The sequence below is a fragment of the Scomber japonicus genome, chromosome 19, assembly GCF_027409825.1.
Source record: "Scomber japonicus isolate fScoJap1 chromosome 19, fScoJap1.pri, whole genome shotgun sequence".
NCBI lineage: Eukaryota > Metazoa > Chordata > Actinopteri > Scombriformes > Scombridae > Scomber > Scomber japonicus.
In genome coordinates, this window is record NC_070596.1 from 32,535,852 (window position 1) to 32,607,242 (window position 71,391).

The following is a 71,391-nucleotide window of genomic DNA, read 5'->3' on the forward strand; positions in this document are numbered from 1 at the left end:
GTCTGTCTCACCTGTCTGTGTCTCACCTGTCTGTCTCACCTGTGTGTCTGAACAGGGGACCCAAGGACCAGAAGAGACAGTAAGGAAATACCTCCTACCTGTGAGTAACATTAACTTCATCAAATAATAAACTAAATGTCCAACATGCAGATTTTAAACATGAACATTTATCTGTGAACCCTGATGGTTCATATCAGACTGAACATGTATAGATGTGTGTATACAGTAAGGTATGCTGGATGTAGGATTAACCAGTTAATCAACATGTAATACATGCAGTGAAATAAAACCCACATTTATTATCAAACTAATGATTCTCTGATCAGCTGCTACTAGCTTAGCACAGCTCAGTCTGCAGGTATATTATGGCTAGAAAAAACAAGTGTAGTGACAGCTGATGTGTCAATTGATGCTCCAGAAATAACAGCAAAGAAAATGATGAGCTTTGACAGAGATCAGAATAAAACTAAGACGTGAGCAAACAAAAATATTGTCTTCCTTTCTGAACTTTCGCTAGCTTCATTTAGCATGTTTAGCATGATATACAGTTAGCAGCTGACCAACACACACTGCAGCATTAAACAACTTAAACCAACTCTGAGGTGAAGAAAATAACTGTGTTCAGTCTGTTTCACCTCTAACCTGCAGCTGCTCAGCGTGTTGAACAGTGATTACTTTATCAGAGTTAACAGTGGAGCACAGAAGCTGCTCTGCTGGAAATGTAACGTTGATATATTTTTTTGTTATTCTAATACAGACAGGAGACTATAAGATTAATGAGTAATTCAATAATTAATGCAGTTCACTGTCAGCTGCTGATCAAGAATTGATAAAGAATAGAATAATAAGCAGAAATGATAATGGCATTGGTATCAATAAAATCGTATCAATTCCCATCCCTAATCTTTAATAATATTTAATGTATACACTGATTTTAATGCAGAGAAGCCTGACTATGTTAGTGACCTCACAACTTATTACAGGCTAAAGGTTACAGTATAGATACTCTAGTCAGTCTATAGACTGACCTGAAGACAATAGAACAGTGTGAGGAGGTGAGACTGAGCAAACTGCTGAGAATTACTGAACCAGAATCAGCTGAATGGAATAATGTCAGCTACATAAAGGGTGTATTAACTTCTACCGTAAAGGCCAGTTTACTCCATTGTTAGACTTCTTACATCATGTTCTTTACTGGTAAGACTCTTCACCATGTTTTACTCCTATGCAGGCACTGACATGGGAAGGGGGAAAGGAGGTTATTTTTTGTTCCTGTCACAGATTTAGTTGTGTGATGCTTTTCTTTGGATGAGATCAAGAAGAGCCTGTATCGTTTCTGTAATGTGGAGAATTGTGTTCATTTAATTTTGTGTGTGTGTGTGTGTGTTTGCATGTGAGAGAGAAGTTCAGACCTATGGTCCTGTTTATATTTTTTGGATGGATGTTTGCTATGTGTTCACTTCATTCTGTCACAAAAATTAAAGATATGATTATTCTTCTTGTCTTCAGTTTTAATTAGTTTAATCTTTGTTAACTCTGCATCTGTTATATGATGCTGTGTGTTCAAGTGCTTTAATGTTACCCAACAATACATCATCTTCTGATTAGGAAAAGAACTACTGCATTTTGTGTGTGAACCGTCCACATTTTGTAGAAACCACAAAAAGACGAATGTGTGGAATAAAGAGTCTGATGAGACATATCTGTGTCTCTTGTTGCAGTGAGGCTGGTTCTTGTTGGGAGGACTGGAGAAGGAAAGAGCTCGGGTGGAAACACCATACTGGGAAGAGACGCCTTCAAAAGTTCTGCTGGTTATTCATCAGGTAACACACACACATAAACATAAACATACACACACACACACACACACACACACACACACACACACACACACACACAAACGCACACACACACACACACACACACACACACACACACACACACGAATATACACACACATACACACACTAACCTGTAACCATGGTAACTAAGAATTAAAACGTTAGTTTTTGTTGATTTCAAGTAGCAAATAAACTAATATCTAAAATTGGACTAAAAACCAATAAATAGATTTTGATGAAAGACTAAAACTAAGGCAAGGCAGTTTTATTTATATAGCGCATTTCATACACAATGGCAACTCAATGTGCTTTACATAAATAATAAAAACAAAGTACAGAAAAATAGAAAGACATAAATAAAATGATTGCAGCATAAAATAATAAATTAGCTTTAAAATCATTAAAAGGACATAGAGTGCAAATGAAAGATTAAAATGTGAAGTGCTTTAAAAGAGCTCAATCATAAGCTCAGGAGAAGAGAAATGTTTTTAACCTGGATTTAAAAATGATTTCAGTTCTGCTGCTAGTTTGTTCCAGTTTGTGTGCGACTGGAACAAACTAAGTGAAAGTTCAGGTTTCCAGCTGTTGGTGAATAAAATGTGTTTCTCTCCTCAGTGACCGCTGAATGCAGCAAAGAGAGAAATGAAGTTTACGACAGAGAAGTTTCTGTGGTCGATACTCCCGGCATCTTTGACACATCAAAGGCTGATGCAGCAGTGAACAGAGAGATCTACAAATGCATCAACATGTCGGCCCCGGGGCCCCACGCCATCCTGCTGGTCATCAAGGTGGGACGCTTTACATGTGAGGGACAACAAGCTGTGAAGAGGATGGAGGAGATCTTTGGGGAGGATTTCTGGAGGTACACCATCATCCTCTTCACTCATGGAGATACAGTCCCAGACTTTGAAAAGACGCTGAAGGAGGAGGTGGGACCAGAGCTGCAGGAGGTCCTGAAGAAGGCAGAGAACAGATATCACATCTTCAACAACAACCAAGCCAACCATCGTGGTCAGGTCCTGGGCCTGCTGGAGAAGGTGGAGAAGATGGTGAATGCCAACGGAGGAAAGCATTACACCGACTCCACCTATGAGGAGAGGCAGAAGATGTTGGATCAGAAGGAGGAGGAGCTCAGGAAGTTCTATGAGAACAAACTAAAGGAGGAAATAGAAGCTGTGAAGAGGAAGTACCAGAAGATGCTGAGTGAAGCTCAGCTGGAGCATCAGGAGGTGGAGGAGCGACTGCAGTCTGAACTGGAGGAACTGAAGCGCTACTATCGTGCTTTAGAGAGAGGAGTCCGTCATGTTATTGAGCAAACTGGTGACCTCTCTGATGAAATGATAAAAAAGTTTCATGAGACCTTGAAACTGAATTGAACTGCTGCAGCTGCATTACCCTGTCAACCTTTAGTCCATTCTGTTTGTTCAGGCTCTTATCACACAGACTGAACCTTTATTAGACAGAATGGACCTTTGTTAGGCAGAATGGACCTTTATCACACAGACTGAACCTTTATTAGACAGACTGGACCTTCACAAATACTGAAGGCCTGCTCAGTGGACGGTTGTTGAGGCAGAGTTATTTTTTCTTAATGTGTTTTTGTTTTATGGAAGCAGTTAGAGTTTGGGGACCCAATTAGAAGTCACATGATTCCACAGGACTCAGGTTTTGTATTTAATAGAATCACTGTTTTATTCTTTGATTTGATTTTATTTTAGTCTGCAATAAATAAATTAAATGTGTGTAATTGCACACATTCATATAAACATACATATACACATAGAAAGGAGGCAGATATTCAGATACCACCGTTGAAAAAAAGACAAAGTTTCAGGATGAAGCTACAGCTCAAAATGTTTAAACAGAACAGAACAAGAGCAAAACAATCATCTTACACATCCTGTTCTGTCCTTTTATGTCAGTGATCTTCATATTTGTTCATGTGTTATTTTTGAATATTTTCTCAAACGTATTAAATGTTTAAATGTTTTACATGTTTATAGTTCTTCTCTAAATTTACTACTTGACTGTAATAAAACCTTTGGATACTTTCATGTAATATTTTTTTTACTTTGTACATAATTTGTATGTGTTCAAGTCAACCAAATCTGTACATGTATATGCTTTTAATTCAATAAAGAGAGTCTTTTAGTTCTTTGTAGGTACTTTTCTTATGACTCTTTTTTGAGGGATTAAGATAGGATTAGTGTTTGTTTTATATGTATTTCCTCAAACTTCTACACATTACGTTAATATGGAGAATAAAGCAACAGTATAAGATGTATAACAAAGATTTTAATTTGGAAGATCTTTGACTTCCTTTTTCTCTTTTCTAATTCATCATTAAATAGGTCTGATGTCAATGTGAAGCTAATGAAAGCAACATGTCAGAGTTGGTGGATTTAACTGTAATCAGAGATGAATTCTGTAGCTAGACGAGAAGCTTTGAGAAGAAATGTGAGAACTGTGGAGAGTTTCTAACATCAGTGTCTGTTAACAGTGGAGACCTGAACATTATGATGTATTATGTTTTAACTGTTTAAACATCACAAACATTATTTCATTATAATCCTTTTAATTACAATGTTGATGTAAAATGTCCATCAGAAAAGAATTGAATCTTCTCTTAAATGTCAGGTGTGTGATTGTGAGAAACAGGAGCTCTGTTGCTGTTTGTTCTTGTAGTTGAATGTTTAATTCTGGACGTCTGGTCACTGTTCAGATTACAGAGGAATCATTAGTTGATCCACATCAGTCAAAGCAGAGCCACAATCTGTCTCACAGTAACAGCAGCTGTTGCTTTTCTTCTTATCAATACTCTGTTTTTACATCACTTCCTGTCATAGTTGAGCCTCTTTTCTGCTCTCAGCTTCAGTCATCAGATCAAAACACAGCATCAGTGTGTTCAGCTGCACTTCAGTAACCAAGAAACAAGAAGCACACAGCTGCTTTCAGTAGTTGGAGTAGGGGATTATAGAAACCTGATGGACATTTCTCTGCCATGTTCACACTATCTAATTGTTTCTACTTCTTACTTTTATTTTGACTTTAAGTTTTGATGCATATCTTTTCATTATATTTTGAAGGAGTTTAAATAGCACTGAGCAATAGTTTAGTTTTATATGTAATATTTTTAACATGTATTCAAACTGTATTTTTGATCTATTTCAGATTTTTGTTTTAAATTACACACAACTGCACAACGCAGGCAAGTGCTGAGCTGAGTTTTGCCATGCTTACATTACATTTATAACTGACTTCAAATACCTGATGTTAATCATATTATATCTGTATAATCACTGTGGAATGATGCTAAATGCTAATTGATGAGGACTTGGGTTGATTGGAGGTGTGGGAACACCCAAAGGGAGGATTATATGGTTTAGTATTTGCTTGTCTGATCAGATTTTCTTCACGTGTATTTGAATCATACAGCTTGTAATGATGAGTTTAATATATCAGATGACACAGGCCATGTGGGAACACTTGTATTCATTCATGTAGTTTATTTTCTAAGCAGTGATATTTGAGTGGTTGCAGTATATTGTGTTATTCTACATGAAATCATGTTTCATGTTTCAATCAAGCAACAGTACAGAACATGGGCATAGCTTTGTGTGAGTGGTTCTGTCCAGAAAAAGAAATAAACACATTATCTGACCCACATTACATACACAAAATATATTGACATAATGCACCTTTAATATTTGTAATAAACACGCCTTTCTGCATATTATATGCAGTGTAACTAATTAGCATAAACAGTGCACTTTCTAACTTAACACAGAAAAATACGTAGCTACACATCCTAGCTAATCAATTAACAACCACATGTTTTCATGGTAGCAAGCAGCTCCAAGCTAGGTGGCTATAATTAACAACTTATGAAAACAAATGATAGTGAACTAGCAACATAAATAATACGACTTACAGGTCTCATGGACGCACGCACACAATTATCAATTCAGTCCCTCCAGGAATTCGCGATGTCGCGATCGCAACAATTAACGCAAATTCAACCAATCCACGCGACTATGTGCGGGCCTTGCAATTTTGTCCAATCACCGCAACTTTTCCGCAACTTTTTCCGCAAATTGGAGGAGTGAGTTCGGCAAAAAATAGCCTACCGTCTGCCGCAACGGTAAACTCAACTAATCCTGTGTGTCTGTGTTGTGCGTGCATGTGTCTGTGAGAGAGATAAATATTGTGTGTCTCTGTCTGTGTATGTGTATGTGTTGTGTGTGCATGTGTTTGTGAGGGAGATCAATATTGTGTGTGTCTCTGTCTGCTTTGTTTTGAATCTCCACGGCAACGGGAGAGAGCTGAAGCTTGATGGTGCCGTTTTTCCACAATCTCTTCAGATCAAACCTGACTATGTCCTAACACAGTTGGGTGTCACTCCGAATCAACATTATGGTTGTGCTCAATCAATAATAACCTACACGGATGTGTTTAACAGGTTAGTGACGCTAAAGTTAAAATATGATCAGAAGATTATTCACCTCTCGATCTGTGAGAGTCATCAGCTATAAATATCATTATATGATCTGCGCTTCTTCAATTTAAACATATACGTTTTGTTGAAATATCATTGTTACCTACAGTATATGATCTATTACTTCAATTTAAACAGGTTCCATGGCAATACGTTCACTGGCTTTATTTTTTTGTTCCTCGGGTCTGGTCGGGTTCGGGTTCGGGGCGGGTTGGATCTCCTGGCGGGTCGGGTTGGGGCGGGTGTTAAAAAAACCCGACCCGCGCATCACTGGTCTCTGTCTGTGTATGTGTGTTTGTGCTGTGTGTGCATGTGTCTGTGAGGGAGAAAAATATTGTGTGTCTGTGTATGTGTGTATGTGTATGTGTGTCTGTGTTGTGTGTGCATGTGTCTGTGAGAGAGATAAATATTGTCAAATAAAGTGTTAAAAACAGCGTGAAAACTGTCTTCAAAATATCAAGTTGAATGTGCAATGAGATCAGAGATGGTGGGTGTGCAATTTTCACTGTCTCCCGCAATTTAATTGCAACAAAAGTGTTTAAAACATCGCAACATTTACCGCAATTTTTTCAAAATGCTGCCGCAAAATCAGTCATTTTAGGCCGCAACAATCAGAAAAAAATCCCGCGAAATCCTGGAGGGACTGTCAATTGAACCACTTAGTCTCTGGCTGGCAGCTTCTGACTGGCAGCGTCAGCTCTTTCTCTCCCTCCACTCTGCACTTCCTGCCGTCTTCAGACTCGAGTGTGCGCGCTCCCGATGCGCCGTGCGTAACTGTCACGCGTATCTGCCTCTGATCTGACGGCCCTTTCGTACAGAGACTCAAAGAAAACAGCCCACAGCATCATAATGAACATATCCTGAAGAGTATTACATCCACTCTGGATAATGATGTTTTCTGTAGTGACCACTAGATGGAGCCACAGCTGATGTGGACTGAAGGAAACCTGAGCACACTGAGGCTGAAACCGCATACTGCTCTAACTCTGTAAATAAACCACTTTATCCACATGTCTAACCTTTTTAGGAAGAAAGTAAAGTAGCCCTTTAGATCCACAATGTGACGCTAATTTATCCAAATAACACAGAGTTTAAAGTTTTGATCCTGAGAATTTGGAGCCGTTCAAGTTAGCCGTAGCGAGTAACGCACTTCCTGTCATTTTAACAAAATAAAACACCCGTTGCCATTTATTATTAAGAAAACCATAACGATGGAATTGGTGTTTTTATTTTGAAAACAGGAAGCGAACATACCCTCGCTGTAGCTAACTTGAAACCACCGAGGTGATGATCTGTGATGTTTGTATTTTTTTTTTCAGAAGTTGCGTTGCATCTTGGGTAATTTGGGTGTGAGTAGTCAGCTCTTGAAACACCATTAATAACATTTTAATCCAAGTCTACACTCACCTTTAGTTTCCTCCTTTATACAAATCTACAAACTGTCCTTGAAGCTGTTTGTGTCTCAAGTTAAAGTTCAGGACTCATTTCATTTGATGCAAAAAGCAACATTTGGTATTTTATGCATTTTAAATTTCTCCTAGATATTTGGGATTAGTAGGATCTGATAAATACCCAAACTAAGCATCATCCTCATAATGGGTTTATTTAACTGTATTGCACAATTAAATCAACAGTGTATAAAACTATATATTTTCTTATATTTACACCAAGGAGAGTTAAAAGTCCTCGAGTACTTCCTGATTAGCAGTGTCGTGGTTTGTTATATCAGAATATCAAACTATAAATGTTATTAAGCAAAAATAAACAAGTTGCAACTTTAACCTTTGATAAGGTTTTACACCTTATCAAAGGGAAGGGAAGGGAGGGAGGGAAGGGAGGAAGAAGGACGGAAAGGAGGGAGGGAGGGAGGAAGGAAGGGAAGGAGGGAGGGAGGAAGGACGGGAGGAAGAAGGAAGGAAGGAAAGGAGGGAGGAAGGAAAGAAGCAAGGAAGGAAAGGAAGGTAGGAAGGAAAGGAGGGAGGGAGGAAGGAAAGGAAGGAGGGAGGTAGGGAGGACGGGAGGAAGAAGGAAGGAAGGAAAGGAGGGAGGAAGGAAAGAAGCAAGGAAGGAAAGGAAGGTAGGAAGGAAAGGAGGGAGGGAGGAAGGAAAGGAAGGAGGGAGGTAGGGAGGATGGGAGGAAGAAGGGAGGGAGGAAGGAGGGAGGGAGGAAGGAAGGAAAGGAGGGAGGGAAGGAAGGAAAGGAGGGAGGAAGGAAGGAAGGACGGAAAGGAGGGAGGAAGGAAAGAAGGGAGGGAGGACGGAGGATAGAGGATAGAAGGAAGGAAAAAAGGAAGGGAAAAGGAAGGAAGGAAGGAAAGGAGGGAGGAAGGAAAGAAGGAAGGAAGGAAGGAAGGAAGGAATGAAGGAAGGAAGGACTCACCACCACAGAAGAAGAATAGTCACTGTTTAGATCTGTTTTGGACTATGAGGATGTTATTTTGTTCAGCTTTAAGGTTTATAACTAACGATCCCTACAGTACCCACCACTGTACTCTGTTTTTATTCATATATAAAGCTTTACTACAGTTACTAACACCCAATATTTCATCTCTTTTAATGCTGAACTCACAGATATTAGTACTAATCTGCAACAGGCCTTAAAATGTTCTTTACCACTACAGCTGTTAAAGGCCTGATCTCATACCTTCACTTATCTGTTTACTTGTCTTTATTAGTTTCACTTTATTTTATTTTACCTAATAGTTTTGTGTGTTTCTTGATACCATTGTAAATGAAGATGTAATGATCTTTGGAGGTAAAATAAAGGTTAATAATAATAAAGTGTGTCTGCAGGAGGTGAACTGTGGAGACCTGCTTCCTCCTGAGACGAGCAGAGACTCTGTCCTCTACCTGCTGCTCAGGACTGGAAACATTCAACACTTTAATAACACACAACATGAACTTTAAAATATATGACTTTATTGAGCATTAGTTTTCACTGATATTCAACTTCACAATAATCTCATGAGAGCAGAAACTTCAACATGACAGAAAAAGACATTTCAACAAAGGAAATCAATTTAATTTTTAAATGACAAAAACACCCCGAGGTGATTAAATGTAGTTTGGTGTCGGCTTGTTCGACTGAGCGACTGAACTCGTGTGTTTTACATAAAAGACAAACAAGATAAAAACCTATTAAACCATTAGCAGCGTTTCAGGTTGAGGCTGTGTGCTGACCATCAGTCAGAGGGGGAGATTACCAACAGTTTGAAATGTGATTGATTGTTTTTGTAATATTTATGCAGAAATGATCCAGTTCCAACTTCTCTGATGTGAAGACTTGCTGCTTTTCTCACAGTTTAATTCTTTTAGACTCAAACAAGAACAAACAAGACGCTTGAAGACGTCACCTTTGACTCTGATGGATATTTGTAGATATTTCAGATATTTTCTTACTGTTAAAGGTAAAACACCAACATGCACACAGAGTCATTTCTGCAGTTATAAAAACAGAAATCATGATCACTCTGTTTGTGTTGCTTCATAATCTGCAGACTGAGCTGATCAAAAGGGGGACAGCTCTGAACCTGAGGAGAGTTTTGGGGGAAAACATGAAACCAACAGACAGTGCTGAAGGAGGTTGTAACACTGCAAAGACTAAAAGCATTCTGTAACGTAAAAGTAATCCAGCTGTATGATTCACTGATGTTATATTCTGCTTTCAGACCAGCAGCTGTGTAACATGATGCAGACCAACATGACAGAAGTCCTGCTGTTGAACAAGAACCCGTTCAGGTGTTCAGTAGTACGGGCCGATGTTCTCGTAGCCGGCGTAGCTCGGCCAGTCGGGGAGAATCCCGTGGGAGCAGGTGGGGCCTGCGTATCGGTCAAAATGAATCCCGAAGTCTCTGTGGAGGCTGGAGGCGGTCTCATCTGGCCTCCTCATGGAGGACCAGAGGATCCGGTAGTTGCGTCCCTGGTTGCTGTCCCAGTACTCGCAGCCGTCCACGTTGTAGCAGACGGCGAACTCGATGGTCTCGTGCGGCCGCAGCTCGTCCGGCAGACTGACGCGGAAGGAGAAAGTGTCGCTGTACGAGCTGGGATACGAGTCCCTCATGTACTCACAGGATACGTCTCTGTGGCTCTTCCAGGAGTCAAAGGTCACTCGCAGCTTCACCGACTTCTCAAAGGACAGATTCTTAACTTTAACGGTTCCCGCTAACGTCTTCTCCTTCAGCAGGCAGCGCTCCAGGCTCACGAAGTTCCTCTCCACACTCTGACGGAACTGCAGGTAGTCTGAGGACGGCTGACTGAAGTCCAGCACCAGTCTGTCCTCCTCAGCCGCCACGGACAGCGCTGAGCTCAGCATCTCCTGGATGTTCAGAGGAATATCGATGGGATCGTTGAACTGGGAGAAGACCTTCACTCTGGTTAGAGACAGACCTCTGTGATCCGCAAACGTCACCGTCTTCTTGGTTTTTCTGTGGTGTTTTGTGGAGGAGCCGTCGGCCTCGGCTCGGATCGGCTCCACACAGTGAGAGCGCTGAAAGCTCAGAGGAGGATCGCAGGTTTCAGGAGTCATGTAGACAAACTCCTCTTTGGACAGATAGAGAGGTAACGCCATGTCGATGGGCATGATGGCAGGAAGCACGCTGAGCACACTGAAAGAGAGACGGAGTAGAATTATGATTCACATATCAAACTATTAGGCAACAGAAGGTTGGAACATACAGACGATGATCTCTGGTTCAGGGAAGAAATCAAACACATGGAGGAACACATATGACACATCTTCCTCCATCTGTTGTTGATGCAGAAGTTTCTCAACAGTCTTTAGTCTCCACCACTGTGACAAAATGCTGACGTATTATTTCAGGTTTACTATAAACAGCACTGAAGTTGGCTTCTGTTTCAAACAATAAGGTTAAAGTCAAGAGAAACTTAACAAGGACTCATTCTTCACCCTAACCCTCCAGCTCTATATTAATATTCTGAGTCTCTACTGGAATATTTTTATTTATCTTCTACTGGTCCTTTATGCAGCCGCTCAGTTCAGCCTCTGACTGAACAGTTTTAAATCCCGTCTCTTTCATCCCTGTTGGGTAGATTTGGTTAAAAAGACGCAAACAAAGCAACACAGAACATAAAATAAGAACATCAGACCAGCATTTTAACTGTGAGTCTTTAAACATTAAAGTTATGACTGGAAATGATAACAGGAATAAATAAGTTTGATGATTTGGAATTCAGATCGACTGCCAGTTGAAGTGACTGTTGTATCAAGGTTAGGGTTACCCTAACCCAAGTTAACTTTTTTAATACCTGACGGTGGATTTGGTTGCAGTTTCAGGAGAGGGCATCTCAACATTCAAACGGGTCCTTCATACAAACTTCAGTGACAGCAGACAGTTTAAAACACCACGAAAACAGACATGGGCAGGAGCTCGCAAGGCTGAACAGGATTTGAAAAGTAAAATAAGATAAAAAAGACCATTAAAAGGATCACTAAAATGCCAAAACCTGTTAAGAGCATGATGATTCAAAGGACATGATGATAATTTTTAAAATCTATCTAAATCTAACTATTATCACTCTATTATTATTATAATTATAATTTATACATCTATTTATTTACACTTTCTTTTATTCCTTGGTTGTACTGAATTGTTTTAGTTTACATTTGTTGTGAAATGTACTAACCTGGATAAAAAGCTGCTGTCCACATAAAGTTTGATTGATTGACAAAACAAGTGACTTCACCTGCTTTTGTTTCATAAACTAAATAAAAAGCTTAACAAAGAGTTGCAGGTTCCCCTTTAAAAAAAAAAAAACCCTCCCAATACGAAGCCAACTTCAGCGCTGACCTGAACACGCCTCCCGCTGCGGGTCCTGCAGACTTCATCCAGGATCCTTCACTACTGAAATATCCCAAAAAACTACAAGAGTCACGTGCTTTGTGTCAGTTTGCGTCTTTCACCTTTATGACGTCACGTTAATGTAAGTACTCACATTAAAAAGCAGAAAGACAGACAGCTAACTGAAGCTCATCAGACAGAGTTACCTGCAGCTGCTCTTGTGAACCATTGGTCGGGTTGTCTTCAGGTGTGTCCTGCTGGTTACCTGGAGACCATCCTCAGACTTCAACAGCACGCGCCACTTCGCTCATAGCTTCAAAATAAAATAAATTTAGAAAACGTCTCCGGACACCTGCAGATGCTGCGCTGCTGGAGGTGAGCTCTGTGGTGGAGGTGGAGGTGAGCTCTGTGGCGGAGGTGGTGTAGATGGTGGACGTGGAGGTGAGCTCTGTGGTGGAGGAAGAAATGAGCTCTGTGGTGTAGGAAGAAATGAGCTCTGTGGCGGAGGTGGTGTAGATGGTGGACGTGGAGGTGAGCTCTGTGGTGTAGGAAGAAATGAGCTCTGTGGCGGAGGTGGTGTAGATGGTGGACGTGCAGGTGAGCTCTGTAGTGTAGATGAGCTCTCTCTCTCTCTCTCTCTCTCTTGCTCAGGTTTCTTCCTCCTGTTGCACATTTTTTTCTCGTGGTTTCAAAACCCACGCGGGGTTCACGTGAACACCGACCGGTAGCCAATCAGAGGCCGCTTTGACAGAGTGATCGACGTGCTGTCAGACGCGGGAACGTCACCTGTCCGCGAGGAGGAGGCTGAGTTTATGGAGGGTCACTGATGTCCAAACTTAGACACAAACTTTTTAACAATGAGTAAAAATGTTTGACTAAATTTTAATTAAAGAAGTCATAATTTTGACTAAAGCATATACTTTATTTAATATATCATAATTATTGTACTCTTTAAGTCATAATCTTGATTTACAACCATCAATCATAATTTAGATGTTTTAAATGAAACAGCCCAAATTATGAAATATGAGGGTAAAAAAACTTAAGACTTAAAGACTTAAATATAACACATTGACTTAGAGTTTAATCTTTATTAACAACCATCAGTCATATAAACTATAACTTGTTTTAATTTAATATTTAAGTATCTCATCTCATATCTCTTCATACTTTGTAATAATTTTGTATATCAAATTTATTTCTGTTGTAAAAGTCAAAGTTTTGAAAACCTCACAACAGTGTTTATAGTCATTTAAAATCTTGTTGTGTGATGTAAAAGGTTATATTTGACTATTTTAAGATTATAAGTGAAAAAACTGTCTTACTAAATGTCAAATTGTACTTATTAAATCATATAAAGATCATCATTTGGACCTTTTATTCGCCTATTTCACAACTCTGGCTTATGTTCCGATAATTAAATTAGTCATCGTTTGGATTTAGTAAATCTAAATTTGGATTTATCATCCCATAATTTAGTGTAATTTATTTATTACTATTTATTATTAATAATAATAATAATCATATCAGTGGGTGTTGAGCGGTTTCATCCTGATTAAATCATTGCAGAGGCAGAAAAACCTGCAGGAAGCAACGAGAGGAGAAGAGAAAGACGAGAGAGATGCAGCTAATCTGGTTTGAGATTAGGCAACATCTGCAGCCGGCTGTCAGCTGATGAGCCAAAGTCCACAGATGTGTCCCAGTTCAGGAGCCGGAGACCGACCCACAAAGATCCACATCACGTAATCACTGCGGTAATCTGGGTTGAGTCTACAAACTGAGACTGATGGCAGCGTGTCCCTCTGACAGAGGAATGATAGATATCAGCTGTGGATCAGCAGGCAGAGCCAATCAGAAGGTCAGGGTTTGATTCCTCCGGTCCGATGTGTCCTCAGACAAAATACTGAACCTGAATTATTCCTGTCATCCCTAACCCTTGTCATCAGTATGTGAATGTGACATGTAGTGTAAAAGAGCTTTGAGTGAAATTACTTTATAAGTATAGTTAATTTACCTTTTAGCTTTCACACTGGCTGTTTAACTGATCTACAGAAAATGAATCATCTATATCTCAGTAATGTTTCAGAAATATAACATTATTTAGTTGCAGCTTCTCCAATGTGCAAAGTTTCTTCTTAATTTTGACAAAACCAAACATTTAAAGACTCTATAAATTACATCTGGAATATTTTGGTACAAATACTTGAGTCCAGATGTCAAAATGTATTCACATGAAAATGATGATTTTAGAAATATCATAAGTATAAATTCAGATTCCTCACAAACATATTGTCATCCAGCCAGCAACCAAACTATTTGACTCAAGGCCCATTCATGAATGTTTGCAGAGCTCTCAGCAGGTCAGCAGAGGAGCCGTGAGAGGAGCCTGCGTCGCCTCTGTTTGAACAGCGTTTCCTCATAATCAGACAACCAGGTCGGTTACACCACGCACCGAGCGACCCAGCAGAGCTTCACGTCCTCCATCAGCAGGAAACATCTGTCTGTCACACAGTCAATGATCAGGTTTCATGATGCGACGGCGGTTCAGTGTTATCTGTGTCTGGAGTCTGATCTTTGTCTTTTGGTGTCTTGTTCGTGGTTCCTTGTTAAGCCCGTTTGGGTCAGTCGACTCCGAGCCTCCCCGGATGTCTGAACTCCTGACCCGATCTCTGAGCCCAGACTCTCTGCTTGGATCCAGCATCTCATTGTTTGGGTCTGGTGGGCAGAGGTGAGGGTGATGCTGCACCCATCCACCTGATGCAGCACCCATCCACCTGATGCTGCACCCATCCACCTGATGCTGCACCCATCCACCTGATGCTGCACCCATCCACCTGATGCACCCATCTACCTGATGCAGCACCCATCCACCTGATGCACCCATCCACCTGATGGATGCTGCACCCATCCGCCTGATGGAGCACCCATCCACCTGATGCCGCACCCATCCACCTAATGCTGCACCCATCCAGACTGATCTCCGCAGCAAGACATCATGGAGGTTACGACCAGTTCAATATAATCAATATATTAAAAAAAGATCAATAAGAGAGATTTGAAATGACATTTGCACCATTTTTGCACCCATCCACCTGATGGATGCAGCACCCATCCACCTGATGGATGCAGCACCCATCCATCTGATGTCTTTTACTCAAACTGTTAAATGTAGTCTAATAAAATCTCAGAACCAGCTTTAACAGCCTGTAAACTCCTCATCATGTGATCAGATTTAATCACATTTCTGCGGACGTGATCTCTCCTGCGTGAGCGACTGTTGATTCCTGCGAGCGAAACACTGAAACTCAGCATCACAACATAAAAACATGTTTCCACAGAGACACTGTGCCAGGCGTAGTTTGGGCTTTTATTGATGTGGCAGCAGATGTGGAACAGAGTTACAACATAAGCTGCTGATCATGTAAATATTTATTGAGGGATGAACCTGCTGAAAGATGAGGTTGGTGATAAAGTGTAAGGTCCACATCGCTGCATCGATGTGACCTGAAAATAGACTCTTATCAGTCCTGAACCAGAGAGAGTGAAACATTAATCACATCGATCAGCTGCTCACTGGGTCATGTTTACAGGTGTGTGTGTGTGTGTGTGTGTGTGTGTGTGTGTGTGTGTGTGTGCTCCGTCTTTGACTTTTAGTTCATAATTAAAATGACTGGCTGTGTTCGCATTTACAGACACTGTTCAGTTCAACTGTGAATGTGTAAAAATGTCTAAGTGGTGTAACCATAAAAACTTTGTACCAAATAATTCAACTTGCTTAAAAACAGTAAATAGTCAATAAAACACCTTCCTTCCTTCCTTCCTTCCTTCCTTCCTTCCTTCCTACCTTCCTTCCTTCCTTCCTTCCTACCTAACACCATATAAACTAGTTTGGCATGATCTTACATTATAACTTTTATATTAAATAAAGCTAATGGAATACTATTGTTCTAAATATTACATTTCATCTGGTTACCATGGAGACCAGGAAACATTTACATGTTTTAAATGAAGTCATTATTAGTATAAGTCCACTTAAACACACTGTAGCTGATACAATATTTAATATCTATCATTCTTTTGTGGTTACACCATTTGACATTTTCAGGAGCATTCAGTCTTTTGGTATAAAATGGGTCAAATGTCATTTCAAATCTCTCTTATTGATCTTTTTTTAATATATTGATTATATTGAACTGGTCGTAACCTCCATGATGTCTTGCTGCGGAGTTCAGTCTGAATTTATCTAGAAAACCAACAAAAATACTAAATGTACATTTTAACAAACCTGATGCTGCTTTTAAATCTAGTTTAACTGATTTATGAATTCATCATCTTACCAACTCTTAATATCACTGACCTTTATCTTATTTCAACCTTTTTTAATTTATATTATTTATGAACAGGAATGACTGTTTGTACTTTCTGATCAACAAAGAATAAACAGTTTAAAGTGTAATTATTAAACTTAAAAAAAACCAAACAGATGCAGCACGATGAAGTCCACTGCGCATGCGCTCGGACGCTGTCCACCTCCCTGTGACGTCACCGCCTTCTCCTGACAGTATCCCGGAAGTGAAGGAGCCGCTGTTAGCAGCAGGGAGCTAACAGGAAGCTAACGGGAAGCTGAGGACTCTTATGGTGAACACGGAGGAATAAAAACGCTTCCAGCTGCTGTGAGACTGAAGACTGAAGCTCTGCTGCTCTGCTCTCAGCTGGGAAACAAACACACTGACAAACAGTCACGGTAAGGCCGCCATGTTCCTGCTAACAGCTGCTAGCTGTGATGCTAACAGCTGATTCAGTTATGACGTTTCATTAACTACATATACATAAAGACAAATGTGGTTATATTAGAGTTAATAATGTGTTAATAATGATTTAAAGAGCTGCCGTTTGTAAAGCTGTTAGTTTATTATCAGCTCAGAAACAGCTGATCATGTTGCAGGTTTCATTTTATTCTCTTATAGATTGTTAATTCTTCATTTATGACTTAAAATTGTTTTTAATTGTCTTGAATGTTGTTATGGCTCAAAGAGTGCTATCTAAATTTCGTGTCTGTGTTTGTTGTCTGACCCTCAATATAATGATAATGAAGCTACTAAACTAAAACTAAAACATATTACTGATTATAATTAATTCACATATTACTGTTTAAAGTCATGATTATAATTCATTCAGATATTACTGTTTATAGTTATAATTAATTCACATATTTGTGTTTATAGTTATAATTCATTAATTCTTGAGGTATTCCAGATGTGGCAGACAGCAGCAGCTACAACATCTGGATTAAAGGGGAGGACGCTGTGATTGTGTGATTGTGTAATAAAGGTTCAGCTTCTTCTGTTCATGTCTGAATATCAGAGATGAAGCTTAAATGAAACAGACAGAAATGAAAAGAGTGTGTCAGATATCAGAGGTTAAAGGTTCAAACGTCTCTACAACCGACTGTCAGCTGGTTATAAAATGAACTGATGTCTGAATGTAAAGAAACTAACAGGATCACCAACAGAGAACATTAAAATAAGAAATGATTTTAAAACGTTTGAATGAATGTTATAGAATAAAAATGAGAGACAAAGATCAGTTTCAGCAGTTTTTATATCTGTATTTATATTTAGAGAGAAGTAATGAGCAGTAGTTATAAGGATCTGAGCAGCAGCTAACCGTTATTTTTCATTATTGATTAATTTGTCGATCATTTTCTACATTTATTAATTATTGTTTAGTTTGTAAAAGGTCAGAAAATGTTGATCAGTGTTCCTGAAAGTCCTGAAATGTCTCAAAGATCTTCAGTTTACTGTCAGAAAGAAACCAGAAAATGTTCATATTGACGAAGCTGGAATCATAAAAGACTCGAAACGATGAATCGATCAAAACAGTTATTATAATATAATATAATTATAATATAATTATAATATCTGTTGATCAGATGATCGTTGTAGTTTTTATCAGTATGGGGTTAGGGTTTCTAGACCACAGTGCCCCCCCCCTTACTTTCTGCCCCCCCCCCCCTCCACCCGTCTGTTTGCCCCCCTCTTGTCTGCCCCCCCCATTGTTTGCCCCCCTCTTGTCTGCCCCCCCCATTGTTTGCCCCCCTCTTGTCTGCCCCCCCTTGTTTGCCCCCCCTCCTGTCTGCCCCCCCCGCCTCTTGTCCCCCCCCCCCTAAAGGAACAACACAAAAGAGCCTTTCAGAGTTTGCAGGTCAGCAGATTCCCACGAAACCGTCCTCGTTATTCTTCTTCATATAATTATTATAATGTTCCGCTGCAGTAATGAGAGTCATGCGTTTGTGTCGACTTCATCTTCATCATCTTCATCCTCTTCATTATCTTCATCATCCTCTTCATTATCTTCATCATCATCATCATCAGTGAAACAACAGCTAACAGTCACAGTCAGTCATTAAATGTTTCATATTATTTATAAACAGCAGAAACAATAATTCATTTTATTTTTTTAACGTTTTCAGGATTAATTAATTAAACTTTAATCACTCGTCACGTTCAAATAATATAACGTTCAGTAATGTTAAAGAAATCCTTTTAAAATCAGACGTTAAACTGTAAAACAATAAACTAATAATAAAATAATACGAAACTTTATATTCAGCAGCAAACGTTACTGAGAGTTTAAAACTAAAATATAAATAACAGATTAATTCTGATTGTTCATTTTTAATTTGCAGAGACGACTGTGTTTAATTTAGAGCTGAAACGATTACTTAATTATTAGGGAACACTGATGGATGTGTCGGACTTTAGAGAACACTGATGGATGTGTCAGACTTTAGGGAACACTGATGGATGTGTCAGACTTTAGAGAACACTGATGGATGTGTCAGACTTGAGGGAACACTGATGGATGTGTCAGACTTTAGGGAACACTGATGGATGTGTCAGACTTGAGGGAACACTGATGGATGTGTCAGACTTGAGGGAACACTGATGGATGTGTTAGACTTTAGGGAACAGTGATGTGTGTGTCAGACTTTAGTGTGTAAGACTTTAGGGAACAGTGATGTGTGTGTCAGACTTTAGTGTGTAAGACTTTAGGGAACAGTGATGTGTGTGTCAGACTTTAGGGAACACTGATGGATGTGTCAGACTTTAGGGAACACTGATGGATGTGTCAGACTTCAGGGAACAGTGATGTGTGTGTCAGACTTTAGTGTGTAAGACTTTAGGGAACAGTGATGTGTGTGTCAGACTTTAGGGAACACTGATGTGTGTGTCAGACTTTAGTGTGTCAGACTTCAGGGAACAGTGATGGATGTGTTGGACTTCAGGGAACAGTGATGTGTGTGTTCGACTTTAGAGAACACTGATGTGTGTGTCAGACTTTAGTGTGTCAGACTTCAGGGAACAGTGATGTGTATGTGTCAGACTTTAGGGAACACTGATGGATGTGTTGGACTTCAGGGAACAGTGATGTGTGTGTTCGACTTTAGGGAACACTGATGTGTGTGTGTCAGACTTTAGGGAACAGTGATGTGTGTGTGTCAGACTTTAGGGAACACTGATGGATGTGTGTTAGACTTTAGGGAACAGTGATGTGTATGTTAGACTTTAGGGAACAGTGATGTGTGTGTCAAACTTTAGTGTGTCAGACTTTTAGGAACAGTGATGTGTATGTGTTAGACTTTAGGGAACAGTGATGTGTATGTCAGACTTTAGGGAACAGTGATGTGTATGTGTCAGACTTTAGGGAACAGTGATGTGTGTGTCAGACTTCAGGGAACAGTGATGTGTGTGTGTCAGACTTTAGGGAACAGTGATGTGTGTGTCAGACTTCAGGGAACAGTGATGTGTGTGTTCGACTTTAGGGAACACTGATGTGTGTGTGTCAGACTTTAGGGAACAGTGATGTGTGTGTGTCAGACTTTAGGGAACACTGATGGATGTGTGTTAGACTTTAGGGAACAGTGATGTGTATGTTAGACTTTAGGGAACAGTGATGTGTGTGTCAAACTTTAGTGTGTCAGACTTTTAGGAACAGTGATGTGTATGTGTTAGACTTTAGGGAACAGTGATGTGTATGTCAGACTTTAGGGAACAGTGATGTGTATGTGTCAGACTTTAGGGAACAGTGATGTGTGTGTCAGACTTCAGGGAACAGTGATGTGTGTGTGTCAGACTTTAGGGAACAGTGATGTGTGTGTCAGACTTCAGGGAACAGTGATGTGTGTGTCAGACGTTAGGGAACAGTGATGTGTGTGTGTCAGACTTTAGGGAACACTGATGGATGTGTGTGTGTCAGACTTTAGGGAACATGTGTGTGTGTGTGTGTTAGACGTTAGGGAACGTGTGTGTTAGACGTTAGGGAACAGTGATGTGTGTGTCAGACGTTAGGGAACATGTGTGTGTCAGACGTTAGGGAACAGTGATGTGTGTGTCAGACGTCAGGGAACAGTGATGTGTGTGTCAAACTTTAGGGAACAGTGATGTGTGTGTGTCAGACGTCAGGGAACAGTGATGTGTGTGTCAGACGTTAGGGAACATGTGTGTGTGTCAGACGTTAGGGAACATGTGTGTGTGTGTCAGACATTAGGGAACATGTGTGTGTCAGACTTTAGGGAACAGTGATGTGTGTGTCAGACATTAGGGAACATGTGTGTGTGTCAGACGTTAGGGAACATGTGTGTGTCAGACTTCAGGGAACATGTATGTGTGTCAGACTTTAGGGAACATGTGTGTGTGCTGCAGGTGGGCGTGTGAGCGGCGTGCGGCGGGATGAGCGGCGCGGCGCTGGGCATTGAGATCGTGGTGGTGTTCTTCTTGGCGCTGTTCCTGCTGCATCGCTATGGAGACTTCAGGAAGCAGCAGCGCATGGTGCTGTTCGGCACGCTGCTGGCCTGGTACCTCTGCTTCCTCATCGTCTTCATCCTGCCGCTGGACGTCAGCACGGTCAGTCACACACACACACACACACACGCAGAGTAACACACGCACACACACACACACACACACACACACACACAAGTAGCCTATATCCCGCTGTGTGAGAAGGTGGTAGTGTGGAAATTTTCAGTGCGTGTCTGCACATCATGTCAATGTGCGTGTGTGCATGTTTTCAATGCGTATGTGCACATATTTCAATGTTTTCACCCTAAACGGCCTCCCATATGTGCTTCTCTTACAGACGATCTATAAACAGTGTAAGATCGACCACGAGCAGCGAGCCGCGGCCAACGTCAGCCCCCTGCCGTCCAATCACAGCGCAGCAAACACGACGGTCACGCCCACGAAAAGGTAACGCGGAGCTGCTCGATTATTTTATTAATTATTTATTTATTCATGATTTATTTCATATTTATTCTTATTTTCATGATTTATTATTTTTCTTCCTTTCAGATTTAAACTCTTTTCATAATCATTTAATCAGGAAGTTAGATTCTTGTTTGCGACTTCGTTTCCTTGTTTTTGTCGAACAGTGAACTGAATGTTTTTACTTTAAGCTGAACAAACAATGAGGAAGTTTCTCTTCAGGCTGAAGCAAACAAAAACTCAACAAACAGGAAATATAATGATGATGAAGCAGAAACACACTTCTGTTTTTCATCATTAACAACTTCAAATATTCAGTTAATATTAAAAGGAACCGGACTATTAACAGCTTCTCAACTATGTTAGAAACAGATTTATTTATTATTTATTTATTTAATGACATCAATGCATTCCCTTCCCTGCTCCACCCTCCTCCTTTCCTTTCCTTCCTTCCTTCCCTCCTCCTTTCCTTCCTTCCTCCCTCCTCTCCTTCCTTCCTTCTCTCCTCCTTTCTTTCCTTCCTTCCCTTCCCTTCTTCCTTCCTTCCCCACTCCTTTCCTTCCTCCTTTCTCCTTCTTCCTCCCTCCGTTCCTTCCTTCCTTCCCTCCTCCTTTCCTTCCTTCCTCGTTTTCTTCCTTCCTCACTCCTTTTCTTCCTTCCTCTTTTCCTTCCTTCCTCACTCCTTTCCTTCCTCCTTTCTCCTTCCTTCCTTCGTCCTTTTCTTCCTTCCTCACTCTTTTCCTTCCTTCCTCCCTCCTTTCCTTCCTTTCTTCCCTCCTCCTTTCCTTTCTTCCCTCCTCCTTTCCTTCCTTCCCTCCTCCTTTCCTTCCTCCCTCCCTCCTTTCCTTCCTTCTTCTTCCCTTCCTTGACTTGAGGACAACAGGAGGGTTACGAACATATCGGACGTTCTTTGTTGTGTCCCTTTCCTTAATGTTCTGATCTCACGTATAACAGCTGATGTTCCTCTCTGATGTTCCTCTCTGATGTTCCTCTCTGACGTTCCTCTCTGACGTTCCTCTCTGATGTTCCTCTCTGATGTTCCTCTCTGACGTTTCTCTCTGACGTTCCTCTCTGACAGCTCGGTGAAGTCCTGCTACAAGCCGTGGAGTTACATCCCTGATGGCATCATGCCGGTGTTCTGGAGGGTCGTCTACTGGACGTCTCAGTGCCTCACGTGGTCAGTACGAGTCTGATCCGCCTGCTCCGCCTTAGTTTAACAGGGTTAGGGTTACTAATCACCGATACATACAGAAGCCCTGAAAGACAAGTAAGGAAGAAGGAAGGAAGGAAGGTAGGAGGGATGGAGGGAGGGAGTAAGGAAAAGAGGAAGGAAAGGAAGAAGGTAGGAAGGTAGGGGGGAGGGTTAGGGTTAGGGGTTAGGGTTGGCGAAATAGGAAAAGAGGAAAGAAAGGAAGGAGGGAGGGAGAAAGGAAAAGAGGAAGGAAAGGAAGGAGGGAGGGAGTAAGGAAAAAAGGAAGGGAGGGAGGAAGGAGGGAGGAAGGTAGGAGGGAGGGTTAGGGTTAGGGGTTAGGGTTGGGGAAATAGGAAGGAAGGGAGGGAGGAAGGAGGTAGGAAGGTAGGAGGGAGGGAGGGAGAAAAGAAGAACAGAGGAAAGAAGGAAGGGAGAAAGGAAAGAAGGAAGGAAGGGAGGAAGGAAAGCAAGAAGGAACAGTCAAAACAGACAGGGTCAATTTGACCCAGGAGGACGACACGAGGGTTATAATTAATTTCTAGACTCGATGAGGAACATGAGGTAGCGGTACAGTTCTGCCCCCCTGTGGCCGAAATCAGTATTACAGGCTCAGAGATAATAAGAGTTGGTAAGATGATGAATTAATAAATGAGTTAAACTAGATTTAAAAGCAGCATCAGGTTTGTTAGTATTTTTGTTGGTTTTCTAGATAAATTCAGACTGAACTCCGCAGCAAGACATCATGGAGGTTACGCCCAGTTCAATATAATCAATATATTAAAGAAAGATCAATAAGAGAGTCAAGGAAGGAAGGGAGGAAGAAGGAAGGAAGGGAGGGAAGGAGGGAGGGAGAAAAGGGTAAGAGGAAGGGAGGAAGGAAAGAAAGAAGGACAGAGGAAAGAAGGTAGGGGGGAGTAAAGGAAGGAAGGAAGGGAGGAGCGAGCAAGGGAGGGAGAAAGGAAAAAAAGAAGGGAGGAAGGAAGGAAAGAAAGAAGGACAGAGGAAAGAAGGTAGGAAAGGAAGGAAAGGAGGGAGGAAGGAAGGAAGGGAGGAAGAAGGAAGGAAGGAAAGAAAGGAGGGAGGACGACACAAAGGTTATAGATAAATTCAGACTGAACTCCGCAGCAAGACATCATGGAGGTTACGCCCAGTTCAATATAATCAATATATTAAAAAAAGATCAATAAGAGAGTCAAGGAAGGAAGGGAGGAAGAAGGAAGGAAAGGAGGAAGGAAGGGAGGGAGAAAAGGGAAAGGAGGAAGGGAGGAGCGAGCGAGGGAGGGAGAAAGGGAAAGAGGAAGGGAGGAAGGAAAAAAAAAGGACAGAGGAAAGAAGGTAGGGGGGAGTAAAGGAAGGAAGGAAGGACAGAAGCAAGGAAGGAAGGAGGGAAGGAAGGAAGGAAAGAAAGGAGGGAGGAATGAAGGAGGGAAGGAAGGGAGGAAGAAGGACGGAAGGGAGGGAGGACAACACAAAGGTTATAGATAAATTCAGACTGAACTCCGCAGCAAGACATCATGGAGGTTACGCCCAGTTCGTTACGCCCAAAGAAAGAAGGACAGAGGAAAGAAGGTAGGGAAGAAAGGAAGGGAGGAAGGAAGGAAAGAGGGAAGGAAGGAAGGAAGGAAGGGAGGAAGGGAGGAAGGGAGAACGACACGAAGGTTATAGATAAATTCAGACTGAACTCCGCAGCAAGACATCATGGAGGTTACGCCCAGTTCAATATAATCAATATATTAAAAAAAGATCAATAAGAGAGTCAAGGAAGGAAAGGAGGAAGAAGGAAGGAAGGGAGGAAAAGGGAAAGAGGAAGGGAAGAAGTAAAGAAAGAAGGAAAGAGGAAAGAAGGTAGGGGGGAGTAAAGGACGGAAGGACAGAAGCAAGGAAGGTAGGAGCGAGCAAGGGAGGGAGAAAGCAAAAGGGAAGGGAGGAAAGAAAGAAAGAAGGACAGAGGAAAGAAGGTAGGGAAGGAAGGAAGGGAGGGAGGGAGGGAGGGAGGGAGGGAGGACGACACGAAGGTTATAGATAAATTCAGACTGAACTCCGCAGCAAGACAGCATGGACGTTACGCCCAGTTCAATATAATCAATATATTAAAAAAAGATCAATAAGAGAGTCAAGGAAGGAAGGGAGGAAGAAGGAAGGAAAGGAGGGAGGAAGGGAGGGAGGAAAGGAAAGGAGGAAGGGAGGGAGAAAAGGGAATGGAGGAAGGGAGGAGCGAGCGAGGGAGGGAGAAAGGGAAAGAGGAAGGGAGGAAGGAAAGAAAGAAGGACAGAGGAAAGATGGAAGGGGGGAGTAAAGGAAGGAAGGAAGGAAGGACAGAAGCAAGGAAGGAAGGAGGGAAGGAAGGAAGGAGAGAGGAAGGAAGGAAAGAAAGGAGGGTGGAAGGAAGGAGGGAAGGAAGGGAGGAAGAAGGAAGGAAGTAAGGTAGGAGCAAGCAAGGGAGGGAGAAAGGAAAAAGGAAGGAAGGAAGGAAAGAAAGAAGGACAGAGGAAGGGAAGGAAGGAAGGAAGGAAGGAAGGAAGGGAGGAAGGAAGGAAGGAAGGGAGAACGTCACAAAGGTTATATATAAATTCAGACTGAACTCCGCAACAAGACATCATGGAGGTTACGCCCAGTTCAATATAATCAATATATTAAAAAAAGATCAATAAGAGAGTCAAGGAAGGAAGGGAGGAAGCAGGAAGGAGAGAGGAAGGAAGGAAAGAAGGAAGGAAGAAAGGAAGGAAGGAAGGAAGGAAGGGAGGGAGGGAGGACGACACAAGGTTATAGATAAATTCAAACTGAACTCCGCAGCAAGACAGCATGGAGGTTACGCCCAGTTCAATATAATCAATATATTAAAAAAAGATCAATAAGAGAGTCAAGGAAGGAAGGAGGGAAGGAAGGAAGGAAGGAGAGAGGAAGGAAGGAAAGAAGGAAGGAAGAAAGGAAGGAAGGAAGGAAGGGAGGGAGGACGACACAAGGTTATAGATAAATTCAAACTGAACTCCGCAGCAAGACATCATGGAGGTTACGCCCAGTTCAATATAATCAATATATTAAGAAAAGATCAATAAGAGAGTCAAGGAAGGAAGGGAGGAAGAAGGAAGGAAAGGAGGGAGGGAGGGAGGGAGAAAAGGGAAAGAGGAAGGGAGGAAGGAAAGAAAGAAGGACCGAGGAAAGAAGGTAGGGGGGAGTAAAGGAAGGAAGGAAGGTAGAAGCGAGCAAGGGAGGGAGAAAGGAAAAAAAGAAGGGAGGAAGGAAGGAAAGAAAGAAAGACACAGGAAAGAAGGTAGGGAAGGAAGGAAGGAAGGGAGGGAGGAAGACACGAAGGCTATAGATAAATTCAGACTGAACTCCGCAGCAAGACAGCATGGAGGTTACGCCCAGTTCAATATAATCAGTATATTAAAAAAAGATCAATAAGAGAGTCAAGGAAGGAAGGGAGGAAGAAGGAAGGAAAGGAGGGAGGAAGGGAGGGAGAAAAGGGAAAGGAGGAAGGGAGGAGCGAGCGAGGGAGGGAGAAAGGGAAAGAGGAAGGGAGGAAGGAAAAAAAGAAGGACAGAGGAAAGAAGGTAGGGGGGAGTAAAGGAAGGAAGGAAGGACAGAAGCAAGGAAGGAAGGAGGGAAGGAAGGAAGGAAAGAAGGAAGGAAGGAAAGAAGGAAGGAAGGAAAGAAAGGAGGGAGGAATGAAGGAGGGAAGGAAGGGAGGAAGAAGGACGGAAGGGAGGGAGGAAGGGAGGGTGGACGACACGAAGGTTATAGATAAATTCAGACTGAACTCTGCAGCAAGACATCATGGAGGTTACGCCCAGTTCAATATAATCAATATATTAAAAAAAGATCAATAAGAGAGTCAAGGAAGGAAGGGAGGAAGCAGGAAGGAAAGGAGGGAGGAAGGGAGGGAGAAAAGGGAAAGGAGGAAGGGAGGAGCGAGCGAGGGAGGGAGAAAGGGAAAGAGGAAGGGAGGAAGGAAAAAAAGAAGGACAGAGGAAAGAAGGTAGGGGGGAGTAAAGGAAGGAAGGAAGGACAGAAGCAAGGAAGGAAGGAGGGAAGGAAGGAAGGAAAGAAGGAAGGAAGGAAAGAAAGGAGGGAGGAATGAAGGAGGGAAGGTAGGGAGGAAGAAGGACGGAAGGGAGGGAGGATGACACAAAGGTTATAGATAAATTCAGACTGAACTCCGCAGCAAGACAGCATGGAGGTTACGCCCAGTTCAATATAATCAATATATTAAAAAAAGATCAATAAGAGAGTCAAGGAAGGAAGGAGGGAAGGAAGGAAGGAAGGAGAGAGGAAGGAAGGAAAGAAGGAAGGAAGAAAGGAAGGAAGGAAGGAAGGGAGGGAGGACGACACAAGGTTATAGATAAATTCAAACTGAACTCCGCAGCAAGACATCATGGAGGTTACGCCCAGTTCAATATAATCAATATATTAAGAAAAGATCAATAAGAGAGTCAAGGAAGGAAGGGAGGAAGAAGGAAGGAAAGGAGGGAGGGAGGGAGGGAGAAAAGGGAAAGAGGAAGGGAGGAAGGAAAGAAAGAAGGACAGAGGAAAGAAGGTAGGGGGTAGTAAAGGAAGGAAGGAAGGTAGAAGCGAGCAAGGGAGGGAGAAAGGAAAAAAAGAAGGGAGGAAGGAAGGAAAGAAAGAAGGACACAGGAAAGAAGGTAGGGAAGGAAGGAAGGAAGGGAGGGACGACGACACGAAGGTTATAGATAAATTCAGACTGAACTCCGCAGCAAGACATCATGGAGGTTACGCCCAGTTCGTTACGCCCAAAGAAAGAAGGACAGAGGAAAGAAGGTAGGGAAGGAAGGAAGGAAGGAAGGAAAGAAGGAAGGAAGGGAGGAAGGAAGGAAGGGAGATAGAAGGAAGGAAAGGAGGGAGGGAGGGAGGGAGGGAGAAAAGGGAAAGAGGAAGGGAGGAAGGAAAGAAAGAAGGACAGAGGAAAGAAGGTAGGGAAGGAAGGAAGGAAGGTAGGAAAGAAGGAAGGAAGGGAGGAAGGGAGGAAGGAAGGAAGGGAGGAAGAAGGAAGGAAAGGAGGGAGGGAGGGAGGGAGGGAGAAAAGGGAAAGAGGAAGGGAGGAAGGAAAGAAAGAAGGACAGAGGAAAGAAGGTAGGGAAGGAAGGAAGGAAGGTAGGAGCAAGCAAGGGAGGGAGAAAGGAAAAAAAGAAGGGAGGAAGGAAGGAAAGAAAGAAGGACAGAGGAAAGAAGGTAGGGAAGGAAGGAAGGAAGGGAGGGAGGACGACACGAAGGTTATAGATAAATTCAGACTGAACTCCGCAGCAAGACATCATGGAGGTTACGCCCAGTTCAATATAATCAATATATTAAAAAAAGATCAATAAGAGAGTCAAGGAAGGAAGGGAGGAAGAAGGAAGGAAAGGAGGGAGGAAGGGAGGGAGAAAAGGGAAAGGAGGAAGGGAGGAGCGAGCGAGGGAGGGAGAAAGGGAATGAGGAAGGGAGGAAGGAAAGAAGGAAGGAAGGAAAGAAAGGAGGGAGGAAGGAAGGAGGGAAGGAAGGGAGGAAAGAAAGGAGGGAAGGAAGGGAGGAAGAAGGAAGGAAGTAAGGTAGGAGCGAGCAAGGGAGGGAGAAAGGAAAAAGGAAGGGAGGAAGGAAAGAAAGAAGGACAGAGGAAAGAAGGAAGGAAGGAAGGAAGGGAGGAAGGGAGGACGACACGAAGGTTATAGATAAATTCAGACTGAACTCCGCAGCAAGACATCATGGAGGTTACGCCCAGTTCGTTACGCCCAAAGAAAGAAGGACAGAGGAAAGAAGGTAGGGAAGGAAGGAAGGAAGGAAGGAAGGAAAGGAGGAAGGAAGGAAGGAAGGGAGAACGACACGAAGGTTATAGATAAATTCAGACTGAACTCCGCAGCAAGACATCATGGAGGTTACGCCCAGTTCAATATAATCAATATATTAAAAAAAGATCAATAAAAGAGTCAAGGAAGGAAGGGAGGAAGAAGGAAGGAAAGGAGGGAGGAAGGGAGGGAGGAAGGAAGGAAATAAGGAATGGAAGGAAAGAAAGGAGGGAGGAAGGAAGGAGGGACGGAAGGGAGGAAGAAGGAAGGAAGGAAGGTAGGAGCGAGCAAGGGAGGGAGAAAGAAAAAAGGAATGGACGAAGGAGAGAAAGAAGGACAGAGGAAAGTAGGTAGGGAAGGAAGGAAGGAAGGGAGGAAGGAAGGAAGGAAGAAAGGAAGGAAGGAAAGAAGCAAGGAAGGAAGGGAGGGAGGACGACACGAAGGCTATAGATAAATTAAGACTGAACTCCGCAGCAAGACATCATGGAGGTTACGCCCAGTTCAATATAATCAATATATTAAAAAAAGATCAATAAGAGAGTCAAGGAAGGAAGGGAGGAAGAAGGAAGGAAAGGAGGGAGGAAGGGAGAGAGGAAGGAAGGAAAGGAGGAATGGAAGGAAAGAAAGGAGGGAGGAAGGAAGGAGGGACGGAAGGGAGGAAGAAGGAAGGAAGTAAGGTAGGAACGAGCAAGGGAGGGAGAAAGGAAAAAGGAAGGAAGGAAGGAAAGAAAGAAGGACAGAGGAAAGAAGGTAGGGAAGGAAGGTAGGAAGGAAGGAAGGAAGGAAGGAAGGGAGGAAGGAAGGACGACACGAAGGTTCTAGATAAATTCAGACTGAACTCCGCAGCAAGACATCATGGAGGTTACGCCCAGTTCAATATAATCAATATATTAAAAAAACATCAATAAGAGAGTCAAGGAAGGAAGGGAGGAAGGAAGGAAGGAAGGAAAGGAGGGAGGAAGGAAGGTGTTTTATTGACTATTTACTGTTTTTAAGCAACGTTGAATTATTTGGTACAAAGTTTTTATGGTTACACCACTTAGACATTTTTACCATAATCCTCTAATATATTCTCTCTAAATGGATTAAAAGCAGAAATTTGATGCTGGGTCCACAAAAAAAGGATGTGTGAAGTTATTCATACGTTTATTTTCACATTTTAACCCTTTAAATTTTAACTAAACCACATGGACACTGATAAACATCACTGAGCCGTGTATAATAAGTGTTTCCTGCGTCTCCAGGCTGCTGCTGCCCTTCATGCAGTCCTACGCTCGCTCCGGAGGTTTCTCCATCACCGGGAAGATTAAAACGGCTCTGATCGAGAACGCCATTTACTACGGTACCTACCTGCTGATCTTCGGCTCGCTGCTCATATACGTGGCCGTTCACCCCGAGTGGCATCTGTCCTGGTGAGTCTGCAAACTCTGAAGACTTTCCCTCCTCCTTTCCTTCCTTCCTTCTCTCCTCCTTTCTCCTTCTTCCTCCCATCTGTCCTGGTGAGTCTGCAAACTCTGAAGACTTTCCCTCCTCCTTTCCTTCCTTCCTTCTCTCCTCCTTTCTCCTTCTTCCTCCCATCTGTCCTGGTGAGTCTGCAAACACTGAAGACTTTCCCTCCTCCTTTCCTTCCTTCCTTCTCTCCTCCTTTCTCCTTCTTCCTCCCATCTGTCCTGGTGAGTCTGCAAACACTGAAGACTTTCCCCCCTCCTTTCCTTCCTTCCTTCCTTCCTCCTTTCTCCTTCTTCCTCCCATCTGTCCTGGTGAGTCTGCAAACTCTGAAGACTTTCCCTCCTCCTTTCCTTCCTTCCTTCTCTCCTCCTTTCTCCTTCTTCCTCCCATCTGTCCTGGTGAGTCTGCAAACTCTGAAGACTTTCCCTCCTCGTTTCCTTCCTTCCTTCCTCCTTTCCTTCCTTCCTTCCCTCCTCCTTTCTCCTTCTTCCTCCTTCTTCCTCCCATCTGTCCTGGTGAGTCTGCAAACTCTGAAGACTTTCCCTCCTCCTTTCCTTCCTTCCTTCTCTCCTCCTTTCTCCTTCTTCCTCCCATCTGTCCTGGTGAGTCTGCAAACACTGAAGACTTTCCCTCCTCCTTTCCTTCCTTCCTTCCTCCTTTCCTTCCTTCCTTTCTCCTTCTTCCTCCCATCTGTCCTGGTGAGTCTGCAAACACTGAAGACTTTCCCTCCTCCTTTCCTTCCTTCCTTCTCTCCTCCTTTCTCCTTCTTCCTCCCATCTGTCCTGGTGAGTCTGCAAACACTGAAGACTTTCCCTCCTCCTTTCCTTCCTTCCTTCTCTCCTCCTTTCTCCTTCTTCCTCCCATCTGTCCTGGTGAGTCTGCAAACACTGAAGACCTTTAACTCAGACACTTGTTTCCTGGAGGATGAGATGGTCAGATATTTACATTATTCAGAGGATAATTCAGAGCTGCAGCTAAATGATTATTCACATTATTGATTCATTTGATTAATCATCAGGTTGTTTTTCCTCAGCTAATCAATCTATTGTTTGGCCAATAAACTGTATGTGTTTGAATAAACGTAAAAATATTCAGTTTATGATCACAGAAGATAAAGAACATCAAGAAAAGTTGCTGCAATCAAAGAATTTGGCTTTTTTTCCTTCCAAATGATGAATTGATGATCAGAATAGTTGCAGATAAGCTGCTCTGTGTTTCTGGTGTTCGTCAGTGTTTCTCTAAAGTCCAACATGACAAATGTCTCAGAGAAATTCAGTTTACTGTCAGAAAGAAACAGAAAATATTCAGATTTAAGAAGAAAAGACTCGACGTGATCAATTTCCTGTTGATCAGCTGATCGTTGCAGCTTTTATGAGACTAAGGGCACAAAGTCGATGCTGTTAGTAAAACCTAAAATATTAACACTGGACCAGTCCCCTTATGTGCACTTTTTCTTTCCCCTTGATATGTTTTGTACTCGTCTAAAGGTCTTCATGTTGATGGTTTGATTGTTTGTTCGTTTACATGCGAAATCAAAAACCAATAAAAAGTAAATGACAAAAAAAAGAAAAATGAAAACCTGCGCTGCGTTAGTAGATCAGCTGATCATGTTTAGCAGGTGATGTCAAGCAGACCTTTAATGAATCAGATCCTAAATGAGTAAATATTCTACAGTTGAATCGATAATGAGAGTAAAGGTTGTTTCATGAGGTCAGTGTGATGACTGACGAGGTGATGAAGGTTCCTTTAGCCTCAGAGAGTTCAGTAGCTGGTTCTGTGTTCAGGTACGAGCTGCAGACCATCGGCATCACGGCGGCGAACACCTGGGGTCTGTTCCTGCTGGTTCTGCTGCTCGGATACGGCCTGGTGGAGATCCCTCGCTCCTACTGGAACGCCTCGCGCCACGGACACCTGCTCATCAAGACCTACTTCAAGGCGTCCAAGCTGATGACGGAGAAGGCGGACGCGGAGGAGAACCTGGAGGACATGATGGAGGTGAGCTAACCCGAACCCGAACCGCCAGCACCAGGACAGGAAGGTTAATGATGAGTCTGATGAGTCTGTTAACTGTGAGTCTGATGTCGCTGCAGGAAGTCAGAAAAGTCAGCGAGTCCATCAAATACAACCATCCGCTGAGGAAGTACATCGACACCATCCTCAGGAAGGTCAGTCCGTCTTTATTCATCAAGCATCTGATCACTAAACTCACCTCAGGATACTTTACACAAAGAGAAAAGCTGAGTATCGCTTAATAATTACAACACTAGTATTATTAAAGCATTAATAGAACATGAATGTTAATGGATATAGATGGATAGAGAGAGAGAGAGAGGGAGGAGGAGAGAGGATAGATGGATGGATAGAGAGAGAGAGGGAGGAGGAGAGAGGAGAGGAGAGAGGATAGATGGATGGATAGAGAGAGAGAGGGAGGAGGAGAGAGGATAGATGGATGGATAGAGAGAGAGAGGGAGGAGGAGAGAGGAGCCCAGTGCATCATGGGAGTCCCCCGGCAGTCTAAGCCTATAGCAGCATAAACTAGGAGCTGGAACCGGCCCCAACTAGAAGCTTTATCACAAAGGAACGTTTGAAGCCTACTCTTAAACGTAGAGAGGGTTCTGCCCCCCGGAACCAATCTGGTTCCACAGGAGAAGAACCTGAGAACTGAAGGCTCTGCCTCCTGTTCTACTTTTAGAGATACTAGGAACCACAAGTACGCCTCCATGCTGGGAGCACAGTGTTCTAGTAGGTTCATAAGGTTCTATAAGCTGAGAGAGCAGTGTTCTAGTAGGTTCATAAGGTTCTATGAGCTGGGAGCACAGTGTTCTAGTAGGTTCATAAGGTTCTATGAGCTGGGAGCGCAGTGTTCTAGTAGGTTCATAAGGTTCTATGAGCTGGGAGCACAGTGTTCTAGTAGGTTCATAAGGTTCTATGAGCTGGGAGCGCAGTGTTCTAGTAGGTTCATAAGGTTCTATGAGCTGGGAGCACAGTGTTCTAGTAGGTTCATAAGGTTCTATGAGCTGGGAGCACAGTGTTCTAGTAGGTTCATAAGGTTCTATGAGCTGGGAGCGCAGTGTTCTAGTAGGTTCATAAGGTTCTATGAGCTGGGAGCGCAGTGATCTAGTAGGTTCATAAGGTTCTATGAGCTGGGAGCACAGTGTTCTAGTAGGTTCATAAGGTTCTATGAGCTGGGAGCGCAGTGTTCTAGTAGGTTCTAAGGTTCTATGACCCCCCCAGTGTCCGGTGGAACACCAGGAGAAGATGGGCAGGAACATGGACGACTACGAGGACTTTGATGACAAACAGAACTCGTATCCCAGCGAGAAGAGTCTGTCCAAGCTTCATAAACAGGTCAGAGCGGCTTCATTCATAAACTGATTCATGTGGAACGAGTTTATTCTTTAGTTTTTACACTTTTTGTCCATTTACACTATTTAATGCTCTATTTCACTTAATTATATTAAATGTGAACGGGTCACATGAAGATAAATCATCAAATATCTGGTTAAAATAAAGTTTTTTCTTCTGACTTTATTTAATTATTCTCTTGATCCTGAGTTGTGTTGTTCAGAAGAGATGATAACTGTGTGTGTGTGTGTGTGTGTGTGTGTGTGTGTGTGTGTGTGTGTGTGTGTGTGTGTGTGTGTGTGTGTGTGTGTGTGTGTGTATATATCTGTGTGTGTGTGTGTGTATATCTCTGTGTGTGTGTGTGTGTGTCCAGGTGATCTACGCGGTGCAGAGACACAACAGGACTCGTGTCCAGTGGCAGATCCTCCTGCAGCAGGCGATCCACCTGGAGGACGTCGCCAAGAACGAAACCAGTTCAACTCACCAGTTCGTCCACAGCTTCCCGTCCGCCGAGCCGGCCGGCTGGTTCAGCAGATACGTTTACACACCGACCGTAGGTGGGTCGGACAGAACCTGTGTGTGTGTGTGTGTGTGTGTGTGTGTGTGTGTGTGTGTGTGTGTGTGTGTGTGTGTAATGATTCCTCCTGTTCATACTGAGCATTAGATCCTTCATCATGTTTACAGGAAGTGATGGAGGACTAAACCCACAGTCCTCCTTCTGTGGAAACATGGATTTAAAAGTTGATGTAAAGCTAATATGAAGCTTCAGAGTCTGAATGAAGAAGAGGAAGGAAGGAAGGAAGGGAGGGAAGAAGGGAGGGAGGGAGGAAGGGAGGAAGGAAGGAAGGAAGGAAGGAAGGAGAGACAGAAAGAACAAGTAGGAGGAGAGGAAGAAGGAAAGACAAAGGAAGGAAGAAAAAGAGGAAGAAGTGAAAGAAAGAACAAGAAGTATGAGGAGGAGAGAAGGGAAGGAAGGAAGGAAGGAGAGAAGGAGGACAAAGAGAGAAGGAAAAAGGAGGAAGACGAGAAAGGAAAAAAAGGGATGAGAAAGAAGCAAGGAAGGAGGAGAGTAAACTAATCTTCATCTTCTATGTTTCAACGTTACAGTGTTTTTAGTAGCAAAGTCTTTTTGTTACTATACTTCCACCACAGAGAAACAGGAAACACTAAGAGGAGGGAGGGAGGGAAGGAAGGGAGGAAGGAAGGAAGGAAGGAAGGGAGGAAGGAAGGAAGGAAGGAAGGAAGGAAGGAAGGAAGGAAGGAAGGAAGGAAAGGAAAGGAAACACTAAGAGGGAATCTGATGCTAAACAGACTGTAAATGTGTCAGATATCACTGATATGACTAACTCACACTGCTATAGTTACTATGGTCACCATAGTTACTATAGTAACTCATTCTGATGAAGCTCAATAGAAGCTGATCAGAGACTTTAAATGACTGATATCCTCCATCACTGACGTTTATTAAGAGCTGGAATCATTCCTGCATCTGTTAATATTCAGTATGAACAGGAGGAATGTCTCTAAAGCTCACACTGACTCCTCCTGACTCCTCCTGACTCCTCCTGACTCCTCCTGACTCCTGCTGACTCCTCCTGACTCCTCCTGACTCCTCCTGACTCCTGCTGACTCCTCCTGACTCCTCCTGACTCCTCCTGACTCCTGCTGACTCCTGCTGACTCCTGCTGACTCCTCCTGACTCCTACTGACTCCTCCTGACTCCTCCTGACTCCTGCTGCTGCTTTAACTCGTTAAACTCAACTTTAATAAACAGGAAGTCATCAGATGAAGACAGGAAATGTTTTAGATGAATCAGCTGATCTCTGTGTGTGTGTGTGTGTGTGTGTGTGTTCCTATGTGTATGTGTGTGTGTGTGTGTTTCTATGTGTGTGTGCAGAGTGGTACTGGGAGTGTCTCCTGAAGTGTTGGTTCTACCGGCTCCTGTCGGTGGTTCTGACCCTGTTCAGCGTGGCGGTGGTTTGGTCTGAGTGCACCTTCTTCAGCACCCGACCCGTCCTGTCCCTGTTCGCTGTGTTCATCCAGCTGGCTGAGAGGGAATACAACTACCTGTACATAGAGGTGAGACACACACACACACACACACACACACACACACACACACACACACACACACACACCTGACCCAAACACAACTACCTGTACATAGAGGGAAGAAAGGAAGGAAAGGAAGGCAGGAAGGAAAGGAGGGAGGAAGAAGGAGAAAGAAGGAAGAAAGGAAGGAAAGGAGGAGGGAAGGAAGGAAAGAAAGTAGGGAGGAAGAAGGAGAAAGGAGGAAGGAAAGGAGTGAGGAGGGAAGGGAGGAAAGGAGTGAGGAAGGAAGGGAAGGGAGGAAAGGAGTGAGGAAAAGAGTGAGGTGTTCTTAGGGAGGAAGAAGGAGAAAGGAGGAAGGAAAGAAGTGAGGAAGAAAGGAGGAGGGAAGGGAGGAAAGGAGTGAGGAAGGAAGGGAAGGGAGGAAAGGAGTGAGGTAAGGAGTGAGGTGTTCTTAGGGAGGAAGAAGGAGAAAGGAGGAAGGAAAGAAGTGAGGAAGAAAGGAGGAGGGAAGGGAGGAAGGAAGGGAAGGGAGGAAAGGAGTGAGGTAAGGAGTGAGGTGTTCTTAGGGAGGAAGAAGGAGAAAGGAGGAAGGAAAGTAGGGAGGAAGAAGGGGAAAGGAGGAAGGAAAGGAGTGAGGACGGAAGGAAGAAAAGGAGGTAGGAAGGAAAGGAGGAGGGAAGGGAGGAAAGGAGGGAGGAAAGGAGTGAGGAAGGAAGGAAAGGAGGAGGAAAGGGAGGAAAGGAGGGAGGAAAGGAGTGAGGAAGGAAGGAAAGGAGGAGGGAAGGGAGGAAAGGAGTGAGGTGTTGTTATTGCTGTTCTTATATTCTATAACTGCTGTAACAAAGCAAACCTAAACTAAAGTAACTAAAGTATGAATGTCTCTTCTCTCCACCAGATGGCGTGCTTCATCACCATCTTCTTCCTGTGCACCTGTGTTTACTCCACCGTGTTCCGTATCCGTGTGTTTAACTACTACTACCTGGCTTCCCACCACCAGACCGACGCCTACAGCCTGCAGTTCAGCGGCATGTGAGCACCGTCTCTGCTTTCACCTCAGATAAGAGCGAAGCTGCTCAATTCATCCACATATGATCGTGATTATGATTTCGGGGCCGGACGATCTCAAAACTAATAATGTCATTTTCCTGCAAAAAGTTGTGCATGTGTATTTCCGTCCCTCCTCCCAGCATGCACCACTGTAGCTTTTTAGACTCATCTCCCTCCTTTTCTCCTGTGAATCTCTCGTAATTTAACAAGCCCCAACTTTGTTTGTTAATAATAATAACAAAGGTTTTATTTTGAAAGGTCAGACAGGAAGCTGCAGCAGCTCCATTGGTTTGACCAGGCGGGGAGTACCTATCCTCTGAAAAGAAAGGAAAGGAAGTAACTTAGAGCTGCATTCTATCAAAAGGCCACCAGGGGGCGACCGTCTCTATACAAGTCAATGGAGAATTCACCAACTTCTCACTTGATTTCTAACCTCAGTAAACGTTTTCAAAATGTGTTTATGGTCTCAATCGCTAGTTTAAAGCCTTCTTCAATGCAGTATGATGTTCATTTGGGACATTTTGGCCTCCCTGATTTTATATTTGACGATAAAGCAGGCTACGTGGCTACGTTGTGATTGACAGGTTGATTGACCAATGTCCTTGAGATCCAGCCCTCGCAACCAATAGCAACCTCCCCACTCCGCCGTTGGTCCCGCCATGAGGCGGGTTCATGACTCCACCTCATGCCCATATAAGTAAAATCCGTGTTCATTTTTTCCCAGCATGCACCTGAAATTTTCAAGATGGCGCTGCCTAGATTAGAAACTATTGGCTTCCGAGCAGCAGTCCACAAACCAATGGGTGACGTCACGGATGTTACGTCCATTTCTTATATACAGTCTGTGGGTTTGACAGAAGCTGAAACACAGTGAAATGTTTTAACTGTAAATAAAAGTGTGTGTCTGTATGTGTGTCTCTATGTGTGTGTGTGTGTCTCTCTCTGTGTGTGTGTGTGTGTGTGTGTGTGTGTGTGTGTGTGTGTGTGTGTGTGTGTGTGTGTGTGTAGGCTGTTCTGCCGTCTCACCCCCCCGCTGTGTCTGAACTTCCTGGGTCTGATCCACATGGACTCGGCCATCTCCCACCAGCAGAAGGAGCAGACGGCCTACACCTCAGTGAGTATGATGATGTCACACAGGGCGATGATGTCACACAGAGCGATGATGTCACAGCTCAGCAGCTCTTGTAAATGTTTGTGGCGTCTCTCGTTTCAGATCATGGGATCGATGAGAGTCCTGTCCTTCATCGCTAACGGCTTCTACATCTACTATCCCATGCTCATCGTCATCCTCTGCATCGCCACGTACTTCAGGTACACACACACACACACACAGACACACAAAGAGAGAGACACACACACACAGAGACACACACAGGGAGACACACACACAGAGACACACACACACACGCACAGAGACACACACAGACACACACACACACACACACAGAGACACACATAAAGATACACACAGACACACACACACAGACACACATAGGGATACACACAGACACACACAGAGACACACATAAAGATACACACAGACACACACAGAGACACACATAAAGATACACACAGACACACACACACACACACAGACACACTCACACACAGAGAGACACACACACACACACACACACACACAGACACACACACAAAAAGAGAGAGACACACAGACACACACACACAGAGACACACACACAAACACACAGAGACACACATACACTCACACACACACACACAGAGACACACACCCTCCCTCCCAGCAGCAGATGTGATCAGTCTCTCTTTTCTCTCTCCTCAGTTTGGGAACTCGCTGTCTGAATCTTCTCGGCTTCCAGCAGTTCGTAGGCGACAGTGAAATGACCTCTGACCTCATCGACGAGGGAAAGGAGCTGATTCGCCGAGGTGAGTGTGATGTCATCAGGAAGCGCTGCGCTGCTCGTCGGCTGATTTTAACATTTTTAACATTAACGTTTGTTTGTTTACAGAGAAACGAAAACGTCAAAGGATCGAAGACGGAGAGAACAGACGCAGAGTGAGTTCAACCCTCCATTATTCTAATACAGGAAATATCTTTAATACAATAACAGAGTGTTTGTATTCTAACACTATAATAAAAGTGTTATTTTAATGCTAGAAAGTATAGTTGACGTTGAGGCGAATGTTTCAGGAGTGGAAGGAGCGCTACGGCGGCCAGCGGGACGATTACACGGCGAGGAACCGCAGCAGCCACGAGATGAAGGAGACGAGCTACTCGGATACTGTGAACAGCAACAACAGACGTGAGTCAGGCTGGAGGTTCATCCTCTGAGGAACCGAGCCACAGGCTGAAGGTTCATCCTCTGAGGAACCGAGCCACAAGCTGAAGGTTCATCCTCTGAGGAACCGAGCCACAAGCTGAAGGTTCATCCTCTGAGGAACCAAGCCACAGGCTGAAGGTTCATCCTCTGAGGAACAGGAACCGAGCCGCAGGCTGAAGGTTCATCCTCTGAGGAACAGGAACCGAGCCACAGGCTGAAGGTTCATCCTCTGAGGAACCGAGCCGCAGGCTGAACGTTCATCCTCTGAGGAACCGAGCCACAGGCTGAAGGTTCATCCTCTGAGGAACCGAGCCACAGGCTGAAGGTTCATCCTCTGAGGAACCGAGCTGCAGGCTGAACGTTCATCCTCTGAGGAACCGAGCCACAGGCTGAAGGTTCATCCTCTGAGGAACCGAGCTGCAGGCTGAAGGTTCATCCTCTGAGGAACTGAGCCACAGGCTGAAGGTTCATCCTCTGAGGAACAGGAACCAAGCCACAGGCTGAAGGTTCATCCTCTGAGGAACAGGAACCGAGCCACAGGCTGAAGGTTCATCCTCTGAGGAACCGAGCCACAGGCTGAACGTCCATCCTCTGAGGAACCGAGCCGCAGGCTGAACGTTCATCCTCTGAGGAACCGAGCTGCAGGCTGAAGGTTCATCCTCTGAGGAACTGAGCCGCAGGCTGAAGGTTCATCCTCTGAGGAACAGGAACCGAGCCGCAGGCTAAAGGTTCATCCTCTGAGGAACTGAACCACAGGCTGAAGGTTACGACTGTGTTTCTATGAGACATGACTTGATGTGTTTGTGTTTATCCTCAGAGGCTAAATATTCTTGGGCGAGCGGCCGATCGGAGAGAGATTGCATCGAGCTGCTGCAGGACGCCGAACCGTTAGACTTCAACGCCGACTCTCTGACCGACGACCCGCTGGACTCAGAGTCCGGGAGGTAAACTGCATTTATTTACTGTTTAGTGTCCATGAGGTTTAGTTTCAAGGTTAAAATGTGAAAATAAACGTATGAATAACTTTCATATTCAACTGGGCGTAACCTCCATGATGTCTTGCTGCGGAGTTCAGTCTGAATTTATCTATAAAACCAACAAAAATACTAAATGTACATTTTAACAAACCTGATGCTGCTTTTAAATCTAGTTTAACTCATTTATGAATTCATCATCTTACCAACTCTTATTATCTCTGAGCCTGTAATACTGATTTCAGCCACCGGACGGCAGAACTGTACCGCTACCCCATGTTCCTCATCCAGTCTTTGTTTGGCTCGAAATTAACTTTAGATATTAAAACTGGATTGTGTTTGTGTGTGTCTGTGTGTGTCTGTGTCTGTGTCTGTGTGTGTGTGTGTGTGTGTGTGTGTGTGTGTGTGTGTGTGTGTGTGTGTGTGTGTGTGTGTGTGTGTGTGTGTGTGTGTGTGTGTGTTTGCTCCTTCAGACACTCGGGAGGACGTTATCTGTCCATGTCGTCGTCTCGCAGTCGGATATTTGACGACGTCTAACGGAGGAAACGTGAAGCAGAGCCATAAACTGGAATCACTGTCGTCTCCTGCGGAGCTGCAGTCACCTGAATGTACCACATGACCTCCACCACACACACACCTGTCCTCCCAGGATGCACGCACACACCTGTCCTCCCAGGATGCACGCACACACCTGTCCTACCAGGATGCACGCACACACCTGTCCTCCAGGATGCACGCACACACATCCTGACGTGGCTGCAGGTAAATGAAGGAACAGCTGATTGTTCCTGAGAGCTGCAGACGTCCGAGCAGCCGCTGCATGAACGAGCTCGACAAGCTCACAGGAACATTTCTGTTTGCTCTACTTCCTGTTTTAAATGTTCTTCATCCTCTCTGCTCCTGTCTCTCACTGCTGCTCTACTTATATTCATTCATTATGCAGCTCTCTCATGGAAGCAAATAATACTTTAAACATTATGAACAACTGAATACATCCTTTAATGAAACCAACACTGAGACATATTTACATTCCTCCTCCGCTGTTTATATTTATAGCATTAAGATATCGAACAGAGAGGAGCGTCTGTCGGAGTTTAGCTGCTTTGATTTACAGGAAATCATTTTAATTTGTGAAGCTTCCAAAAAAAAAAAAAGCAAATTGAAGTTTGCGTTTTTTCAACCGACTCAGATTTCTAAAAATTGAAGTCAAATTGAAGTAAAAGAAACAGAAAAGATCCCGTTATTTATTTATTTATGTATTTATTTCTGTATTTATTCAGGGGAAGCTGCTCAGTACGAACTCAGCAGCTTCAGGTCACATGTTTGTTACATCAGATTTAAACATTATGAGACGCTGCTGATGAAGTTTAAACGGTTTAAAGAAGGAAAACTTACTGACAGGATGTAACCTCATTACATGAACTCAGTCTGATTAAACTTATTCACACTGGTGATGTCATAGTGATGTCACTGTGACATCACTGCAGCGAGGTGAGACGCTCTGAAAAACCACACACACACACACACACACTAAAACCCGTTCTTCTGGACTTTGATGTTTTCTTAAATCTGAGACGAATCATGATGAACTCTTTACGTTCGGTTCATATTCTGACTCAAAGTTCCCGTCAGTTATTAAATAATGATTAATTAATCCTTCATGAAGTTTTCAGAGTGAACGCAGTAAATTACTTTAATTTATAGAAATATAGACATTAACTGTCTCTAGTATGATCCAGAGAACATTTTATAAAATATGAACATTACAACATGTTACAGAAATGTGAATCTGCTGCACAAAAAACCTAAAAAACACATTTAATATCCATGTCTGTAAACTGTGGCTGTTATTAGGAAAGGTCAGACTGTGTATCAGCTGTTTGATCCTGAAGGTAAAGGGTTAAACTCTGCAGCTCCTAATGCAGGTAGATGTATCAGGTTACACCACCTGATCCACCGGTCGGCACAGGTCACATGATGTGTAACCCACCGGTCAGCTGACAGTCACATGACGTTTAACCCACCGGTCGGCCCAGGTCACATGACGTTTAACCCGCCGGTCAGCTGACAGTCACATGACGTTTAACCCATTGGTCAGCTGACAGTCACATGACGTTTAACCCACCGGTCGGCCCAGGTCACATGATGTTTAACCCACTGGTCAGCTGACAGTCACATGACGTTTAACCCACCGGTCAGCTGACAGTCACATGACGTTTAACCCACTGGTCAGCTGACAGTCACATGATGTTTAACCCGCCGGTCCGCTGACAGTCACATGATGTTTAACCCACCGGTCAGCTGACAGTCACATGACGTTTAACCCACCGGTCGGCCCAGGTCACATGACGTTTACAGGTGAACATTCGGAGCTGCAGCTGATTTCTTTCTTTTCATGCAGCTTTGAGTTCATCACAGACTTTTCCAACAAATCATTATTAATAAACATATTTCTACATGTTTGAAAATATTAAATCTGAAAATACTGAGCGGTGATTAAATGAGAGATGTTCAGTTGTTTATAGATTCAGATTATTTGCTTCCATGAGTGTAATTATGATCTGATGATGTTCGTTCCCGTCTGACTTCGGTTATAAATCCTGAACGTTGTTTTTTTACCTGACTGATTGAAACTGTTTGTGTTTAAAGATGAAATGGTTCCAGATGTGCCATTCACTGCAGATGTTCCCCGAACCTTAACCCGGAGTTTAAACTGTGCTGTAAATATAACAGAAAAGAGCAGAAGTGTCCTTTAAAGCAGCGCTCAGTGTTTCATGAGTTTAACGCTGAGATCAGACTTTGATTTATTACTAAAATATGAACTTCAGCTGAAGACTAGTTTGAGTCTTAGATCAGAAAACAGGAACTAGTTTAATGAGTAATAGTTGGAAGCATCTCTGCAGAGCTCACCACTTCAGTGTTTACAGCTCGATCCCAGAAATACTAATTATTCTTCATTATTGATCGATCAACAAAAATATGACATTTACTGTCCAGAAGCAGCGAAATCTCACATTTTAAGACCTGGAAACATCAAAAATCAACAGTTTATATCAACAAAATAGTTTCTGATTGATTTTGATCAGTTAACACGCAGCTGTTTGAGCAAATAATCTACAAATTATTACACATATTAAAATATAAAAGGACCCAGAACAGATGAGGAACCTCAGAGCTCATTACTGAAACCCTTTGGACCGTACCATCTGGGGTTAGAGGGGTGGGGGGGGGGGGTCTTAATAAAATACAACACAGCAGAAGCATTAGAGAGAATAAATAAATAATATCATCATAAAGACAAACAGAATATATTATTACACTACAAGAAACACATCAAACTGATAAAGAGCCTGAAGTTAGAACAAAGTCAAACAGCAGCAAAAAGAATATAAATGTAAAAAAAGTTAAATTAATAATTATAATGTTTTATTACTGAGTCGGTTCGATCATCATGGCGTCGACGGCTCGTTCTGATTTTTCACTTTAATCACGTTTAATTTGTATTTAACCTTCCTGTCATCCTCCCGGCCTTCCTTCCTTCCTTCCATCTGTCCTTCCTCTCTCCTTCTCTCCTTCTTCTCTCCTTTCTCCCTTCCTTCTTTCCTTCCTCCATCCCCCTTTCTTCCTCCCACCCTCCCACTACCTTCCTCACTTTCTTCTTTCCTTCTTTCCTCCCTCCCTCCTACCTTCCTTCCTTACTTACTTCTTTTCCTCCGTCCTTCCGTCCTCCCTTCCTTATTTCCTTTCCTTTCCTCCCTTCCTTCCTTCTTTCCTCCATCTCCCTTTCTTCCTTCCTTCCTTCCTTCCTCCCTCCCTGCCTTCTTTCCTTTACCCCCTTCCTCCTTCCCTCCTTTCCTCCTTCCTTCCTTCCTTCCTTCCTTGACTCGAACACAACGTAGAAACACAGTCGTTGAGAGATTTGAACGTTTGCTCTGCAGATGATGAAGATCCTGCTCTTTCCTTCTCATGCCTCTGTATATAAATGTATGATAAACCTTTTTGTATGATGTGTGCTCATGAGTAACACACAGAAACATTGATTGTGATTTGTATTTATGATGTTTCCTGCAGCCTGTTAACTCTCTCCGTGTCGTTCCTTCTTTCTGTCTCGTTCTCATCATGCTGGTGATTCTGGTGATGAACTCTCTGATTTTATGTTTTGAATATATGAATATATTTATTGTCTGTCATGATCTCAGCACATGAAATGAAGAGTAGATATAATTAGTTGATTCCTGAGTCCTGTGATTTACAGTAGAGAGTAATTAAGAGAAAAGATGCTGTACAGTTTCTCTGCTGTCGTGTCAATAAAAGGTGAAGTGTTCCCGTCTGTTTTATTGTGTGAAATACAGAAAATAAACATTTACAGGCTCGATATGAACCAGTCTGAGGAGGATCAGCTGCTTCACTTTTAAAAGTCTTACTTACAGCTCCATAAGGACAAAAATGTCTGCGTCGAAACACTGACAATTAAAAGAAGAAGGTCGCTGGTATGATGCCTCCCTAAAAGACAAAGCGCAGGTAGATCAGCTCAGGAAGGGGGTAGCCAGCGGCCTGGATAACATCAACAAAACCCTGCTCCCTGGCAAGCTGAAGCTCTGGTGCATCCAATATGGACTACTTCCACGTCTCTCTAACCTTGTATGAGGTCCTGCTCTCGAAGGTGGAAAAGCTGGAGAGGCTAGTCAGCTCGTATGCAATGAAGTGGCTTGGCCTTCCCAGGTGCCTCAGCTGTATTAGGCTCTATGGCAAAGGAATGCTAGATCTGCCCATTTCAAGTCTGCCAGAGGAGTACAAATGCGCCAAAGTCAGAATGGAAATGATGCTACAGGATTCAAGTGATCCAGCTGTAGCCCAAGCTGCCCCCATACTGGCCACCGGGAGGAAGTGGACCCCAGGGACTGCAACTGAGTGGGCAAAGGCAGCACTCAGACACAAGGACATCATGGGCGGAGTGCAGGAGGGGAGAGGTGGTCTTGGCCTTGAGGCCAGCACATCAACCTGGAGCAAGGCCACTCCATCTCAGAGACGCAAGCTGGTGGTCCAGGAGGTACATCAGGAAGAGGAAGCGGGAAGGTGTGCACAAGCTGTGGCACAGGGAAAACAAGGGCAGCGGATGGCATGGGAAGGAGTAGAGACGAGGAAGATCTCCTGGGAAGAGCTGTGGGAAATGGAGGCATTCAGGGTGAGTTTTACCATCAGGGCTACCTTTGATGTCCTATCTTCTCCCACAAACCTAAGCCAGTGGTATGGAGAAGACCCCACATACCCTCTCTGTCCAAGTCCAGCATCACTGAAGCACATCCTAGTGGGAGACCAGCCTCACTTAAGGCCGTTACACTGGCAGTACAACCAGGTCTTAAAGAGTCTTGCAGCAGTGAGAGAGAGTCGTCGGACAAGCGCAAACGCCCTTCCTCCCTCGTCATCCTGCTGGCAGCCAACATCATTTGTCCAAGGGGGTGAGGGTCAAGCCAACCTCACTACCGTAGGACCGGACGCTGGTCAGCTAGGCGGGGCACGGGACTGGAAGCTGCTGCCAGACTTGGGCCAGAAGCTCTTCCAAGCTGAGATTGCGTCTGTCAAACTTGCGACCAGACCTTGTTATGTGGTCAGCCTCCCTCAAGCTTGTCTACATCATGGAGCTCATGGTGCCCTTGGGAGAGTTCAGTGGAGGAGGCCTCTGAGCGTAAGAGGCTGAGGTATGCTGAGCTTGCAGCCGATGTACAGCAACGGGGCTGGAGAGTGAAGGTACGCCCGGTGGAAGTAGGCTGCAGAGGATTTGTAGCCACCTCAACATCCAGGCTATTCAGGGAGTTGGGAGTGCGAGGGAAGGCCCACCGGCAGGCAGTCAAACACCTCGCCAGAGCTGCTGAAACAGGAGTCTGGCTGTGGATGAAGAGGAAGGACTCCCCCTGGGTTCTGAAATGAGTTGATGGCATCTAGGGGGTGAACCTGGGACGCTGGGATTCACTGCTGAACCCTCTGGAGGTGTCGTGGGTCTATCAGCGAAACACCCAAGGAGGAGGGCGCCCACTTGATAACCCAAGGATGCCATCACTCACTTGACCTTCCCACAGAGTCTCATTGGTGCCTCAAGCACGTATATAATAGGGCATATCAACATCTAGTCCTACACAACAGATCTTCATTTCCATATACAGAACCATCACATTCATTCATTTCTGGCTGATAAGAAGCTTGATTGATACAGGAACAAAGGAATGTTTGTATTGATTGTGTCTGCACAGGGGAAGTCTGTGTCTCTTCCCAATATTCAGAAGAGCATATTCACAGTTCAACACATTTCTGCTCTACACGTCTCTGTCAGACTTGCCTCTTGGTCGAGGTGTAACTGTCACACTCAGTCATGTTGTGTCCATCAGACAGAACAGCAGCTGCTCAGTGATGCTTCTAGTGAGGCTGACATGGAGACTCACATTATCAGCAAGATTATTTGACATCAAATACCACATTGGAGATGAAATATATTTATTCAGCCTTCAACAACAAAATCCAAAGTTCATTTTCTTTGTAAATCAGAGAGAAGCCCATTGAAGCACATTTAAACACATGACGGGCAGTGACCTGAACCTTCTGAACCAGTTAAAACATGATAATACATCATAATGTTCAGGTCTTCACTGTTAACAGAAACTCTACAGTTCTCATGTTTCTTCCAAAAGCTTCTCGTCTAGCTACAGAATTAATCTCTGATTACAGTTAAATCCACCAACACACACATTGCTTTCATTAACATTGACATCAGTCTCTTTAATGATAAATTAGAAAAGAGAAAAAATAAAGAATTAAACTTTGTTATACATCTTATACTGTTGCTTTATTCTCCATATTAACATAATGTGTAGAAGTTTGAGGAAATACAAATAAAACAAACACTAATCCTATCTTCATCCCTCAAAAAAAGAGTAACAAGAAAAGTACTAAACCACTCACTCTTTATTTAATTAAAAGCACCAACATGTACAGATTTGGTTGACTTGAAAACTGTTCAAATTACGTACAAAGTTAAAAAATATTACATGAAAGTATCCAACGGTTTAAAAAGAGAGATGACATGATTTGAAAGGAATTACTATATTTTTTAAAAAAAATCAGTGAGGATTGATATAAAATATTGTAAGACAGTCAAGAAGTGAATTTATGGAACGGCTAAAAACATTTAAACATTTCATATGTTTCAACAAATATTCAAAAATAACATGAACAAATATGAAGATCACTGACATAAAAGGACAGAACAGGATGTGTAAGATGATTTTCTATATTCTGCTCTGATTGTTGTGACTCAGCCTCAACAACCGTCCACTGAGCAGGCCATCAGTATTTGTGAAGGTTCAGTCTCTCTAATTAATGTCTGTGGAGACGATGTAATGCTGTCCTCCCCTGGCATTCACCAGCTTCTCCACCTTCTCCAGCAGATCCAGGACCTGACCACGATCGTTGGCTTGGTTGTTGTTGAAGATGTGATATCTGTTCTCCACCTTCTTCAGGACCTCCTGCAGCTCTGGTCCCGCCTCCTCCTTCAGCATTATTTCAAAGTCTTGGACTTTGTCTCCATGAGTGAACAGGATGATGGTGTACCTCCAGAAATGCTTCCCAAAGATCTCCTCCATCCTCCTCACAGCTTGTTGTCTCTGATGTGTAAAGCGTCCCACCTTGATGACCAGCAGGATGGCGTGGGGCCCCGGGGCCGACATGTTGATGCATTTGTAGATCTCACTGTTCACTACTGCATCAGCCTTTGATGTGTCAAAGATGCCAGGAGTATCGACCACAGAAACTTCTCTGTTATCAACTTCATTTCTCTCTTTGCTGCATTCAGTGGTCACTGAGGAGAGAAACACATTTTATTCACCAACAGCTGGAAACTACTAGTCCAACTGAAGATATTTGTTTATTTGTTGCATGAAATCAACCAAAACTAACATTTTAGTTCTTAGTTACCATGGTTACAGGTCAGTGTGTGTGTGTGAGTTGTGTTACCTGATGAATAACCAGCAGCACTTTTGAAGGCGTCTCTTCCCAGTATGGTGTTTCCACTGGAGCTCTTTCCTTCTCCAGTCCTCCCAACAAGAACCAGCCTCACTGCAACAAGAGACACAGATCTGTCACATCAGACTCTTTATTCCACACATTCTTCTTTTTGTGGTTTCTACAAAATGTGGACGCTTCACACACAAAATGCAGTAGTTCTTTTCCTAATCAGAAGATGATGTATTGTTGGGTAACATTAAAGCACTTGAACACACAGCAACATATAACAGATGCAGAGTTAACAAAGATTAAACTAATTCAAACTGAATACTAGAAGAAAAAATATTAACAGGTCGGTCTCTCTCTCTCTCTCTCTCTCTCTCTCTCTCTCTCTCTCTCTCTCCCTCTCTCGCTCTCTCTCTCTCTCTCTCTCTCTCTCTCTCTCTCTCTCTCGAAGGACAGATGCACAGTTTACTTATAGTCAAATAGGAACACTGAATATACAATAGCCTACTCATACTAACAAGCAGCTAACCAGACAGCAACCATCTGAAAACATGAACTGAATTAATTAAATGAACACAATTCTCCACATTACAGAAACGATACAGGCTCTTCTTGAGCTCATCCAAAACATCACACAACTAAATCTGTAACAGGAACAAAAAATCCATTGATTTAACCACTAGCTGCTGGTGCTGAGCCTCCGGGTCACTGGAATGACAGCAGAGGCCTGTACTACGAAGCTGGATTAACCTATCCAGGATCTCTCTCCGTTACCTGGGTTGACTTAACCAGATCTTCGCAGTCCAGGATAAGCGGTACTACGAAGCTGGTTATCAACTCGGTAAATCAACCCAGGGTTTTCCAATCTGGATCTCTGCGCGTTCACATAAAGGGGAGGTGTTTGCAGCGTCTGACCAATCACACACATGGAGAAACTCTGCAGAGCTACTTTACCATGGAGGAGCAGACAATTATTCTTCAACAATATGAAGAATTCAAACATCATCCAGGCCAAAAGCAACACTGATGCAGCAAAAGCCAGGAAGGAATGCTGGCAGAAAATTGCCGACTCTGTTAATGTGTAAATTCATGAGATCATACAATATTAATTTATCAGACAATATAAACGGACAGCACTCTGATCACACAATGTCACTTTATTACGGTACAGACGTTTGGGGCAGATCGCTTCCTCAGTGCCCTTCCTTTCATAAGAGACATTAAGTTAGTTTAATATTCAATATTCAACATTCAAACCTATTATGGGCTTCAACCATTTCAGTGAATGATATCAAACCAACTGTATAACAGACTAATATCCCTCATGTGCCTCAAGGATTATTTTACAAATATATATTTTCGTCAGTTTTTTACAATTACAATAAATAAATACTGTTATTATGCTCCCTGACACTTTGATCTCAGGATGTCAAACCTACAGAATAATATCCCCCACGTGCCTCAATGATTACTTTTTAAATATATATTTTGGCCAATTAAAAAATTGCATCTATCCCTAAAAGCTCATTCTCTCCTAAGCGCACCTCTCGCGATCCACGCACCAATGTTGACAGCCAGGATCTTTTAAGAATGGGCAGGTCATTTTCTAAGAGAGCTGATTGGTCAGGAGGTGGTGCTTTTGTACTCATTGATCTCTTATCCAGAACATAACCTGCTCCGGAGCAGGTTAGCCGTTCAGCATAAGTTACCATGGTGATTTACCTCGGTAAGAAGTGAACCAGCTTCGTAGTACAGAAAACCCAGGGTTAACCCTGAAGTTACCTCGATAAGAGAAAATCCAGCTTCGTAGTACAGGCCTCTGGAGTCTGTGGCCACCAGCAGGGAGTCAACTGTTTTAATTTTGGTTGTTTGGTTTTGGGGTCACTAAAGAAATATGTGATTGTTTTTTGAGACAGTCTAGACCAGCCTACTGGCTGGTCAACCTCAACAGTGATCCTTCATGTCCAATCCCCCTCATGATGTATCATTGAAAAACAAAACCATGTTTTATAGAATACTTACACTAAAATGCTAATTAAAATTTTTTTTAAAAATGTATTTATTTATTTATATATATATATAACTATTTGGGGTTGCAGTTACAACTCCCCCAACAGTTGGGGGTGCTGCACCCCCCCTTCCCACGTCAGTGCCTGCATAGAAGTAAAACATGGTGAAGAGTCCTACCAGCAAAGAGTAAGAAAGAAGATGGCCTAACAATGGAGTAAACTGATCATTATGGTAGAAGTTAATAAACCCTTTATGTAGGCTGAACACTGTAGCTGATTCTGGTTCAGTAATTCTCAGCAGTTTGCTCAGTCTCTACACACTGTTCTACTGTCTTCAGGTCAGTCTATAGACTGAGTAGAGTATCTATACTGTAACCTTGAGCCTGTAATAAGTAGTGAGGTCACTAACATAGTCAGGCTTCTCTGCATTAAAATCAGTGTATACATTAAATATTATTAAGGATTAGAGATGGGGATTGATACGATTTTATCAATTCTGCATATTATCCGATTCTTTATCAGCAGCTGAAAGTTAACTGCATTAATTAATCATTACTCATTAATCTTACAGTCTCCTGTCTGTATGGAAATAATAAAATGAGGAGTGCTCTGCTTTTATCAACATTAATATTATCACCGTGATATTTCCAGCAGAGCAGCTTCTCTGCTCCACTGTTAGCTCTGATAAAGTAATCACTGTTCAACACGCTGAGCAGATGCAGGTTATAGAGGTGAAACACACTGAACAGTTATTTTCTTCACCTCAGAGTTGGTTTAAGTTGTTTAATGCTGCAATGTGTGTATCAGCTGCTTGTTCATTTCTGCTAACTGTATATCATGCTAAACAATACTACACAGTTCCAGCACAACTCGACTCTGTTTTTTCTGCTTCTCCACTAGGGATAGTACCTGGTACCTGGTACTTTTTTAGTACCTGCTCTGCTGAGGTTCCAAGCGAGCCAATACTAAAGGTGATGTCATCAGACTGCCGGCCTCTGATTGGTCAGAGAGTCGCTGGAAGGGTCATGAGCCGTCCCACACAAGAATCAAAGCCGGCATTTCTAAACACCAACAACAGCGTTACAGAGATTCGGTTTCTCTTCTCTTGTTTTGTGTGAGACAGAAAGACATATACAGCAGCAGGTACACCATCGCCTCCATGTCCTCCACTGGTTATGTGTTTGTGTCACGTATAAAACAAAGTCACGGCAGTTTCGCGGAGCCGTTGCTATGACGACCCCGCCCACGTTGAGTAAGTACTTCTTTGTAATGGAAAAGGTTCCTGGAGCCAAGCTGAGTCGAGGCGAGTCGAGTCGTGCTGGAACTGTGTAGTGGAAAAGCTCCACTAGTGAAGGTTCAGACAGGAAGACAATATTTTTGTTTGCTCACGTCTTAGTTTGATTTCTCATTCTTCAGTCATCCTGATCCTTCTCACAGATCAAACTGATCTCTGTCGAAGCTCATATCTTACTTGCTGTTATTTCTGGAGCATCAATTGACACATCAGCTGTCACTACACTTGTTTTTTAGGTTTTTAGGTTGATGTCTGGTTTTAATAATGTTTTTAATTCTCTGTAAGGTGACCTTGGGTGACTTGAAAGGCGCCATCAAATAATTAATTTCATCTCTATAATAAATATTATTTTACTTCATCCGGTCTCTCCTGATTTATGCTTCTACGTAATCTCCACGCCGTAACTACGCCGGAGATCTATCTATCTATTTATCTATCTATCTATCTATCTATCTATCTATCTATCTATCTATCTATCAGGGGCCTTTTATATGTTTTCACTACTGTTAGCCATAATACACCTGCAGACTGAGCTGTGCTAAGCTAGTAGCAGCTGATCAGAGAATCATTAGTTTGACATTACATGTTGATTAACTGATTGATCCTACATCCAGCATAATATGTTCAGTCTGATATGAACCATCAGGGATCACAGATAAATGTTCATGTTTAAAATCTGCATGTTAAACATTTAGTTTATGATTTGATGAAGTTAATGTTACTCACAGGTAGGAGGCATTTCCATACTGTCTCTTCTGGACCTTGGGTCCCCTGTTCAGACAGACAGGTGAGACACAGACAGGTGAGACACGGACAGGTGAGACACAGACAGGTGAGACACAGACAGGTGTCACAGACAGGTGAGACACAGACAGGTGAGACAGACAGGTGAGACACAGACAGGTGAGACACGGACAGGTGAGACACAGACAGGTGAGACACAGACAGGTGAGACACAGACAGGTGAGACAGACAGGTGAGAGACAGACAGGTGAGACAGAGACAGGTGAGACAGACAGGTGAGACAGACAGGTGAGACAGACAGGTGAGACACAGACAGGTGAGACAGAGACAGGTGAGACAGACAGGTGAGACAGAGACAGGTGAGACACAGACAGGTGAGACACAGACAGGTGAGACAGAGACAGGTGAGACACAGACAGGTGAGACAAAGACAGGTGAGACAGACAGGTGAGAGACAGACAGGTGAGACACAGACAGGTGAGACAGACAGGTGAGAGACAGACAGGTGAGACAGAGACAGGTGAGACAGAGACAGGTGAGACAGAGACAGGTGAGACAGACAGGTGAGACAGAGACAGGTGAGACACAGACAGGTGAGACAGAGACAGGTGAGACACAGACAGGTGAGACAAAGACAGGTGAGACAGACAGGTGAGACACAGACAGGTGAGACACAGACAGGTGAGAGACAGACAGGTGAGACACAGACAGGTGAGAGACAAATTATTAGTGTTATCAGTATTATTATAATATATTAGTACCAGTGGTTTTATTATTATTATATACGATCATCTACATTATTATTATTATTAGTGCTATTATTATGATGTAAATGATCATATATATTATTTGTTGATAAGTATTACTGTAGTTGTGTATAAACTATATTTTCATGAATTGTACTGAGAAGTGAGGTTATTAAAGGATTAGTGAGGTCAATATTTTACCCTTTACCCTAAATAAAGTGCACTAAAGGACACTACAAGGAATGACTGAATCATTTACTGACTGTGTTTCAGACTTTCACCAAAATCCTGGAGCCTAAATATAAACCAGCAAGCAGTCAGACCTCATCATGGTGAGAAAGTAAATACATTTTTATTGATGTTTTTCCTTTATTGACTAACTGCTGTGTGTTCATTGCTGACAATTTGAATTAAGATCAATTGTTGATTTAAGTTGTAAAGAATTCTGCATCTGTGTCCGCCATTTTGTTGCAGGTACGATGAATGAATTAATGGCTGCAACTCTAAAAACAACATGAACACTTTTCTTCACTTTTTAGACTCTCATCGTTCTGCTCTGACATGATACTGAATATATGAAAAAATATATTTTACTATTTTACAAGCAAATCAAAGTTTAGTTTAATCTAGTTTTTTACCGTTGTGACGTCAGCAGTTGAGTGAAAGTGAAACTATAAAACTATATATATAACTATAAAAAAACTGCGTCACACATTAAACACGTTAAAAACGCGTCTACCACACAGAAAACAATTAATATATTCATCAGCCATGAAGACTATAAACATAAAAATGCATTTTAAAAAGTTTTCTCAGCAGTTTGCGCGTTAATCTGAGCACAGTGCGCGCGACCAAACACGCGGCCTTCACAGTAAAAGTTGAGACGGATGTTAAAATGTAAAATTAGAGAATAAGAGGCTTACTGAGTATTTCACTGTCTGCCATCTCTGCTGCTCTCTGGTTATTTCTCCTCTTTATTCTACAGGTGAGTCCGCACTCACGCAGCTCACAGAGGACCAGCTGTTTCCTGTCTCTACCTTCAAAATAAGAGAAAACAGCATGGAGCTCATCTGTGTCACAGCATATGTACCCCTGATTCATTCATTCATCTGTTTGTTCCTTCATTTATTAATTACTTTATAAATTCATTTGTTCATTAGTTCATCCTTCTATTATTTCAGCTATTCATGCTTTCATGGCCAGAGTTTTAATGTGTGTGTGTGTGTGTGTGTGTGTTTGTAAAACATCTAATTTTTTATATTTTATTTTTTTATATTCTATTCGATCTATTTATTTGTGGTCACAACTAAACAGTATATTTATTTATTAATTTATATAAAACAGATCTCCACAGCCAGGAAGACATGTCACTCTTAGTCTTCAGACTTCAGGAGAAACAGAACGGATCCAGCTCTGCTCCATATCGAGAGGGTTCCTCCTTCATGTTACTGGCACATACATCACAGAGGACCTCAGCAGTAGGCCTAGTTTAAAAGCTCCACTTCCTCAGACAGCAGTCAGGTAACTCTCCTCTCCAGGTGGGAGAGTGGGAGGGACGGGGCTAGTCCGTGTTTGACCTACGTAACAGGGCGGTGAGCCCTGGGTGAACAGCGGACGGTCTCCGTGTGCGTCTGGCTAGCTTCTGTAATGTGTTATATCAATCGCTCTGAGTGTAGTTACAACTGCACTTATACAAAATGGAAAGTAATGGATGAATATTTACTAAGATTGAATTTAGTTTGCTTGGATAGCCCACAGGCACATATAGATGCAGATATATTAGTGAATAAATAAAACTTGTGAAATATTATGACAGTGGTGCTAAATAGGCTAAATAATAATCTAAATCACCTACATTTTAAGTATATGAAGGTAAAACAAGTGCAGTCAATTTGATGGAACTGAATTAATAGTAGCCTGATCTATATTTTACAGGTGCTATGCTTAAGTTCCTAACAAGCAGCACAGAGTCCAGTCAGTCAGCCAGTGGAGGGACAGAACCATAAGACAGGCACAGATGAGTCACCTTCAACCAGCACAGAGCAATCATATGCAATATCATATGATGACATTATTGATGATTTTGCATCCAGAAAGTGCAGAAAGGGACACTTTTAATGGTGAATAATTTGTTACACATTTAGTTCGATTAGATTTGGTCTGTATTTATTTTGAATTTGACTAACAGGTGGCGACACTAGTGCAATATGTTTAAAGGGGGGATGAGTGGAAGCACTGGGTGTCAGGTGCAACTGTTTGCCTAGGGCCCCATGGAGGTCTGAACCGGCTCTGTCTCCAGCTCTCTGTGTCTCTGCTGAGACATTTCATGCTGCTCTTAACTGGAGTATCTCTCCAAATCTGGTTGTATAGCGATGTACAATACCATGAATAAAGGCCTTCTATTATATTCTATCCTACCCTATTCTATTCTATTTTATGTTTAGTCTAGTCTAGTCGTTTTGTTGTGCTCTTATTTTGAAGTAGCTGACGTGTTTCCGGTGTTAACTTCTCTTCTCACTTCTCGAGAACTCCAAAAAGACAGAAGTATAAAGAGGAAATAAAAGTTAAAGAAAGTGTTTAAACCCAGAATAAAGTATCAGTTTATTTAATCTTCGGGTCCAGTGAGGAGCGGGTTACTGAACAGGTGAGTCCAGCTGTATTTATAATGTGATGAACTGTAATAACCTGTTTATTTATTCATATTTAATATTAATTAGTGTAACGCTGCAAACACCGCGGTGAGGAGACTATTTGAATATTCTCATTAATCTTAAATAACTTTAGAGTAAACTCATCAGATTTATTACAGATACATTACAGAATGAAGCAGGACTGAAGCTCAGCTGATATTTATACATTATGAAGTTTGGCGCTTTGAAAAGCTGCGCGAGGAGGTGACATTATTACAGGAAGATGACGGGCTGAAGTTAAGAGGCTGTCTCAGAGTCAGTCACCATCAGAGGTGGACAGAGTACACAGCTTCCTTACTTGAGTAAAAGTACAGATACCCCTTGCTACATTTTACTCAAGTACAAGTAAAAGTATTACGGTCAGATGTCTACTGAAGTAAAAGTACTACGGTCAGATGTCTACTTAAGTAAAGTACTGAAGTACTTGAGTATCGAGAGTACAAGAGTACTGTTGTGTGCCTATCTTAATAGTTAATTAGATAGCATCTCCTGAATCTAATCATGACATGAAGCTTCTTCTTTTACTTGCTTTATTGTCCAAACCAACGGTAACATCACCAGTCCACAGGTTATGCCTCAGGGCTCCCGCATTCACATCAACTTCCTGTTTTTCCTAAACATGTGACCTATATAAACCAATACATGACATCCCTCCCTTTCTTGGAAATAAACTTGTCCTCTTAAACAACCTCTGCATTGTGCCAAACATAAGTATCTCTTTAACATATTACTGAACTTTATCCATCAGTTTTGTTTTTTTTTGTTTTTTACAAAACTTTTCACAATACCTCCACATTCTGTATACTGCTCACTTCAACAACAAAAAATCACCAAATCTTTCAGGTGTCTTCTTAACCCTTTGAGGTCTGGCTCTCATCATGTCTGACATTTGAGTGTCCTGGTGTGGGGTTTGAGTGATATTAGTCTCTGTTTGTGTGTCCACCTCAAGTACATTATCCTCCTCTCCTGGTGTTTCTTCCTGTGTACTGTGCATTTCCTTTGGCCCGGTTGTCTCATATCTTTTCACATGTGTGGTGTTTCTCCGATAGCGTGCTCCTGTTGGAGATTCGACCACAACTTGATTTCCTGTCTTGTTGACAATTTTGTGTGGTGTTCTGTGGAACGGTGTGGAAAACTTGTCCACTTTGTCCTGCTGTATGAGTACTGTGTCTCCAATGTCCACTTTTGAGTACTGAGCCCCCCTTCTTTCATCAGCATATAATTTTGCCTTTCCTTTCTGCTCTGCATCCCTGTCACGTACCTTCAGTGCTGTTGTGTGTGATTCACTGACGTCTGGTAACTTTCCCCTTATTTTTCGGTTGAAGAGGAGTTCAGCTGGGCTTTTCCCTGTAGTGGCATGTTCTATGCTGCGGTACACAGTCACATATTTTCTCAGTTCATGTTTCCAATCCAGTCCTTCTGCTTGAGCGATTTTAATTCTCATCAACAGTGATGAGTTTTGGCGCTCAACTTCTCCATTTGCTTGTGCCCATTTTGGTGTCGTCCTCACGTGTTTGATTCCATTACTTTCACAGTAGTCCCTGAATAATTCAGATTTGAATTGTGGTCCATTGTCCGATTTGCAGGTGACAGGTAATCCATGCCTGCTGAATATTGACTCCAGACTGTCGATGACTTTCTCTGCAGTTGTAGAGGTCAGAACATCATACTCATAGTAGCGACTGTAGTAATCTACTACCACAAGTATGGACTGATTGGTTGGAAGTGGTCCAAGTAGATCTACTGCCACATCCTGCCAAGGACCGTCTGGTAGTGATGTGGTTCTCAGTGGTTCAGGCGGGTCAGGTCTGGCTACAATTTGACATCCGTGACACGCCTTGCAATATCTCTCAGCTGCTTTATCCATGCCTGGCCACCAAAGCTAGGTTCTGAGATGCTGTTTGGTTCCCACAATACCTAAGTGTCCTTCATGAGCCAGCATGAGCGCTCTGGCCTGTAGTTTTTGTGGTAGCATGATGCGACTTCCACGGAGAACTAGGTATCCCATTACACATAGTTCATTCACAATTGGTGCATACGGTTTGCAGTTCTCAAAGTGTCCATTTGTGATTGCCTTGCGTACCACCACTAGTTCTGGGTCAGTAGCAGAGGCTTCTTCCACCTCTCTAGTTGTGAGTGCTTTAGGTGTAGCACTTACTGCAACAAATCTCACATACTCCTCTGACTCGTGTTTGTGTACCTCCTTCTTAGCTGTGTCCCCAAGCAGTCGTGACAGTGGGTCTGCTATGTTCTGTTTTCCTGGTACGTGTATCACTCTGAAGTCATATGGCTGTAATCTGAGGACCCAGCGTTCTATGCGTGCACATGGTTTAGATCGCTGACTGTAAATGACTTCCAATGGCTTGTGGTCGGTGATGAGATCAAACTTCTTGCCATACACATATGGATGTAGTCTTTCACAAGCCCATACCAGAGCTAATGCTTCACGCTCTGTCTGAGAGTATCTCCTCTCACAATCGGTCAGGCTGCGGCTCACATAACATACAGGTACCATCTCTCCTTGCTGGTCCTGCACTAGCAACCAACAGGACTTGCATCTGCTATCACCTTTTGTTGGTGCTTCTTTATCAAAGTAGGCTAGGGTACCAGCTCTGGCTAGTTCATCCTTCAAAGCTTGAAATGCCTGTTTCTGTTCCGGTCCAAAGTTGAACGGTGTGTCCTTTCGGGTCAAGCGTCGTAGTGGCTCTGATAATGTTGCAAACTGTGATATGAATCTGCTGCTGTAACCGACAAGCCCCAGGAAACTTCTCACCTCCGTGGCGTTCTCTGGTTCTCTGGCCTCCATTACAGCTCGCACTCTCTCTTCTGTGGGTCCAATGCCTTTCTCTGACAAAAGTATCCCCATGAATATTAGTCTGTTCATGCTGAACTGGCACTTTTGTGGATTCAGTGTTCGTCCACATTCAGAGAGTCTCCTCATGACAGCGTGCAGGCGCTTGTCATGTGCTTCCTGGTCTGGTGCGTGCACAATCACATCATCTGAGATGTTCTCGACACCTTCAATGCCAGTCAATGCAGCAGCTATCTCATGCTGGTACTGCTCGCTGGCTGATGATACTCCGAATATCAGTCTCTTGTATCTGTATACTCCGTTGTGCACTGCAAATGTTATCTCCCGTGACTCTGGTGTCAGTTCTAACTGATGATATCCCCATTTCAGATCTAGCTTACTGAATATGGCTGAGCCATTCATGCCTTGGAGTATTTCATCCACAGTAGGAATAGGGTAACGTTCCCTCACAATTGCCTCATTTGCTCTTCTCATATCCAGGCACATCCTTATATCCTTGTCAGGCTTTGGGAGCACCACGTCTGGGTTCACCCACGGGGTGGGGCCCTCGACACGTTCTATAATGTCCATGTCTGTCAGTTCTTGTATCTTTTTCTCTACAGCCTCCCTGAGATTGTACGGTATGCGTCGGAGGGGCTGGGCTACAGGTTTCACTTTTGGGTCTATGTACAGACTAATCTGCTTGGTGTTCAACTTTCCCACTCCTCTGAATACATTTGGGTATCGCTGCTGGAGAGTGTCTTTAATGTCTGTAATAGCTGAGACATTTTCACCTATTTTCAGCACCCCTAACTTCATGGCTGTCTGTTTTTCCAGGAGTGGTTCGCCATTGCCTTTAATCACAATGAATTCTGCCTGCTCAGTTTTATTGCCAATTGTAATTTCACACTTGAATGCCCCTTTAACTGGCAGTGATTGACTGGATGAGTATGGGTACAGGTTTCGCTGTTCTTTTGGCACATATGAATGACACTTTATCTTTTCTGCCTTCATTCTGTTCCACACATTTTCTCCCATCACATTACTTGTAGCACCTGAGTCTACTAACATTTCCAATTTTACTCCCCCCACACAAAAGGTAAGTCTCTCTGACATTTCATCCTCTTTGACAATAAATGCAAACTCTTTTTGTTCTTCTACCTCAACACTGTTCACATTTTGTTTCCTCGATCCTTTTGTGCGGCACACTTTTGAGAAGTGATCTTTTCCATTACACTTGTGACATCTCTGTCCACGTGCAGGGCATTTGGGATCCTTTCCCATATGGTCCGTGTAACCACATCTGTAGCATTTTCTTTCCATTTTGCCCTCATCTTTATTCATTGTCCTTCCTCTTGTTTTTGTGTATTTTCCTTCTTTTTATGTGACACGATGAACAGTCTCTGTCCCTCTCCTTTCTTCAGACAGCGACATGGCTGTCATCTGTTCCTCAATTCTTTCACACTGTGATGCCACTTCTAATGTACGTGCTAATGTTAGCTCCCGTCCTTCCTCTAGTAGTTTTCTGCGCACATAGTCTGATGTACATTTGCTCAGAATTGTATCTCTTATCTGGTTATCTGTCTCTACTCGAAAATCACAGTCTTTCGCCGTTTGTCTCAGACGTGTGGAAAATTGTTGCACAGTCTCACCTTGTTTCTGGTACAACTTGTGAAACGTCTGGCGAGCAAACGCTGTATTAACTTGGGGAACGAAGTATGTATTCAACGCGCCGACCGCCGCTGTGTAGTCCGTCGCTGTTCCGGTGTTTAACAGAGTCGAAAATATGTCCTGAACATCTGGTCCAGCGAGGCGCAAAAGTGGAGCTCTTCTCCTCTGTTTAGTATTATCTGTAGCATCATCATTAATTATCAGTCCTTTCCCATCCGCATATAACTCAAATGATGTCAGCCAACGTGTCCATCTTGGTCCAAGCGTAGCTGGTTCCGTGTAACATGCAAACGGTTGAAGTCCTGATTTTTCCATGCTGGCTGCTACTCAAGCTAACTTTCGTCGCTGCCCTTTACTTCAGAAGTCCAATATCCTCGTCGCCATTGTTGTGTGCCTATCTTAATAGTTAATTAGATAGCATCTCCTGAATCTAATCATGACATGAAGCTTCTTCTTTTACTTGCTTTATTGTCCAAACCAACGGTAACATCACCAGTCCACAGGTTATGCCTCAGGGCTCCCGCATTCACATCAACTTCCTGTTTTTCCTAAACATGTGACCTATATAAACCAATACATGACAAGTACATTTTCTAAATATTGCATTACTACTGCCACAGTGCTTACATTTATGTATAGAAATGTCCTAGATGGAGTTATGAAAAATGTTAATACCTTGGAGAAGAGAGAAGGAAGGAAAGTAAAATCAAGTCATTTTAATCTTTTGACCATGTTGCTTTATTTAACATTTCTCACTTGCCCACAAGGCAATAGCACAATGGCAACGCTCTGACAAACCTCTGCTAGAGTTTTAATGGATTTTTGCATCCACATTTGAACGGGTAGCCTACTCACGGTTATGGATAGAAATGTAGTGGAGTAAAGAGTACAATATTTGCCTCTCAAATGTACTCGAGTAAAATCATGAGTACTCCCCAAAAATGATACTCGAGTAAAGTACAGATCCCTCAAAATTGTACTCAAGTAAATGTACTCCGTTACTGTCCGGCTCTGGTCACCATACAAACATGCGGCTCTCACTGTCACATGTTTATGGTATTTCTATACATCTTTACAGGTTCAACAATAATGTTTTACTCACACTGTAGAAATCGACATGCCCGAAGTTAAAGTTTACTTGTCCCTATACAAATTGTTGAGCTGTTGTAGACAACGCTGAAGTTAGCTTCCGATTCGGCAGTTTCTGATTCGGCACTTAAGGGGAAAGTCAGCTTCCGATTCGGGAAGAGTTAAGGGGATTTGAGAAGTCTAAGCATAGTGGTTTTTGATCTGGACCTGGTCTAATGTGGTCTAGGTATGAAACAAAGACGGTGACATCTCCCCTTAAGCTTCTTCACAAATAAAATCAAAGCTTAAAAAATAGTGGGTGTTAGGCAAAGTTGATGTCTTACCTAAAATGTCTAAAATGTTTTCACATCAAGATGTGTCACAAAAAACAGACAATCAGTAGATAAACAGTCGCACAGCATATTGCATTAATTTCCCCTTAACTCTCCCCGAATCGGAAGCTGGCTTTCCCCTTAAGTGCCAAATCAGAAACTAACTTCAGCGTCGTCTGTTTTTTCAGCTTGTTTTTCCTCAATAGCTGTCTAATAGCTGTGTATACTATAAGATCAGCAGCAAGGCCACAGTCCAGGGGTGTCAACACATTTTAGTTGTAGTTAGGACCACATACAGCCCAATTTGATCTCAAGTGGGCCGGACCAGTAAAACCATTACATAGCCTAATAACCTAGAAATATATATATATATTTTTATTTAATATATAACTTCACTATAATAAACCAAATTCTGAGCAGAAGTCCCAGTATGTCATTATTGTGCTTGTGTGTGAGTCTGGAATACAGTTTTGTTTTATTGATGTTCCTCACAGAAAAATGTTGTTCACAAAAATAAGTAATCCTGAGCATGCACAGGATTTTTGCCAGGTGTGTCAGTTTGGGGTTTCCTTGGTAGGAAATGCTGTTAAAAATGTGTCAAAGCTCACTGAAGTAAATGTGTTCTTTAAATCTGAATCAAATTGCAAGTCATTTACCTAAAGTTGGAAAGTCAGAAGCCTTGACTGTGAATGCTGAGCAAAAATAAGCAAGAATAACAGTACATTTTATTACAAAACTGGAATTACTTATCTGCAGTTTTCATTATTTGCAAAGTTATCCAGTGGACCAGATTAGTCCTCTTTGGAGGACCGGCTGTGGCCCTCAGGCCACATGTTGGATGCCCCTGTTTTAGTCACTGAGTATTTGCCAGAGGGTGGTTGTGTTTTGTAACACATAATGAAAAAGAGGTAGTTTGTGTTTTATTAATATTCATGTTCATTATAAAATGTAAGTATGTACACACAGTGACTGATGCTGCTTTGAATTGCTGTGCATCTATATATCATAGAGTTACCCATCAATACCTACTGTATACTGTGCATACTGCATTATACTTACATTTCACTAATATTATCATTCTCATGTCATTATTATCATAATATGTGTTAATATGTTTTACATACATATGTATGCATATGTATACATACATATGCACGTTTTACTTACATATTTTTACATTTCCTGTATTGTGCTGCTTACAATTGCAATAAAACTGAACAACTTTACAATATAGCAAAATAACCAATAACACTAATTCTCCCTTTTTCATAGGACTGTGTGATCTATTGATAGACATGGATCCAGATCTCACCATCATCCTGCTGGGGGGTTCAGGAGTGGGTAAAAGTGCTTCAGGAAACAGCATCTTAGGACGGGAAGCGTTTGAGTCGAAGCCGTCCTTTAGAGCGGTAACAACAAAGATCTGTGAGGAGACAGGAACTGTGTTTAAGAAAAAGATCTCAGTCGTAGACACTCCAGGAATATTAGACTCAGAAAAGGAGATTAGGACCTGGTGTCAGGACTTCCTGCAGACCTGCAGACCTCATCTGTTCCTGGTAGTGCTCACAATCGATCGGTTCACTGAGGAGGAAGAGAGAGCGATGGAGGCAGCTGTAAGAGTCCTGGGAGATCAGGGGTTAAAGAACAGTTTCCTGCTCTTTACAGGTGGAGACACTTTGAGCACATCTCTGGAGAAGTATATCTCTCAATTTAAAAGAAGTCCACTGATAGACTGGGTTCACAGGTTAGGAGGAAGATTTCATCTGTTCAACAATAAAACCAACAACCAGCAACAAGTCAGAGAACTGCTGCAGAAATCAGAGGAGCCGAGAGGTACATCACACCTGTCTGTCTGTCTGTCTGTTCTTGTTATATTAAGAGATCAAAGGTCAAGACTAGATGCTCCTGTACAAACCAAGCAGCTGGAAAACAATGCATGCTTTCTGTTTTTGGACATCACCATACCCACAAAATAACTCATTTCACTATCAAAATTTGATCCTTTTAGTTAGTTTACGGCTAAACTCTGTTTTTAACAACTGAAAACAGCTAACTGTCCCAATCAAACAATGGACTCTCTCACAACACATCCAATTGCATTTCGCCAGTAAACTTAGCACCCTGAGTGTGAAGCGAAGTAGACCCTTACCTTCTTGCTGTGCCCCTACAATTGTCATAAACCACTCAGAAAGATCCTAATCCAAATCGTGAAAGTCCCTCGGGTCAAGAGCCGAATAAAGTCAGACGGAACGTAACAATAGAGGCCATTGCAGCAACAAGTAACCTAATGAAACTAATCGTCTTCAGTTGTGTGTCTATAGATTTGGCAGCCGCAGCTTAGCCAAGAGCGTCACTTTTTCACTGGCACTTTGGTTGCAGACTATGGCAAGGTATTGCTTGCATCTGAGCCGATGTGTTTTAATACGTGTTAATAGTGCATCACCAGCATTGGTAGCATTTCCACAAGCAGTATTCAAGATTCAAGACCCCTATGACGAGCAACATAATTGGTTTGTTGCCCGGACGCGCCTTCAGGTAGGGGGACGGATCCTGACTATTGTTTGTGCCTATGGTCCACAAACAACAGTTTGTTCTGTTATTGGACTTCTGTGCTCGTCACAGATTGTCCACAACGAACACCATGTTCAAGCATAAGGGGGTCCATATGTGCACTTGGCACCAGGACACCCTAGGCCGCAGTTCAATGATTGACTTTGTAGTCGTGTCGTCGGACATGTGGCCGCATGTCTTGGATACTCGGGTGAAGAAAGGGGCGGAGCTGTCAACTGATCACCACCTGGTGGTGAGTTGGCTCCGATGGTGGGGGAGGATGCCGGGCAGACCTGGCAGGCCCAAACGCATTGTGAGGGTCTGCTGGGAACGTCAGGCAGAGTCTCCTGTCAGAGAGAGTTTCAACTCCCACCTCCGGGAGAGCTTCGACCACGTGCCGGGGGAGGCGGGGGACATCGAGTCCGAGTGGGCCATGTTCCGTGCCTCCATTGTTAAGGCGGCTGACCGGAGCTGTGGCCGCAAGGTGGTCGGTGCCTGTCGGGGCGGCAATCCCCGACTGGTGGACACCGGCAGTGAGGGATGCCGTCAAGCTGAAGAAGGAGTCCTATAGGGCCTTTTTGGCCTGTAGGACTCCAGAGGCAGCAGACAGGTACCGGCAGACCAAGCAGAGCGCAGCTAGGGCGGTCGCTGAGGCAAAAACCCGGACATGGGAGGAGTTCAGTGAGGCCATGGAAAAAGACTTCCGGACGGCTTCGAAGAGATTCTGGACCACCATCCGGCGTCTCAGGAGGGGGAAGCAGTGCACCGTCAACACTGTGTACGGTGGGGACGGTGCGCTGCTGACCTCGACTCAGGACGTTGTCGATCGGTGGAAGGACTACTTCGAAGACCTCCTCAATCCCACCGACACGCCTTCCGGTAAGGAAGCAGGGCCGGGGGACTCGGGTGTGGGCTCTCCTATCTCTGGGGTGGAGGTCGCCGAGGTGGTTAAAAAGCTCCTCGATGGGAGGGCCCCGGGGGTGGATGAGATCCGCCCTGAGTTCCTCAAGGCCCTGGATGTTGTGGGGCTGTCATGGTTGACACGACTCTGCAGCATCGCGTGGACATCGGGGACAGTGCCTCTGGATTGGCAGACTGGGGTGGTGGTCCCTCTTTTTAAGAAGGGGGACCGGAGGGTGTGTTCCAATTACAGGGGAATCACACTCCTCAGCCTCCCTGGTAAGGTCTATTCGGGGGTGCTGGAGAGGAGGGTCCGTCGGATAGTCGAACCTCGGATTCAGGAGGAGCAGTGTCGTTTTCGTCCAGGCCGTGGAACTGTGGACCAGCTCTACACCCTCTGCAGGATGCAGGGTGCATGGGAGTTTGCCCAACCAGTCCACATGTGTTTTGTGGACTTGTAGAAGGCATTCGACTGTGTCTCTCAGGGAGTCCTGTGGTGGGTTCTCCGGGAGTACGGGGTATCGGACCCCCTGATATGGGCCGTCCGTTCCCTGTATGACCGGTGTCAGAGCTTGGTCCGCATTGCCGGCAATAAGTCGGACTTGTTTCTGGTGAGAGTTGGACTCCGCCAGGGCTGCCCTTTGTCACCGATCCTGTTCATAATTTTTATGGACAGGATTTCTAGGTGCAGCCAGGGTGTGGAGGGGGTCCGGTTTGGTAACCTCAGGATTGGGTCACTGCTTTTTGCAGATGATGTGGTCCTGTTGGCTTCATCAGACCGTGACCTCCAGCTCTCACTGGATCGAGTGTGAAGCGGCCGGGATGAGAGTCAGCACCTCCAAATCCGAGGCCATGATCCTCAACCGGAAAAGGGTGGAGTGCACTCTTAGGGTTGGGGATGAGATTCTGCCTCAAGTGGAGGAGTTCAAGTACCTCGGGGTCTTGTTCACAGTGAGGGAAGGATGGAGCGTGAGATCGACAGGCTGATCGGTGCGGTGTCTGCAGTAATGCGGACTCTGCACAGATCCGTCGTGGTGAAGAGAGAACTGAGCCGAAATGCGAAGCTCTGGATTTACCAGTCGATCTTGGTTCCTACCCTCACCTCTGGTCATGAGCTTTGGGTAGTGACCGAAAGAACAAGATGGCGGGTACAAGCGGCCGAAATGAGCTTCCTCCGTAGGCTGGCTGGGCTCTCCCTTAGAGATAGGGTGAGAAGCTCAGTTATCCGGAGGGAGCTCGGAGTAGATCCGCTGCTCCTCCACGTCGAGAGGAGCCAGATGAGTTGGCTCAGACATCTAATCAGGATGCCTCCCGGACGCCTCCCTGGTGAGGTGTTCAGGGCCCGTCCCACCGGTAGGAGACCCCGAGGAAGACCCAGGACACGCTGGAGAGACTATGTCTCTCGGCTGGCCTGGGAACACCTCGGGATCCCCCGGGAAGAGCTGTACGAAGTGGCTGGGGAGAGGGAAGTCTGGGCTTCCCTGCTTAGGCTGCTGCCCCCGCGACCCGACCCCGGATAAACGGAAGAGGATGGATGGATGGATGGATGGAGAAGAAAGTGCAATAGACATATAGCAATTTCAATGTAGATAACAGACATCTAAATTAAAGCATTTTGAATAGAATTCAATGCAAGATATACTTTTCTCATTTGTTAAATATTTTAGAGACTCAAAAGTGTATAGATACATCTGTGGATGTGCTGGGACACATCATCAGTGATGTTTCCTGAGATCATCTGGTGTTTCGGGTCTCACAACATCAGACACCCTCCCTCAGGCGACCCAGCCAGGGTTAATCAGGCCCTGGCTTGTGTCCCAGCAGCGTTTGCCCACTTTTCGGACCTCTTGATCCAAATCCACCTAGAGGCCCTCTCCGCGGCCTCTACAGTGGACTTGATGGCTCTCCTCTTCGCAGCTCCTGTGATGCCAAGAAGGGTGTAGATCTTGCACAAGGAGCGGGCAGCAAAACCTCTGCACCCTACCTCCACTGGTTCACAGCGAGCTTTCCAGCCCCTTCTCCGACACTCCTCGGTGAGCTCTCGGTACTTGAGCCGCTTGTGCTCATTGGCCTCTTCCATGCGGTCCTCCCAGGGGACTGTCAGTTCCACTAAGAGGACCTGCTTAGAGGAGGGAGATGTCAATACCAGGTCTGGCCTCAAGAAGGTAGGTGTTATAAACTCCAGGAACTTAAGCTGCCTGCCCAGGTCAACTCGCAGTTCCCAGTCTAATGCCGATGAGAGCAGGCTGGCTGATGGTGTTGGCTGTGGACGTGGCTTCTCTCCAGCCTTTACAAAGTTGATCCTCCTCTGGCTGCGGACATGCTTGTTATTGTCCTTTGCACTGGAGATGCAGTGGGGCTGATGGGCAGCTGCTCATAATGTGCTCTAGAGTCCCCCCTCCTGGACATGTTGGAGTGTCGCTCTTGCCCCAGGTATGCAGGTTAGCTGGTCTGGGTAGTACATAGACAGCTTGGACCATGAACTTAATCCGCTGAGGCTCAGTCTTCCAGATGTCATTCCAGGTCAGCTTCCTCTCCAGCGCTCCTTCCCACCTTGTCCATGCCCCCTGCTGCCGCATGCCCACCATCCTGCTGGTCCTCACCTCCTTGACACCTGCTCGGACCTCCTTCAGGACCAGATGGCGTCTGTCCTTGCCCTGAGCCTTGTCGTGCCGTGGTTGTGGGATGGCTCCCAGTCCTGCTCGCCCGGATGCCACTGTGCCCAACAGTGCTTTGTGTCTCAGCCGAGACTCTGCCAGCTCCAGCCCCTCTTGAGCCTTCCACTTCCACGATACCAGCTGCTGCCACTCTGGAGTCTTTGGTGCCTCTCTTGTGCAGGAGACCCTGAACTCCTCCTCCAGGCTATTGATGGGGAGCTGAAGCTTGTTGCTCCTGCCATACAGCGCTGCACTTGTGAGACTGTGTGGCAGACCCAGCCATCGTCATTTCCTCTCCAGGGTCTCGACTGTAGACATCGTCACCTCGTACACTAGCAGAGGCTAGAGGATACAGGGCAAGTTGCCATGTTGGTAAAACCATGCCTTGAACCTGCCAGTAGACAGCCAAGTCTCGAGTCTCTTGATGGTTGTTTGGACTGACGCTGTGTCTCTGAGGCTACAGTCAAACACCTTGCCCAGGCTAGTGACTGGTTTCTCAGTGATTGATGGTATTACTGCACCGTCCACAAAGAAGCGGAACTTGTCCACCACTTTGCCTCTTTTCAGAACCATGGACCTGGATTTTGTTGGTTTAAAGCTCATCCTAGCCCAGGAGATGAGCTTGACCAGGCCCTGAAGGATCCACCTGCAGCCAGGCACTGAAGTGATCGTGACAGACAGGTTGTCATCCTTCTGGCCAGAACACAGAAGAAAATCTTCCCCTCCACACCGAGAAGTGAGATGGATTGGAACTGCTGCAGCTTGGTCGAGTTCTCCTTCTTAGGAATCCAGACGCCCTCTGCCTGCCTCCATTGCTCTGCGATGGTCCCTCTTCGCCAGATCACATGCAGCATCTTCCAAAGGATTCGGAGGAGCCCTGGGCAGCGCTTGTACACCTTATAGGGTACTTGGCCGGGACCTGGAGCAGAACTGGCTCTGGCTGCTGTTACTACCTCCTGAATTTCCTTCCAAGTGGGTTCTGAAATGTCGAACTCCACCACTAGGGGGATTGCTACATCCACGAGGGCTGCCTGTTGTCCTATCTTTTGCTCTCTGTCTGGATCGCTCAGGGTGTTATGCAAGAAGTGATCCACCTCTTCCTTGGAGCAATCAAGACGCCCGCTGCGCTTCTGCCCTAGCAGCCGCTTCGTGAAGTCAAAGGGATTGGCTAAGAAGGAGGTTCGCTTCCTGGCTCTCTCAATCCTATGTCTCCTGTGCCATTCAGCTCTACGCAGGGTCATAAGCCTCTTCCTGATGGTATGCTGGAGCTCAGCAAGTGGTGGCTTCTCCTCCTCAGCGGCTGCTTTGAACTACTTCGTCAGTTTCCGCAGCTCTTTCCGCAGTTGATGGACCTCGTCCGCCCTACAGTTCTTGGTTGCTAGTCTTGGGCTCCTGATGATGGTGGTCAGGTTTTGGAGTCATCCCTCTACGTCTCCCTTTGCTGTTGCGCTGATTATTCTGGATGCATCCTCGTCAAACTGTTGCTACAGCCTGTGCTGCTTAGCCAGAGGCCACTTGATCCGATGTTGCTGGACTACTTTGCTTGGAGTTGGAATCTTGGGCACTTGGAGGTTCTGGGCTCTGTGGGGTGTCTGCGGGCCGGGCTCCTCTTGCGTCTCACCAGGCACTGGTCCTGTGCGCTGTGCTGCCGTCTCCTGTACCAAGCATTTCATCCGGGCCTGATGGATTTTTAGGCTCCGTTCGTTCTTGCAGACCTTGCCGCAAATGCATCTGCTTATCATAGTCCATAATCCGTTTTCCAAGGTCGTCATCGTTAGGTCCGTCCTAGTGGGGTGCTCATCCTTCCCCCCTCTCGGGCACCCCTGGGGGTATTTCTCTGTGGGTCGATCTGTAGCTTGCTTATGTTCTTCCTCACGGAAGCTGCAGAATTGCTTCCTGAATTTCCCTAACAAAATAAAATGGTTTACAATGTTACAAATATTACTATTTTGAAACACAAAACCAGAAATAATGTGTGTGTGCCTTTAATACAAATCTTATTTGAAATATTGTTTAAGATATAGCTTTCCAAATCCTTCCGAAATGGGATCTCCACAAGCAGTTAGACTGAACTCTGCAGGTTTCATTTAAAGAGACAACATTCCCACTGAGGAGCACAGTGTTCTAGTAGGTTCATAAGGCTCTATGAGCTGGGAGCACAGTGTTCTAGTAGGGTCATAAGGTTCTATGAGCTGGGAGCACAGTGTTCTAGTAGGTTCATAAGGCTCTATGAGCCGGGAGTGCAGTGTTCTAGTAGATTCATAAGGTTCTATGAGCTGGGAGTGCAGTGTTCTAGTAGGTTCATAAGGTTCTATGAGCTGGGAGCGCAGTGTTCTAGTAGGTTCATAAGGTTCTATGAGCTGGGAGCGCAGTGTTCTAGTAGGTTCATGAGGTTCTATGAGCTGGGAGCACAGTGTTCTAGTAGGTTCATAAGGTTCTATGAGCTGGGAGCGCAGTGTTCTAGTAGGTTCATAAGGTTCTATGAGCTGGGAGCACACTGTTCGCGTAGATTCATAAGGTTCTATGAGCTGGGAGTGCAGTGTTCTAGTAGGTTCATAAGGTTCTATGAGCTGGGAGCGCAGTGTTCTAGTAGGTTCATAAGGTTCTATGAGCTGGGAGCGCAGTGTTCTAGTAGGTTCATGAGGTTCTATGAGCTGGGAGCACAGTGTTCTAGTAGGTTCATATGGTTCTATGAGCTGGGAGCGCAGTGTTCTAGTAGGTTCATAAGGTTCTATGAGCTGGGAGCGCAGTGTTCTAGTAGGTTCATAAGGTTCTATGAGCTGGGAGCACAGTGTTCGCGTAGGTTCATAAGGTTCAGGTTCATAAGGTTCTATGAGCCTGGACCCGAGTTTTACCTTTAAAGAAAGTTTAAATTACCTGATCTGACATCAACCCTGGATTAAAGCAATATTTGGATCCTACTTTCATCGATGGAGGGTCTCAGCTGTCCGTCCTTCAGAACCACGCGTACGCTCCGGGCGGGATGAGGATGGTCCGGGTCGGCTGGCCTTCTGTCAGACTGCCTGGCTCCGGTAGTTGTCTGCTGGCAGACTTTGTTCCTCTCGGTTATGATGAGTCGTAGGGTTGACAGACGTTTATCTGCCCAAAAGCTCTCTTAGGTTGATGAAAGATGGAGGAAAGGTCTAATTTAACTTGCTCACTGTTTAATAACTTTCTGGAGAGATGTCAGTGTTGGCCTCACGTCAAAATCCTCAAAAATGTCAAAAACAGGCTGAATGCAAAACTTAATGATGTGTTTACTTAAAGGCCTTTTCTCTGTATGTTAGCTGACAAAAATAGAATATTACAAAAACTTAAGAAAACTAAGATAAAGAATAACTAAAGATTAGAATGATAAGATAAGGTGATAGAAGTAAGAATGTGTGAGGTGAAGAAAAGAAAAGATGAACGAAGCAAAACCTGAAAAAACGCAACCTGAAAAAACGGCTTTGCTGACCATCCAGGTCAGCAAAGCCGGTTTCAGATGGGTGTAGCTGGTTTGCTACTGGGGAGGACTTGTGTGTCAGCCAATCAGATTCATCACAGCTACTCTGAGGATCTAATTTCCAGCTATTTACCATGAAACTTTTCATCATCATCATTCATTCATTATTTGATCCTGATTGTAAAATTCATACTATAACTTATTTATACAGAACACAGGATGTATTATTTTGGCATTGATATGACATCAGCTTGACTCATCAAGCTGCCATTCATTAAAACCTGAAGAGGATTAATATGATCAAGCATAACACATAGTTATTCTACTTATTCCATGATAGATAATTGATTATCACCAAAATGTAAGCATAACATCAGTGTAACACTTTCTCACATTAAGTAAACATTTTCATACCAAAATTTGTGTTGATGAAAGGAAAAATTATAATGACAGTTCTAATACACATTTATCTATGATCGCTGTAGTAGCTGTTACAGTGGAGGTTTCTTTGGGTAATTGATAAGGATATAAGTAATTGGTATTGTTTAAACCATACTTTTTACTAAGATGTTCTTGTTTAAGTTTTTAACACTAATTTTCTCACTTTCATGCTCTGTGTGGTTTCAGGAGACACAGAGGGGGGAAAGTCAGGAATGTGTCTTTTAGTTTATGACCGTGGTCTGTGTGACTCTAATCTGATGGAAGAAGATCAGATAAATTATGACGTCCGAAGGAGACACCAAAATCTGTCTTTCGTTACTTTTATGTAGTTCTCGGCACTCTTGGTTGCTCCATGGATGTTAATGGATCTGTGTTTGTCCAAGAGAGAGACCCTGGAGAGACCCTGGAGAGACCCTGTCAGTCTCTATATCACACCTGGTCCAATTTACTCATCTGAGGGTCAAAGGTGACTCTGACCAGATGATGTTCTGAGCCGTACTGATGTTGTGTCCG

The 71,391-nt window shown here is 43.7% G+C and overlaps 4 protein-coding genes and 1 pseudogene across 4 annotated transcripts in view; 3 read left to right on the top strand and 2 right to left on the bottom strand.

Annotated features, from left to right (window-relative positions):
• Positions 1–3,249, top strand: part of LOC128379968 (GTPase IMAP family member 4-like) — a 6,154-nt gene extending 2,905 nt beyond the window's left edge. Inside the window, exons 3-4 of the mRNA XM_053339607.1 lie at positions 1,722–1,823; positions 2,457–3,249. Of these exons, the coding sequence (XP_053195582.1) occupies positions 1,722–1,823; positions 2,457–3,217 (863 nt within the window). The 3' untranslated portion in view covers positions 3,218–3,249. The remainder of the gene's footprint in view (positions 1–1,721; positions 1,824–2,456) is intronic.
• A 6,416-nt stretch (positions 3,250–9,665) lies between these two features.
• On the bottom strand, positions 9,666–12,501 carry LOC128380769 (protein phosphatase 1 regulatory subunit 3B-like). Its single transcript, XM_053340668.1, has 2 exons — positions 12,341–12,501; positions 9,666–10,940 (listed from the first exon to the last, which is right to left on the bottom strand). The coding sequence occupies exons 1-2, from the start codon at positions 12,361–12,363 to the stop codon at positions 10,079–10,081; spliced, it is 885 nt and encodes a 294-aa protein (XP_053196643.1). The 5' UTR covers positions 12,364–12,501; the 3' UTR covers positions 9,666–10,078.
• Positions 12,502–16,736: 4,235 nt separating this feature from the next.
• Positions 16,737–40,247, top strand: LOC128380762 (G-protein coupled receptor-associated protein LMBRD2B-like). The gene is made up of 18 exons (XM_053340661.1): positions 16,737–16,878; positions 20,840–21,040; positions 21,276–21,385; positions 22,479–22,577; positions 29,617–29,784; positions 31,606–31,816; positions 31,912–31,986; positions 33,056–33,169; positions 33,540–33,723; positions 35,064–35,245; positions 36,114–36,247; positions 37,274–37,379; positions 37,479–37,576; positions 38,067–38,170; positions 38,254–38,300; positions 38,436–38,547; positions 39,383–39,509; positions 40,013–40,247. Exons 2-18 carry the CDS (start codon positions 20,867–20,869, stop codon positions 40,074–40,076), a joined length of 2,109 nt encoding a protein of 702 aa, XP_053196636.1. The 5' UTR covers positions 16,737–16,878; positions 20,840–20,866; the 3' UTR covers positions 40,077–40,247.
• Positions 40,248–66,133: 25,886 nt separating this feature from the next.
• On the bottom strand, positions 66,134–68,764 carry LOC128379969 (uncharacterized; annotated as a pseudogene).
• A 2,466-nt stretch (positions 68,765–71,230) lies between these two features.
• Positions 71,231–71,391, top strand: part of LOC128379970 (uncharacterized) — a 3,189-nt gene continuing 3,028 nt past the window's right edge. Inside the window, exon 1 of the mRNA XM_053339608.1 lies at positions 71,231–71,294. Coding sequence (XP_053195583.1) covers positions 71,231–71,294 — 64 coding nt within the window. The remainder of the gene's footprint in view (positions 71,295–71,391) is intronic.

Coding starts and splice junctions, on each gene's coding strand:
- LOC128380769 (XM_053340668.1), bottom strand. CDS start 12,363: ATGGTTCACAAGAGCAGCTGCAG. Junction 10,941..12,340: donor GTTCACAAGAGCAGCTGCAG/GTAACTCTGTCT, acceptor TCTCTCTTTCAG/TGTGCTCAGCGTGCTTCCTG.
- LOC128380762 (XM_053340661.1), top strand. CDS start 20,867: ATGAGCGGCGCGGCGCTGGGCATTGAGATCGTGGTGGTGTTCTTCTTG. Junction 31,987..33,055: donor TCGACACCATCCTCAGGAAG/GTCAGTCCGTCT, acceptor TGACCCCCCCAG/TGTCCGGTGGAACACCAGGA. Junction 33,170..33,539: donor TGTCCAAGCTTCATAAACAG/GTCAGAGCGGCT, acceptor GTGTGTGTCCAG/GTGATCTACGCGGTGCAGAG.